Raw genomic sequence first — 72,089 nt, forward strand, 5'->3', positions numbered from 1 at the left:
GTGTATTGAGCCTTATTTTAGACCGAAAGACAAACATAGATGGAGATGCTTATTGTTTAGAGTATTATAAAGAAGAGACATATTATAATGAAATTACAGAAGAAAATTAATAATAATTAAAATAATAAAATGCTATAAAAAATGGCAGAGTTCAAAATCGCTATTTAATCCGTGAGGTATCATTGTGTTTAGATTGAAAATCCACCTAATTTCCATCTCGCCTATACGTTGTCCTCACCCCTCCAATTCGGTATTATTTTTTGTACACCCATAAGTTGGATATTGTTTGGATTTTTGTTATGTACTTTCAGGAAATGTGATGAGAGGCTGTGCTTCTCAAATCCATTTTTTATATTTCTGATGTGTTCCTGTATATGCACATTTAAGGGGCGGATGGTACGTCCAACATAAAAAAGGCCACATGGGCACGAAATAACATACTTTCCAGAGCCACATAAGTTAGGCTCTGGACTGTAAAAGTATTTCCTCCAATAAGGGATACACAGGATCTGGTCCCTCCTCTTAGGTGTTCACTGGTTAGAAATCTCTCTCAACAGGAACTCAGGAACCAGGTAAGGTAGAATTTTAACAGGAATTTATTAGATAAAAAACAATAAAATCACATAAATAAAATTGCTGTCACAGCAGCTAGCACAATGCGTTTCGACCCTCAAGGGTCTTTTTCAAGTGAGATATATCCTACCACTTGCTAGCCCGCCTATATATGTCTCCATTCTACCATTTGAGGACGGGTGTGGCAGCAAAAAGCGGTAATTGGATGCCCATATTTGGTCATTACTGGAAGCAGCTCGCCACCACTAAGATGGTGGTGCTTCCGGTTTCGACAAACACGGAGAATGTCCTTTATACATCTATTTCCGGAATTCCAAGATGGCCGCACGTCAACTTCCGGTGGGCGTCTGGTCCATTGCATATTGCTTGTTGATTCCTCGTCTCGTAGCTTTGTTATCACGCTCCGCCTCCTCTCGGGTGCCGGTTTTGTGTTCGGAAGTCTTTAATGTTCTGATTGCAACATAACTGGCGATATAAATATATTAGCAATATATCAGAACATTAAAGACTGACGAATCTGACAACAAGGAAATACAGCCACAATCAACTCAGACGATGGCAAACTCCAATTAACCAACGAGGTCTTTACTTACCACTCAAAAGGAAAGCGGGAACCTGGACATCCACACCGATTGAGAAAGCCGACAGGGCGAAACGCGTCTCGGGACTACCCACAGGACTGAAGCTTTGAAGTACTGTTTTACAACTGTTGTTTTTATATGGAAAGTTTTTTTTATCATAATAAATTTTATTTTACCATACCTTCTACTGTGGACTTCAGTATCCAGGGTTCCAGCTATTCACAAGGAGCAGGGCCATAATAAGAGCCCAGTGGGCCTGGTGCTGACAATTATGATTGGGCCTAATTACAGAATCTTATCGACCAAAAACACTAAAACAGTCATACCTCTCAAGAGTCATGTATCTGATGGAGTTGGTGTCGGAGGGAAATTTAAAGGATGCAGCTATAAGAAAACACATACTCTATGCTAATCTCTCTCTAATGTATGCTTTCATCTTTCAAGTAAATCCATACCCCCCTAACAGCAGTGTTCAGTGAAGCAGGAAGTCAATGGGCGGGGTAAAAAGGTGGACCACTGACGCGAATCACATGACCAGAACTGCCAAAGGGGCGAATATGCCCAAAAAGGGGGCATGTCTGTCCAAAGAATTGGAAGGCCAGCCTGGCATCAGTGTCCCTATATATCACAGTGTCCCCATGTCGCCCAATCCCCTAGCCTCCCAGTGTCAGTGTCCCCTAGTATCCTAGTGACACGGGACACACTAAGACATGGGGACACTGGGAGAAACGGGGACACAGTGAGACATGGGGACATTGAGAGACCCGGGGACATTCAGAGACCCGGGGACACTGAGACACATGGGAGCACTGAGACACATGGGGCACTGGGAGACATGGGGGCACTGGGAGACATGGAGACACTGGGAGACATGGAGACACTGATACATTTGAGGGACACTGGGAGAAATGGGGTCACAGACACTAGGGACACAGATACATGGGGACACAGACACTGGGAGACATGGGGACACAGACATTTGGTGAAACTAAGACACTAGGGACACTGAGAGACATGGGAACAAAGGCACTGGGAGACTAGGGCACACTGGGAGACATGGGGACACAGACACTAGCGACACTGGCTGGGAGGCATGGGGATACAGACACTTGGGGACACTGGGAGACATGGGAGCACTTGTGGACATAGACATGGGGACACTGAGACATTTGGAGACACTGGGAGACATGGGGACACTAGGGACACAGACATGGGGACACTGAGACACTAGGGACACTGGCTGGGAGATATAGGGACACTGTGAGACATGGATACACTGGCTGGGAGACATGTGGACACTGGGAGACATGGGGATACAGACATTTGGGGACACTCTGAGACATAGGGACACTGAGAGACATAGGGACACAGACACTGGGAGACTAGGGGACACTGGGAGACTAGGGGATACTGGGAGCCATGGGGACACTGGGAGCCATGGGGACACTGAGACACTAGGGACACTGGCTGGGAGACATGGGGACACTGTGTCCCTAGTGTCTCCGTGTCCCAATGTTTCTCCCTATGTCTCACAGCGTCCCCATGTGTCTCAGCATCCCCATGTCTCACAGCGTCCCCATGTGTCTTTGTCCCCATGTTTCTCAGTGTCCCCACATCTCCAAGTGTCCCCTAGTGTCTCAGTGTCCCCATGTCTCCCTGCTGCCTTTACCCCCATCCTTCACATACCTGAGCTGTAGTCTATCTCTGCAGGCTAGGAGCTGCTGTCTGGACTCTGTGCTGTGTAGCTGCTCCCCAGCAGATCAGTGAGTAGAGAGAGGCAGGGAGATGCTGTAACTTCCTATCCCCGCCTCTCTCCACACACAGTGACCCCTGCTGGCCGATGCTGGTATTGCAGAGTAAACTCCGTTTATACAGAGAAAAATATTTGCATTTGTATTGCCGGTATTACTGCAATACCATCACGGCCAGGCAGCCTCAAATACTGGCTGTGCCTTCAAATACCAGTCAGGTGGCAAACCTAAGAGTAGTGTTAAAAAAAAAAGGTTTTTTTTTTATTTTTTTTTAATGGGCCTATTCCATGGGCCTGGGCCTGCAGCTGCAGCTCCATCAGCCCCTATGTTAATCCGTCCCTGACAAGGAGGATTTGTGTCCCTTTCTAGACACATATGCTGATACACTTAGAGCCAGGTTTATAGGCTCAAATTAAGGTGAGCGGTTCTATTTATTTCTTCATACTCACCACTCACCTATATCCTCAGACATACTATACCAGATATTGTTTTTTATTATCTCTAGAGGGACAATCCAGGAGCTACTATCCTAAGGTTCCGTGTTACCCAATACACGTGGGCGGGGTAAAAAGGTGGACCACTGACGCGAATCACATGACCAGAACTGCCAAAGGGGCGCATATGCCCAAAAAGGGGGCATGTCTGTCCAAAGAATTGGAAGGCCAGCCTGGCATCAGTGTCCCTATTTATCACAGTGTCAGTGTCCCCATGTCGCCCAATCCCCTAGTCTCCCAGTGTCAGTGTCCCCTAGTATCCTAGTGACACGGGACACACTAAGACATGGGGACACTGGGAGAAACGGGGACACAGTGAGACATGGGGACATTGAGAGACCCGGGGACATTCAGAGACCCGGGGACACTGAGACACATGGGGCACTGGGAGACATGGGGGCACTGGGAGACATGGAGACACTGGGAGACATGGAGACACTGATACATTTGAGGGACACTGGGAGAAATGGGGTCACAGACACTAGGGACACAGATACATGGGGACACAGACACTGAGAGACATGGGGACACAGACATTTGGTGAAACTAAAACACTAGGGACACTGAGACATGGGAACACAGGCACTGGGAGACTAGGGCACACTGGGAGACATGGGGACACAGACACTAGCGACACTGGCTGGGAGGCATGGGGATACAGACACTTGGGGACACTGGGAGACATGGGAGCACTTGTGGACATGGACATGGGGACACTGAGACATTTGGAGACACTGGGAGACATGGGGACACTAGGGACACAGACATGGGGACACTGAGACACTAGGGACACTGGCTGGGAGATATAGGGACACTGTGAGACATGGATACACTGGCTGGGAGACATGTGGACACTGGGAGACATGGGGATACAGACATTTGGGGACACTCTGAGACATAGGGACACTGAGAGACATAGGGACACAGACACTGGGAGACTAGGGGACACTGGGAGACTAGGGGATACTGGGAGCCATGGGGACACTGGGAGCCATGGGGACACTGAGACACTAGGGACACTGGCTGGGAGACATGGGGACACTGTGTCCCTAGTGTCTCCGTGTCCCAATGTTTCTCCTTATGTCTCACAGCGTCCCCATGTGTCTCAGCATCCCCATGTCTCACAGCGTCCCCATGTGTCTGTGTCCCCATGTTTCTCAGTGTCCCCACATCTCCAAGTGTCCCCTAGTGTCTCAGTGTCCCCATGTCTCCCTGCTGCCTTTACCCCCATCCTTCACATACCTGAGCTGTAGTCTATCTCTGCAGGCTGGGAGCTGCTGTCTGGACTCTGTGCTGTGTAGCTGCTCCCCAGCAGATCAGTGAGTAGAGAGAGGCCGGGAGATGCTGTAACTTCCTATCCCTGCCTCTCTCCACACACAGTGACCCTGCTGGCCGATGCTGGTATTGCAGAGTAAACTCCGTTTATACAGAGAAAAATATTTGCATTTGTATTGCCGGTATTACTGCAATACCATCACGGCCAGGCAGCCTCAAATACTGGCTGTGCCTTAAAATACCAGTCAGGTGGCAAACCTAAGAGTAGTGTAAAAAAAAAAAAATGGGCCTATTCCATGGGCCTGGGCCTGGGCCTGCAGCTGCAGCTCCATAAGCCTCTATGTTAATCCGTCCCTGACAAGGAGGATTTGTGTCCCTTTCTAGACACATATGCTGATACACTTAGAGCCAGGTTTATAGGCTCAAATTAAGGTGAGCGGTTCTATTTATTTCTTCATACTCACCACTCACCTATATCCTCAGACATACTATACCAGATATTGGTTTTTATTATCTCTAGAGGGACAATCCAGGAGCTACTATCCTAAGGTTCCGTGTTACCCAATACACATCTGCCAAAGTGATCTAAACCTGTCCTGTTTAGGCTCAGAACCATGTGAGTGAATCCATATACAGTCATTATATTTTCACCTACTTGAAACGTACCACACCATTCTCTTCTACTCCCCCCCCCCCCCCCCTCAGGTCATCTAGAGTTTTTTGGGGGGGGGAGGAGGGGGGTGAGTTATTTGTTTTTAAGTGCTCCACCTATTTTACTGGTGTTGGTTTTTATACCATACAGTTAACCATCATATTTGATCTGCTTTGTGTCAAGTAGTGAGAGAATTGCACATTGAAGGTAGCAGCACAATCTTAGCCACTTTTATATCACTATCATTGTAAGCGCCTGTATACACAATATCAATATTGTCACTATTATATTTATATATATATATGTTGTAACACATCTCTGTTTTTATCATTTCTGGTGCAACCTTTATTCCCGCTGTTAGGATCAATGACGGCATTACGTCTCCATCACATACAAATCAAGCTAAGCTCTAAACCATAACAGTTGTTTTAACTTATGGCAAATGTGTCACTCCAGAAGAAAGGGGAGAAACACAACAAAAGAATAACGTTTGGATCATTGTCTACTATTTTTTTTTCTAGTTTCCCAGAAAAGTCAAACGTTGAAGTAAAAAAAAAAAAAAAATAGTCCCACTCAGCTTCAGTCAATTATAAAATCATGTGCCCAATTAAAATTGCAATGCAAATGATCCAGGCTATAATGTAATCCTTTTTAGTGGTTTTGGCTGCAGATCACAAAGTATTCAATAATAGTGTCTGCCATGATTGGTTGGTTTGCTGAAAATCAAACCTACAGGGTGTTTTCCACAAGTAAATGCATCCTTATTTACATTGCGTGTCTGTGGAACACGCCATTGTTAGGGTCATAAACTGTGGCTTAACGCTTTATTTGCTGGGTTTTATGTCGGAGACTGTAGGTACATGTGTGGGCTGCGTTGGAAGTTGGGGGAGCCAGCTACAGAACAGAGTTAATGTATTGTGTGGCAGGCTGACTGGGCTGGGTAATAAAGTGGGAACTTCTGTCTGAGAAAACTCTATGGTATAACGCAGAATGTGGGAGATACAAGATTGAGTCCTCTCCTGTTGAACTCTATGGTAGTTTTGACCCTGTCTAATACTGGGTACACACCTTCACCCAAGAACAGCTTTAATTCCTCAGCAAGGTGTTATAAATATCCCTCAGAGAAAGTAATTGAAACCATGCAATTGAAACTAATTCATGGAGGTTTATGGGACATGTAGTCCAGCAATAGTTTGCAGTATAATACATGAAGTGACATTAAAGGTAGAGAGCTGCCTGTAATACCTTAAATATAGCTTCATTCATGTTTTTTTTAATCAATGAAGCTATCAGTAATAATTACAGCACAGTTTCTTGCTTACAGAGGTATGAGTACTCTATGAAAATGTATCTCGGAGAGTATGGCAGGCACAAATCATACATGATGTACCGTTTACCTATTTGAGTGGGGGCAGGGCTAACAGTTGCAGGGATTTTTGCAAATTGTTGCATAAATAAGAAACTGTATTGAGTAATACAAACAGGGCTAAGCACACAGCTCCCTATCCTACGCAAGGTGCAGAGATATGTATAGATTTTTGACTGCTAACTTGTAACTGTATGAACGTGTACTACACATACAATGGTGTTCACTTAACGGTACATTTCAGAGATTATTAACCACGGCCTTCTAAATTTTAAGTCAAAAGAGCCAAATTTTAACATATTTCTATCTGAGCTATTTTTTGAGGTTTGGATATTTTGACATAATGTGGAATTCTCTGGGCAATTTTTGGTAAGACCAAGGTTAGGTTTTAAACCTAGCAATGTTTCGGACACATAAAGTGGATTGTAAGATCATTAGAACAGTTTAATGGATAGCTCATTGTTACTCACTCTGAGTATTGTTACTGTATACACACAAATTATTATTTTATTTCATGTACCAATATGAGTTTGGTGGGTGGGCAGAGCTGCCTATTTGCCATATGTGACAAGAAAGGTCTAGCTTAGTTCCGGGTGCTACGTTTAATTTATCATTTTGCAAATGATCAGCCGTAAGAGTGTTCTGTCCAAAAGGATGTGTGAGGTTTCATTTTAAACAGACTAAGGCACAAAACAAGAGACATAGGGGGGCAGACCTAGCCAGCGAACAAGGCAGACGCACATGCTTAGAGCTCCGGCGAAAACACTGAAAATAACAGCGATAAATCGGATGAAATTACCACCGAAAAGTCAGTCAGACACTATGGGGAAGAAAAACAAACAAAGGAGAATCGATATGACCCCTCCTCCCAAGATATCGGCACTCTGCTCGGGGTGATTCAGCAGCCGCGGCCTACCAAAATGGCGCCCGTGAGAGGGGACATCGCCAGCGGTTCGGAAGAAAGTGATACTGAAGCCGTCTCACACCCCTACACACAGGGTACAACATGGGCTCACTTTGACCCACAGCACCCACCAGAAGGGCGGCAGGCAAGATCTACCCTCAGCCTGGAACAAACGCCAGCGAGCAAAGCTGATATACAGAATCTGCTCAGGGAAATGAAAAGCCTATTTGCTGCAGACATTGCACTGGTCCGGAAGGACTTGGGGGAAATCACTGCCCGACTGCAATCGCTGGAAGACTCTGGTGACATTGCACAGTGCCGGCAAGATGCTCAGCAGTCCGAGCTGGACAAGTTCAAGCACGCTAACCTTCTCATGGAGGGCAGAATAGCAGTGCTGGAAGACTCCAAGAGACAACACAACCTCAAGATTCGGGGTGTTCCTGAGGAGGTTACGGAATCTGAAATCCCCCACTACCTCCGCCGCCTGCTAAGCAGCATACTCACACCATCCAAAGCTAAAGCGATCCCGCTGGACAACTACTTCAGGATCCTAAAGCCAGCTAGGGCCCCGGACGGGGCTCCCAGGGACTTGCTAATATGCTTTCAATAAATGTGCAGTAAGCAGATGGCACAAGCAGCCATCCGCGACGCTCCTTCACACCATTTCGAAGGAGCAGACCTCACCTTCTTTAATGACCTGACACGATCTACCATGGTCTGGCGGCAATCCCTCCGTCCAGTAACCTAGCACTTGAGGCATCATGAAGTGGTATACCGCTGGGATCCTGGCCGCAAGCTTACTGTGCTCCACGATGGGAAGAGAGTCCAGCTACAGCACCAATCGGATGCGGGGAAACTCTTCAAGACACTGGGACTGCCTACCTCAGAGGCCCTACAGGCAAACACTCCAGGTGCCGACCACCGACCCAGATGTGGGATGTGAGAAATGTCCGACCCTTCTACCCGAAAGCCGAAACCGAGGCAACGGGGTCAAACCTGGTCGGCACATGAGACTCGTCTCCGGTACAGAGACAGTTCTAACCAACCCTTGGACATTCACACCACTATTGTAGAGTGTCTTTAGTTTAACACAACCTATTCCAATGTTATCTGTTTTTGCTAACCAGAGTTCCTCCATAATTGCGCTCACCTGCGAATCAACCCTCTCTCACTCCCTCCCCCCCCCATTATAAGCAAACTATTTTAGAGTATAGGCTACTCGTATTTAAAAGTGCAATGTTTAAAATGAAAAAAAAAAAACTAGACTTATGACAGCCTCACAGCATTTTATTTTATATATCACTTGAGATCACTTGACATGTGTAGCTGTTATTCATTTTCCTTGCCTGCACAAAAAAAAATGCAGTTTGTATGATGTCTCTATGCTACAATTAAATATATAAAAAAAAAAAAAACCCAAGAGACATAGATGCAAACAAAGTACAAATAAATCATAAGTTGGATTATTACATATAATATGTAGATAAATACATGGTGGGTTAGGGTTTGGAAGTGACCCCAGCAAAGCATAAATTGAGGAGAGACTCTGGAGGCCGTTTCAGCAGTAAGTATTGCAGTTCCCATGTTAATCGCCCATGTTGAAATTAGTGTAGTGACACACTGATATGATGGTACTGTGATGTAGTGGTGGCCTTATGGTGTAGCTGAATCCTCAGATTTATTTGCTAATATGTAAAATTTAAAAACTGCGTTTTTCTTGTGTGCCTGATCTGTATTTTGTATAAATGTTGGCCTTTACGGCAGCAACACTACTTAGATATGTATGTTCCAGGTGTGGCCCTCAAATACCCCTTTTTTCTACATAGTGGGATGCATTGATGGATAAATGGATAAAAAAAATATCCTAACTGTCTATGAGTTAGAATTTATTCTCTTTTAATGCTGGAGGTTTTTACAACATTTATTATCTAAATTAGAATTGTCCCTATTCTGTCTTTGCGGTAGAATGAGGTCACACACCAGCTCTGCCCATAATCTGACTTTTCAGATGCAAGCAACCTGATTGGACAATACAGCGACGAGGACAATGGCTTTTTTTTCAGAGCAAGGAGACATAACATTTCCCCCCTCCTCTGTAAAACTTTCACCAAAACACTACCTCATTTCATTAAAATTCATTCTCAGGAGTTAAAACTACTTTTCTCTCATTGAATGAAAACCTTTGCTTCTTACTGGAAGCAGAATATGTCTTTGTTATTCCTACAATTCCCATGAACAGTAATGTTTCAAGTACATTAACCGAGTAGGACAAAAGGTTGACATGAGCCGGAAATTGACATTTTCGCCCAATCTTTGATCGTTATTATACTATCGCGATTACAGAGTGCCAGCATATTCCAGTTGAAGATCTTGCTTAAATCTAGTAGAACGTATAGAAAATGAAGATCAAAAAAATATAAACTATGATCTGAACTCGCTAACTACATTATCTCCCAGGATACAAGCTCCTTGCAAGGACTATATTTCATAATACTGTTTATAGAGACACTATAGGCACCCAGACAACTTCATCTCATCATCTCCCGTGCAGCCGGCACGTTTGAGGAAAAAAGGTACTTGATTTCTCTCGGCAGGTGACCTAAACGACCACAAGGGTACTATAGCATTAGGAATTTATATATGTATTCTAAATGCTATAGTATTCCTTTAAATGGTCTTGTTAACTTAATGTAGACAGTGTGTTAGCCATACACCTAGCTAATATGTAGATAAGAAAATATATATTTTTTTTAATAATTATTATTTTTATGTCTTCTGACTCTGACAGTACAGATAGCTTCAACTAAAATCTGTGTGTGAGTTGAGATACCCTGTAATCTTTTGCAAATGCTTCAGTTGTATATTTGTAGTATGTGACAAATATACAATAAAGTCTCAATGACGCAAATTAAAAAAAACAACGTGCAATTAATATTTAATTACTTTATATTGTATATTTTGCAAAATATCCCAGGACGGATTGCAATAGATGCCGGGCCAGGTAAACGGGCACAACGAGCATTCAACATAGGCATTACTGGACGTGAAATTAAATTATTGAAAAGAAATGTCTAAATATTGGTTAGATTATACCTTGGTTTCTATTTTTGCTACCACTATGTCCTGTCATGCATAACAGAACGCCAATCGGGGAGCTATATACACATACCTCCCAACATTTTAAATGGACAAATAGGAACACTTTAATTTGAGGAGTGTGAGTGGGGGGTGGGGGGCGGGGGGCTAGGGGGAGCACTGTTCTGAGAAATTTTAGGTGACTTACTAAGAACTTATGCAACTAAAACATGCTTTAGAAAATTAGAAAAATGCATTTATTATTATATAGACTGATTTAAAGGCACATTACAGCTACAAAATTGTTACAAATAAAGCTGTTGCCCTTACCCATAAATCTGTGCCCAGTCTGTTATTTGGGGGGCAACGGTACATGGGAAGGTAAATTATGGTCAGCGGTCATGTGAGTATTATTGCTGTGGAACTCTAATATACACTCAGACCCACAAACTATATGAAGCTCCTAGAAATGATGGACCATGGGACTTTCCTTCCTAAATAGTGACACTTGAGAGGTAGATAGTGCACTATATACCATATACCATATACAGTCCTGGACATTCCTATGATTGTCTTCTGCATCTAGAACATCACAGCAATTCGCCACTGACACAAAAAGAAAAATGTTGATTACACAGATAAATGATGCATATAATTACTTGTGAATAGACCACAAATGTTCCTCTAATTCTTTAATTGCATAAAGATGAGCGCTTTGGCTGGAAACAATTACTAAAATAAGGACATGCCGTCCACATAATGACATGGTACTGCAATAATGGCAGGTCAACACCAGTGTATTGATCCCCTGATGGAACTGGCAGACTGAAGAAGGATTTTCCTATGAGAATACTTCAAGTTGCAGTAGTTGTTAGCATGTATTTTATGGCAGGTGTAACCAACCTATACCATTGAGTCTTAGCCTAGAATAGTGATGGATAATCTGGGTATTGCAGGTGTTAATGGCCTGAATTTTTGTTCACAAATAGTCAGTCACAATTAGATGCGGGCATGCGGCAAAGTTATTGCCCATCCGTGGCCTAGATTAATCACTGCTTGGGTGGGAGGGCTATATATATATATACGTCCACCACTGCCTTAAACTCTCAGTAAGATTTAGAAGTTAAGAGCTACATGATGTTAAATGAAGTTTGACACAGAGGCTTCAGAAGGCTACGTGAGCCTAAAGTCACAAAGGTACTGGAACTTGACCAGGCCAAACATGGAAACATTGACAACTACTGAATAGGGTCTTTACAATTTAAGTAAACACCTTATTTGAAAAATTGCTGGTGCAAATAGCTTGCGGTCAGAGCAGGACTAACCATAATATGACCACAGGCAGTCGGGTCCATGAATTTGCTTGGTCCCTTCCCCCATCCCAAACTGGTAACCTGCCCAGGGCCCTTTGAGATCATAATTCTCTTCTGCTCCCTATTGGCGGATGATCAACAGTAAGATTAAAGAGATCACTGGTGCCGACTTACCCCTCCAACCACTGACGATGCTCTTTAACCACACGACACTCCCCACAGCAGTCTACAAGAAAAGTCTAACGATACATTTACTCACGGCAGCGAAATCCGTCATCCCGACACTCTGGAAACGCACGGTTTCGCCCACCTTCCAGCAATGGGTAACCAGAGTAGAAGAAATATACAACATGGAAATAATGACAGCCTCCCTGCAGGGACGCTCTGACAAATGCGCTCAGACCTGGTACCCATGGATGAAGTTCGTCACCAGGGGGGCCGGGGGTGGGCACGAGGCCACGTAACAACCCTACCTATCAACCCCCGCGACCAATTGACTTCACTGTCCTACTAGTCTACCAAACCCAACCCCATCGACCTAACACCGCCACCCACCCTTTAGATACGTACTCAATTCATGCCACTTTAGAGAGAACAATAGTGAACATAATACAATAATCAAACGATCAAGACACCTGAAATAACACTGACACTAACAGCTGACACTGCGGCCATCATACAACGGGTAGGCGTAAGAACACATACACACACACCCCGACCGGACTAGCCTATGACAAATGAAGATAAGACACAGGGACAACGAACGCCATACGAGGACCTGGCACTTCACCCAGGGAATAAACTGGACCAAGCAGCTACTCACAGGCACTAGGCATTAACACCAGCTAACTGATAACTATTAAGCATTGCACACAGACAACTAACAATGCATACGTAAAGAAGAACGACAAATACACACAAGAGATATCTGAGACGGAAGGTGCCCAAGTCATACCCACTGGTATCCAGACATCGAAATGTTCCCACATAACCTGTACACATATTTAATCTAAGCCATTGGCCTGCGTACCCACCATTGTATTCTTGCCTGACTAATGTCCCTCACACTGCAACCTTAATAAGACCAGAGTTCCACATACACAAAAAAGAAAAGAGCTACCCATGAAAAATCAAATGTATAAAAACACGTCACCATAATGCCAATATGATACCAGGCAGCCTGGTCGGCGGTCCGGTTGGTCTACACGGGAGACAAGCCATACTTCAGCCCCGCTTAACACCGCAATGTGTAATTACTTATCTACTAAAGTTGGTAATTTAGTTTGGTCTATTACTCTTGTATTATACTTATATTTACTAATGGCTCGAAAACGAATACCTAGTTACAGACAATCGTGATGTAATTGCGCAATAACTTATTTTGATTTTGTTGTTCTGAACCATTGCTCACCAACATAAAATGTACAACGTAAAAAATAAAGATTGTCAAAAAAAATAATAATAATTCTCTTCTGCTGGTGGTGGTTTATGACTAAGTGTTACAAATTGATCCCGGAGGTTACCGGGACTTTCCACTCAGGAAGCTATATGGTGTCACCATGTTTTTAGACTTCCTTAGCCTCCAATGAGATAGACTAAACTGCCTAAAGTATCTGCTGATGTGGCTAGCACTGTCTATGGAGATTAACATTTACCTAAAACTGTTGTCAGAAGAAATTTATAGTGCAAAATGCGGCCTGCGATGGACCTTAACACGTAGACATTTCTATGAGTTTATAACCCATTTATTATAAATAAATACTGAAATATTCTCGCCCAGTCATCTATTTCAGCAATCAGCATGTGCAGTCACTGGTTTGCTGTATTATTTTTGTAGATTTCCACCTCTGTGCAATCAATTCTATCCAGTCCCATTTTGAAATAAATCTTTGTAAAACTACTACCTGCTATTTTGCTTTTATGTATATAAGATGCCTTTGACTTGCAGCTAGAATATAGTATGATATCAGTTTCTTTTCTTCTGTAATAACAAGGATGCAATTTTGTTGCCACAAACTTCTTTAAAGGAACACTATAGTGTTAGGACAAAGCATTAGGTCTTCCCCGTGGTAAAGGATTGAATCAGTTCTTTACGCTCTGTATTCCTTTCAAGATGCCAGATGTCCTTATGCACATCGTGAGGATGTCCAGGATTGTTTCATGGAGTGAAACTGCAGGAAGCGCCTCCAGTGACTGTCTAGTAAACCGCCACTAGAGGCAGTCTTAACCCTGCAATATAAACACGCCAGTTTCTCTGAAAATGCAATGTTTAAGATTGCAGTGTTAAAGGTGCAGGTACCCTGTACCAAGACCACTTCAATTAGATGAAATGGTTTGGGTGCCTATAATGTCCCTTTAATGTGTTTCTCGCAATCCTCGCAATAGGATCATTTTAAAAGGCAAACTGTAACAGGAAACAATCTGTAGAATTTAAATATTTCTGCATGAAACCAGAATTTAGAGCAAAGTAATGAGAGAAACTTTAAATACCAATGGGGTTAGGCACCATAACCATCTACATGGATTGACAAAAATGTGGCGGTGGAGCTATGGTCCACTACCAGGGGAAGCAGTCAGTGATTGGTCGATCATTTTAGAGGCCGAACTTCAGGATGCTGGGGACGGAGATTCTCTACGAAATGGTAAATAAATTGGTTAGTAGTGATGTAGGACCCAGTGCACCATAGCCACTTCAATCTGTAGAAATAGTTATGGTACCTACAATGCCCCTTTAATAAGGCTTAGATCAAACAATACTATGCTGGAATAAGGTTCCAGCTCCGTTGGTTTGGCATACATTTTTCAAATACTTTGCCGGTTCTCCACAATTTCCACTGTAGTAATTAATCCTAAAGAAGTTCCCCTTACACTTTGGTTTGCCAGAATCCTCTGCAGAATACGCTGGCGAACCAGGAGTGACCTCAAATGCTTTTTTTTTTTTTTTTAAATGTCAAGGATTATAAGAAATTGTTCTGAGATTTATCATCCCATAGGCTCACTTTTATTTTATTCCCTGTCTGTGTTTACACACAAGGTTCACAAAGCTTCAAATGCCACCTGCTGGTTAGCATGGAGTATTTCTGTGAGGACGAAAAGCAACAGAAATTGAGAAAAAGCACAGTTTTATAAGGAGACGGGGATGCCTGAAAGCAGCTTTGGCTCTCAGACTTTATAATGTGGATGTCTATCGGCCTGTCTATCTATTACAGCTATCACATTTTAGTGAAAATATTCTATAACTTGAACTACTGTCTACACAGCATACAGTGCCCTAGCTCGCAAGGCAACCAAGAATTTATATAATGACCTTTTTTAGTTAAAAAATAAAAAATAAAAAAGGAATACCAAATATCTTCAGATTAATATACACTAACCCTGTACCTTATCCCATACTCACCTACCAGTTATTAATGCCCAACCGCTTTATCGCATCTACCTTTAATTAATATAACCCCCAATCCCCAGGTCACATACCCCCACTTCATGTTCTAGTAATTTGAGTGTACTACATGGTCACACTTTACCTACCCCATCCAGTTACACAGCCACCCAGTTATATTATCACACCCACCAAATCACATACTCCACTTCATCTTCACTTGTTGGGTGCAGGGTAGACCAAGTTGGGGTTAAACTGTTGGAAAGTGGTTTCATCAATGATACCATCTTTCAACAAAAATAAGACCGGGTCTTATATTAATTTTTTCCCCGAAAAACTGACTAGGGCTTTTTTTCGGGGGAGGTCTTATTTGGGGGGAAACCGTGTGCTAGAAAGCAGGTCTGTGCTCGGGCGATAATGACATTGTGTTCTCTTCACAAATATATTCGGAAGCACGTAAACCTCTTGTTATACTACGGGGCCAACTTAACCAGAAAGTGAAACAATTGCAAAAAATGAACACTATGTTTACTATAGAATGTTTAAAAAAAAAAAAAAAATGTGTAAAAGAATAAGCCAAAACTGAGCTCTATTTAGCAGCTTTCTGTTGTATCGGTTAAAATGTCTCCACTTTTCTGGTATTTCTGATTATTTCTTCCCCAAAGAGCAGGTTCTGTGATTTACAACCTAATTCTTTCAGGTCTTACTACACCTCTGATTTACTTTCATGTTTAGGAGTAAGGGTCAGTAGCATTGGGAAATGCGAACACCCATCATTTGGTTACCATTTGCTGCTGTCATTTCAGTGATCCCCTGTCCTCTCTAGACAAAAGGATACAGTATGCCCGTACAGACCTGGGCAGTAATTGATTTGAAGGCAACTGGTCATGTCTGTGTAGTTGATCAGATCACCCACTATGTTTTCTTCCCCTGCCAAACGTAATTCAATTACGACAGCAAAAGGTTGACTTAGTAACCAGTAGTAAATGTATTCTCCAGATGCCATCCAAGAATCAGTCTTTCTCTCTACCGAATATCTTCAAAGTTGACCTTACAGACAACGCGCATTAAATGTAGCTAGATTTAAATTATGACCTTGAAAACATGGTCACGAATACATAAAAATAATTAAAGCAAATATACAAAAATGAGTATAACCATAATAGTCATGAACTGATAGAAAACACAGGCAATGCCAAGAATGATCATTACACGGAGTATGGATTATTCTAATGTCACCATACATGTTTATATGGTATAACTAAAACATTACAAACACAGCGCCCCCCACTGGAATAAAACAAATATAGATTTATTTAAGAAATGCACTCACATAAATAAGTATGCAATATTAGAGTGTTTAAATGAACTGACATTATATGTAATAGGGATAACTTCATATGGCATAGGAAATAAACTGTAGATCTATTACTGCTTCAAGAAAATACGTACTGCAAATTAAATTCTAGTATCTAGTCAAATATTACATCAGGGCTTTACTTTAATATTTATATAGCGCCAGCAAATACCGCAGCGCTGTACAATGGCTTTGAAATTGAAGCACTACAGAATTAGCTAGGAATTAAAAGTTAAATAGAAATAGCTGCTGCCCAGGACTGTAACTGTCACTAACCTCAGGCAGCACTAGCCTCTACACTATCCTAGCATACTCAACTAAACACTATTTCCCTACCATAGTCTAACACTAGCATAATAAGGGGGAAGAAATTACATTGAGTGGAGATATGATATCATGTATAGCAGGGGATAAGGCAACCTAAATTAAACAGAACTTGCAATAAAGAAAGGATAAACTTTAGATGACTCTTTAAAGGAAGTGTTTAGGAAGGCTGTGCAAGTCACATGCAGGGAGGTGTGACTAGGGTTCATAAACAAAGCGGTTTAACGCCTAAATGGCAGAGGATTGAGCAGTGAGGCTGCAGGGGCATTTTCTATACACCAAAACTGCTTCATTAACCTAAAGTTGTTTTGGTGACTATAGTGTCCCTTTAAGGAACATGTATTGTTAGTTGTAATCACTGCAAATGTTCTGCTCCTTTTTTTTGGACAAACCATACCTCCATTTAAACGCACAATAATACTTTAAAAAACTAACAAAAAAACATACATAATGGTGTAGCAGGTATAAGCGGAAAATAATGTCACCTTGTGAAGCCCATGGTGGCGTTATATATATATATATAGATTGTTTACCTGCACTGTAAATATTTTCTCTTTAATTTCAAACCTGTTGGATTTGTAATGACTGAGATGGTACATAAAGAGGATAATATACATAGTGAGGTCCGTGAGTGAGGGTAAACATTTCTACCGTTGGATCTATCTAAAGGCCATAATCAAGCTAGGAATTACATACTTAAACACAGAACTATTTCCATATACCCGCCCTGATGCCTGAGATTTCTAGGAGTTAGAGAACTGAATGGATGCTGCCAATATTGAACTCAGCCCTCTCAAGCTAAATTCATGGATGCAGCGAAAACAGCATAACTCCCAGCAATATCAGCCAAAACTGAGAGACGCACACATTACAGACATTTCGTACAGAAATTAAAATATTAAAACATTTGAACAATCTGCGAGAGACTTACATCTGATCCTTTTGGGATGACTGGGCAGAATTGCAGAGATACCTGTGTGTTGTTTTACAGCCGACCAGCTGCCAGTACCTAAATTATGAGTGTGTTGTCCTGCAGTCATGCTGTCAATACCACACGTTTATTGGCTACTTACAGTTTCGAGCACTTTAGTTATAAAGTTGCTGTGATGCTGATTCTATCAGGCAATGTATAGTATGCTAATCGCAGAGATAAGGGCTGTAATAAGCCTGATGTCTGATTATGCCATTGTAATCTGAATTCTGCATTGCGTTCTAAGAATCCCGATAATATCAGTATTGTCACAACTCTCATCTAATACTCAATCGACTACAGTGTACCACACAGTACTTTGCTGTATACATTTTTTTGCACACGTGATGGAGAATTGTCTTTAAAGGAACACTTTACTCTGCAGTACAAATGTGAAAAATAAAGGCTTTATTCACATTCTTGCAGCGCCAAGGCTTCCTTGACCCGGCTCCCCCTTTGCCTCCTGCGCTGTCATATGCGATAGTCAAATTCAACTCATAGAGGAGCATTGGGGACCTAATGAGCATGCTCGCCAAGTGGTTTCAAGCTTCCCCATAGGAATGCATTGCATTCAATGCTTCCTCTTCCCTTGACTGAGTCTTACTTGGTCTGTGCAGTGGAAGCGCCTCTAGCGGGCTTGTAAATAATGCAAATATTGCAGATCTAAAGGACAGGGTTAAAAGGACAGGGATGCTGCCAGTGGTGAAACTAGGGAAGTGTTGGGTTGGGAGAGCATGTCTATTGGCCGCTGTATGGAGAGGGGTGCAGTGTCAGTGCCACCAGCTACACGGAAGCATCAACCGTGGAGAAACTGATGCTTGATGAGGTGGAAGCAGGAAGTTTACCCAACTTCTAGACACCAGGGAATATTCCAGCCTCTGCTCCAATCATGCAATCAGTGATCATAAAGGTAGGACCCAGGAGGCGGATTTGTAGACTGTGTGTGTGTGAGACTGTGAGTGTGTGTGACTGTGTGTGTGTGTCTGTAACTATATAACTGTATGTGTGACTAACTGTGTGTGTGTGACTGTAAGTGTGTGTGTATATGACTGTTATGGTCTGTGTCTGTAACTATATAACTGTATGTGTGACTGTAACTGTGTGTGTGTGTGTGTGTGTACCTCATCCAACGTTCTTCATGATTATTGTGACTGTGTGCCTGTAACTGTGTGTAACAGTGATTATATTGGTGACTGTGCCTGTGATTATGTGTGGGGTGTTTGCCTTTGTGTGTGTCTGTAACTATTTGTATGACTGTATGCCATTGACTGTGTAACTAGAAACCATGGGGACCTGGTGTGAAAATTGCCCTGGGCCCCCCCCCCCCCTATCCCCCCAACCCCTCCATGTATCACACTGACGCCCCTCAATGTGTCTCATTCATACAAACACACACCATATGACACATGCAGATACATACACACACGTAAATACAGACACACAAACTAACACACAGATACACAGACACATATATACACACAGACACACATGCAGATACACAGACACACAGAATTACACACTTTGAAATACACAGAATGACACTCCTATAGATACAAACACTGACACAAATACAGATACACAGACACACACTGACACACATGCGGTACACAGACACACATACAGACAGATACACAAACAGTTAAGGACAAACATTCAAATACACAGAATGACACTCATACAGATAGAAACAGTGACACACATACAGATACACAGGGCACACACTGACATACAGATATGCAGACATAGAGATACACATACACACACACACACACACACACACATACAAACAGAGACAAACACATACCAACAGACACACACATACATAGACACACACACACACAAACAGACACACACACACACATAAATACAGAGACACACAGATATGCACACATACATACAGAGACACACAAAACATTAAGACACACAAACACACACACACACACACACACATTAAGACACACAAACACACACACATGCAAAATGTTTTAGTCACCCTCCTGTTTCCTACCCTTTTAGGTGCAGGAGGGTGACTTCCCTGGGGTCCAGTGGTGGCTCAGGCTGATGGGAGTCAGAGTTCCCACTCTGACTCCTTCCTCTCCTTCCTCCCTCCCGCACTGGGGCAGTCACTTCCTCTCAGCTCAGTCTGACATCATCACAGGGGGCCCGGTCGCACTGTCAAAGTTGACCGGGCCCTCTGGTAATACTTTGCCATCTGGTGTCCCTAACAGCGTGGGTCACCCGATGGGCCCCTTCAATGCCACCACAGCGGTTTTACCACACAGCCTGGGGCCACAACACATGGCGGCAGGCACCCGGTCGCAGGGGTCCACATGGTGGCTGGGCTCCCTGGAGTGGCGGTCCCTGCGACCAAAAGGGATGAGTGGCTGCAAAAGCGACACAAAAGTTGAACATTCAGGGTGTGACAACATAGATTTCCGCCCCAGGGGCCAAGTGACCTAGCTATGCCTCTGGCCGCTGCACACAGACTACTTCATTGATCTTGGTACCTATAGTGTCCCTTTAACCAGAGACTGAAACTATGTGGCGGTTTGCTAGCTAATTGCTTCAGAGTCCTTTTTAACAGCCAAACGAGAATTCCAAATAAACCAAAATATAAATGTATTTCATCCATCCAGTTTTCTACTACTACCGAACCGGTAAATGCCAGACTTCTTCCAATTCATTACTTTAAGCAAATTTACCTAACATGTCAAGTTCAAACTGTTTAAATTAAAAGCAGGCCTTCCCATCGCAGGGAAATAGATTAATTCTCCACATGCATTTACCTGGATCAAGATCAGAGGGATTTAAGTTCCATGACTTAACAAGATCCTTTATATTCTATTTACATTCTTAAATCTGCCTCTTGAAACTAAGCCACAAATTTAAATTTTAATTTGTGCAATTACTCTGATTGCAACTATAAGTCTTTGCAACAGTTTAACGCTGGGCAGGGTGGGGGGAGGAATTTCCCAAAATTTCTGGACAGTATGGAAACAAAAGCACGGGGTCAGTCAAGGTTTTCCTGGTGTAAGTATTGGAGACAATCGAAACAAGGGTTAGTGGACTAGAACTGATTGTAAGTCATAGCAGGCTGAGATAATTAATATTATAATTTTCTATGAATGCACAAAGAGGCCTTTAAAGAGGAAGCCTTCTAAATAAATGTTGAAAGGTGTTTAGTTGCAACATCAAGGCGTTTGTTTGCAATTGTTGGAATTCAGAGAACAAGCTCACATGTCTGCACTTTACACGGAACCTAATTCCTTAGCCAAATTGGTTCTGACATCCAGCTGGACACCATTTCATTATTTTGTGCCTCTTCATGAATATAGAATGTGGAAATGAAGATCAGGCAAGTGTTAGCAAAGATTAGACGTGTGAAATCGTGTGTACCGCATGAAATAACATAAACCAATGTTTCCCAAAATGCTTTATCTGCAAGAAATGGACTAGAACAGTGTTTCCCAAACCAGTCCTCAAGACTCACCAACAGTCCAGGTTTTGTTAGTATCTCCATTGGAATAAAACAGGGAAATACATAAATCCTGGACTGTTGGTGGGCCATGAGGACTGGTTTGGGAACCTCTGGACTAGAATATACCAATACCCCTATTATAATTTATCTAAACAATCTCTAGCCTAACTTATTCAATTGATGCTTGGAGAACCCATTCCCTCCCAACTCTTGTATACAAGGTCCAAAGCTAAGCAATGCAACACAAACTTCACATAGAACTCTATGTAGTCTAGTCTAGATCTAGTCTTCACTCGGCAGAGAAATGCATTTCTTTGTCAGATCACCAGTCAGTACTGCAGAGGAACCGAATCTCCCAGACCCCTCCCTACCCCTTATACATGGGCAGATATAGTTTCACGTAACCCTGGACAGCATTCTATGCATGAAAGTACTGTTGTATCAATTGATGAAAATGTAGATGGATGCATTTTATTTCTAAAACAGAAAATATTGTATTTTTGTTGATATGTAACTGCTTCATATATTAAACCTTTTTGAAAAATATGCAAAAATCCTCCAAGATGACAGCACCACTTTAACAACAAATTTTAGTGAATTATATATGAATGAAAAAATTAAAGGAACAACACAAGCACCATAACCACTGCATTGCTCTCTAGTGGTTAAGATGACAGGAGTGCTCTGGTTCCCCTCCCATTGTGGAACCATTTTAGAACAATATGACTTTTTAGCAGGAGTCCGCCAAGTGCCATACCCCATGTTTACAACTTCCAAGAGAGCTCAAAGACCGTTCTAAAATGATTTGACTTCCTACAATGCAGGCATGCTTGGAGTCTTCCTTCAAGTGTAAAATAGCCTAGCTGTGACTATAGCGGAGTTCAATAAATGATCAAAATCAGCTCTTTTAACATACATTTTGCCAGTTGTATTTAAATTACTAAAACTCTGAGTTTAGTCAATATCCAATACAGTGTGACGATAAACGAGGAGCTTGACATTATGAGTTATATCATATGTCTGCTCGCAACGGTAACATATCTGTCAATGTAACTGTGCTGTCAAGTCTTGTTAAAGAACAATAACAGCAGCCTAACGGGATAATCGTTGTTTGATATGCTGTTTGCTGTCTGTTGTTGAACCTGTGGCCAGTTTGATCGAAGCTAGCCGGTGTGTTTGGTAACTGGCCAGGAAGATTTGAGCATGTGGTCATTCCCCTCTGTTTTTTGATTGGGTCATCAAGTCCACCTGATGCTATCCCTGAACTTTAACGCAAAATTCAATTTCGTATCCCTTTCTCTTCCGAATGTCTAACACTTAGCTCACCATAATTCATAAAGCTTTCCTTACCCTATAATTCTTAGATCCTTTTACTCACATTTTTATGCTTACCTCCTCCTAATTCCTAAGCCTGTCCTCACTTCTCCAATTCTAAACACCAAATTGCAAATCAAAACACGGGAACAAATAACAGACTTTATCTAATATCCCCGAAATACTGCTAATTGGTTTTTCAAATCACCACAACGTTCCATTTAGCAAATCTCTTCTCCCCTCAGCTGTTTGCAGTGTTCAAATATAAGTAGTAAAACTATTGTTTGAAAGTTTAACGTTCACAAATATAATTGAGCTAGGTGGGTCAACATGAGAGCTGGGCAACAGCTGGCAAAAGCTGGCTGGGCCATGTGAGTTGGACTTAAACAACAGCTGAAATAATGTTTCTCAGAGCACAGAGGTTCAGAATCATTGGAGGTCACATATATGCTAAAGCTAGATGTTCCCTAGATGTGCATTCTCCCTGAGATCAGTGGGGACTTATGGTTTGGAATCAAATTCCAAAGTCATAGCACCCTGCCCAATGATGCCCTGCATATGTCTAAAGTTTGAGCTTTATGGACAGAGGTCTTTTCTCTAACCTATATTATGATGTAACAATTGACACAAGTTGATCCTCTTGCAACTGTCGAAACAGTGTGAACTGCAACCAATCGTATATTATTGAATACTTATTCCAATTGCCACATTATTGTTTTATTCCACATCAAAAGGCATTGGTGATCAAATTAGTGGTTAAAAAAAAACCCATTACAATATTGTATTTTCCCATTCCTTTACCAGAATTATGGGGTATTACCGAATAGGTTTCGTCAACTGCAGACACTTTAATACCCTCTCAGTTTTTCTGTGCTCTTTAACCTCTTAAGGACACATGGCATTTGTGACATGTCATGATTCCCTTTTATTCCAGAAGTTTGGTCCTTAACCCCATAACCCCTTAACGACGAGTGACGGACGAGGTCCGTCACTCAGGGGAATGCGTTAATGACGAGTGACGGACCTCGTCCGTCACCCGTTAAAATTAACCCCAGATCGCCGCAATCGCGGCGATCGCGGGGTTAATGGTGCTCCGGTCTGCCTCTGCATTAGAGGCAAACCGGGAGCACCGGATCGGGCTGTCAGAGTAAATGTGCCCGCTCTGACAGCATGCCAGAGCGGGCACATGTGCTCTCTATACTCACCTCCGCCTCCCTGCACTTCCTGGTTCTGTGTGAAGTGCAGGGAGACGGATCTTCAGTGATCCTGCCCCCTGGTGGAAAGAAAACATTGTAAAATTAAAATCCCACCCCCCTTTACCCCCCCTTTACCCATTTTAATAAAAAATTAACCCCTTCCCTGCCAATTGATCACTGACTACAGTGATCAATTGGCAGGGATTACATTTTACTAAGATCTGATTTTTTTTTTAACCCCTGAGGGTTAATTCTTTTTTTTTTTAACCCTCAGGGGTTCAATTTATTTTATTAATTAATTTAAATATTTTAAAATTATAAATTTAGCTAGCTGGGGAGGGTGGAAGTTAGTGGGGAATTGGGGGATTTAGTATTACGCTAACTAGGGGTTAACGTTAAAAAAAGTTTAAAAATAAGCTTTAAAAAGTTAAAAAATTAAGTTAAAAAAAAAGTTTTAATAACATTTAAGTAAAAAATTTAAAAAAATAAACCCTTTACCCAGTCCAAATAAAAATTAACCCCTTCGCTGCCAGTCGATCACTGCCTACAGTGATCAAAATACAGATCACAGTATTATACTGTTCTAATTTTTTTTTTTTTAACCCCTGACGATTAACTTTTATTTATTTTTTAACCCTCAGGGGTTAAATTTATTTAATTAACTAATTTAAATATTGTATAATTAAATATTTTGCTAGCTGGGGTGGGTGGGAGTTATGGGAAAATGGGGAATTTACTGTTAGTGCTGCTTACTGCTAGTTAGGGGTTAACGTAAAAAAAAAGCTTAGAAAAATGTTAAATCTGTAAAAAAAAGTTTTACGAAAGTTTAGAAAACTTTAAAAAAATGAATAATCAAAACAAAAGTTTAAAAAATAGTTTTAAAAAGTAAAAAAAGTTTTAAAAAGTAAAAAAATACATTTAATAACGCTCATTACCACTACACCTGGTACAAGCTAGCGGAAAAATGATCCCACGCTAAGGTTCAAAATATGCCTTTTGAAATACCCTGGGATGTCTTCTTTAAGAAATGGTATGGCTTTATGGGGTATTTGGTTTATATAGCCTGGTAAAATACTCTAAAATGGGACATGGGCACAGCGTAAAAATTTAAAGTTTGAAAAAAAATGGAATGGCTGTGTCCCAAATGTGCCCCTCCGATGTCCACATATACCTGGCAAAGGTACATACGGGGGTATTTTTGTACTCAGCAGACATAGCTGAGCAACATATGAAGTATTATACAGTGGTAGTACACATAAGGTTTGCAAAATATACTGTGCAAACTCACTTTGTGTGTCAAAAAGGCAGAAAAAACGCTTATTACCACTACACCTGGTACAAGCTAGCGGAAAAATGATCCCACGCTAAGGTTCAAAATATGCCTTTTGAAATACCCTGGGATGTCTTCTTTAAGAAATGGTATGGCTTTATGGGGTATTTGGATTATATAGCCTGGTAAAATACTCTAAAATGGGACATGGGCACAGCGTAAAAATTCAAAATTTGAAAAAAAATGGAATGGCTGTGTCCCAAATGTGCCCCTCCGATGTCCACATATACCTGGCAAAGGTACATACGGGGGTATTTTTGTACTCAGCAGACATAGCTGAGCAAAATATGAAGTATTATACAGTGGTAGTACACATATGGTTTGCAAAATATACTGTGCAAACTCACTTTGTGTGTCAAAAAGGCAGAAAAAAACGCTTATAACCACTACACCTGGTACACGCTAGCGGAAAAATGATCCCACGCTAAGGTTCAAAATATGCCTTTTGAAATACCCTGGGGTGTCTACTTTAAGAAATGGTAGGCCTTTGTGGGGTAGTTTGAATTTAAAACCTGCAAAGATGCTTGGAAATTGCACATAGGCCCGGCGTCAAAATTCAAAGTTCGGTCAAAACTGATATGGCTTGGTCTCCTATAGGGCACTGTAGCTTGACCTAGATTTTTGCTGTCTAATAGAATTTATTATAAATTTCTTTTATATTATGTGTATAGTTTTAATGGAGCTTTATATGTTAATATTAAATCAGATTGTGTGGAAATAATTCGCTGAATTTTTGTTTATATGCTAATGTTAAATCAGATTGTGTGGAACTAATTTGTTAAACTGTTTACCTGTGTGTTAAACTGTCAGTTTAGTGTATGTATCATTAGCACCTGTTCTATGTTTAACAGGTTTCACTGATGTAGCTTGATTACTGATAATTATCCACTCCGGGGTTCACCTGCTGGTTTTATCTTGAGCAGGTATTTAAACCCTGGGTGGTGATCTAGGCACAAGTACTGATCTTGATAAAGTCCCACAGTTTGGGACGAAACGCGTTGATCTGTGGGCTGCTGGCTGTTCCTTTCTTTCCATTTCCCCTGGGTTTGACGTCCTGTCTTCATCTTTGGCTGAATACCGCGGTCTTTTTTGAAAATACCGACCGCGGTTTCTATCTGCTGGTTGCTGTCTGGGTGGTTGCTGTACCACTCTGCACCTACTTTGTTCATCTTCACGGCTTCACCTCCACTGTGGTCTTTTTTGAAGATCCCGACCGCAGTGTGAGAGAGTTGGAGTTCCCATAACGAGGGTTTATCTGGTTGCTCTTTGATCCGCCCAACATCACCTTTATTCTGCCTACCCAGGGAGGACTTCCGGACAATTACTGTTTTTTTCATTTTATTTTATTTCACTTAGTATTATTGTTTCTTGTCTCTTGTCTTTTATTTTTATATATCTCATTTATTCATCTTCTGGTTATATCTACCTCAGGTGGGGGCCCACACCGAGGACAGATATATATTTTTTCCCATTTATTATTACTATTGTGTTTATTGGTATATAATTTTTTTTCTCTTTTTGTATCCACCCTACCTTCACTTAGTGATCGGACCTCTATATATATATTCTTTATATTGAGGTTATTCCATCTTTTTGGCCATTCAGTGCAGTTAGTTTGTGGATACATTTGGTGTCATTTAATTTTTTTTTTTTTTTTTTTTTGTTATTCTGTTTTATGAGATTTTTGTATTTAATTGTCCGGTTAAGGTATAACAGTGGTGATCGGAATTAGTCCTTTGCTGATTTATTTTTTACTTAATTAATAAATTATTTTTGATAATTTTTATACTATTTATCTAGTTTTATAATCTTAAGCGCACACACCCTATTTTCCATTTCTGAGTATATAACTCATCAAGTCGCTAGAGTGGGTGTGTAGCTGCTACTCTTCTTTTTTATTCATTTACTGATTTATTTGTGGTGTTATCACTGCATGTACCGTTTTCTATAAGTTTTTTTATGGCACTGTAGCTTCACAAAATAGTGCCATAGACATACAATGGGGGTGTCCTTTTACTCAGAAGACTTAGCTGAGCATAATTTGGGGGGTTTGAACTTAGTGGCACACATGAAATATACAAAATGCCCAGCAAAAATGCAATCCGTATGTAAAAAATGCACAAAATTATTTTTTACCACATACTTTGGCATGTAATGGTAAAAAAATGGGGGCATGTTAAGGCACAATATGCACCTTATGAGATACCCTGGAGTGTCTTCTTTTACAAATGGTAGGCCTTTGTGGGGTGTTTTGAACAGTCAAACTGTTATAATACCCCAAATGGAAGCATAGGCTCATTAAATCCGTCTCTAAAAATTCTACTGTGAATACTGAAAAGGACAGGTCTCCTGTATGGCACTGTAGCTTCACGAAATAGTGCCATAGACATACAATGGGGGTGTCCTTTTACTCAGAAGACTTAGCTGAGCATAATTTGGGGGGTTTGAACTTAGTGGCACACATGAAATATACAAAATGCCCAGCAAAAATGCAATCCGTATGTAAAATATGCACAAAATTATTTTTTACCACATACTTTGGCATGTAATGGTAAAAAAATGGGGGCATGTTAAGGCACAATATGCACCTTATGAGATACCCTGGAGTGTCTACTTTTACAAATGGTAGGCCTTTGTGGGGTTTTTTTGAACAGTCAAACTACTATAATACCCCAAATGGAAGCATAGGCTCATTAAATCCGTCTCTCAAAATTCTACTGTGAATACTGAAAAGGACAGGTCTCCTATATGGCACTGTAGCTTCACGAAATAGTGACAAAGACATACAATGGGGGTACCGTTGTACTCAGCAGAAGTAACTGAACACATTATAAAACTTTGTACAGGAATAGCACACACCAACTTTACAAAATACACATGAGAAGTTCTTTGTTATAAGTTTGTGTGCGAAAACCCCCAAAAAACACAATTTTACACCAATATTTAGCAGAGGTTGGCGGTAAAATGGCTACGTAGAAAGTGTCAAAACAACCTTAGGTAAATAGCCTGTGGTGTCTACTTTATATAAATATATACTTTTGTGTGGCAATTTTGTTTTCTTTTATGGCTATTAGGCTTACAAGACAAACATACCAAATTCTAAAATCGCTCCACATAAAAAGTTTATTTTACTCCTTGTGCTTTGTGACCTGTAACTACCAAAAAAAACTTAAAATCCCAGACACATTATATATTCTGTAATTCAGAACAACTAAATGAATTTATTTTTAATTACTTTCCTTAACCTGCACTAATTATGTACACATTATTATTGCAAAAACTGTAAAAAAAACACACAAAAATTCATTTTTTTTGCATATTTCTGTATTTTTTTTATAATAAATAAGCATTTATATATATATATATGTGTTACATCAAATTAAAGCCCTTTCTGTCCTTTAAAAAACGGTATATAATATGTGTCGGTGCAATAAATTAGTAAAATGCAAATTGCAGTTGAACGCAAATAGCAAAAAATGCAAAAAATGCCGTTGTCATTAAGTGAAAGACAAGCTTCTGAAGCTCTGTCCTTAAGGGGTTAAGGACACATGACGTGTGACATGTCATGATTCCCTTTTATTCCAGAAGTTTGGTCCTTAAGGGGTTAAAGGGACACTCCAGGCACCCAGACCACTTCTGCTCATTGGAGTGGTCTGGGTGCCAACTCCCACTACCCTTAACCCTGCAACTGTAATTATTGCAGTTTTTCATAAACTGCAATATTTACATTGCAGGGTTAACTCCACCTCTAGAGGTCACTTCCTGGGTTCTAGCACAGGTTTCCTGTGCTAGAGCGTCGCTGGACGTCCTCACGCTGTGTGAGGACCTCCAGCGTCGCTCAAAACCCCATAGGAAAGCATTGAAATGATTTTTCAATGCTTTCCTATGGGGAGACGTAATGCGCATGCGCGGAATTTCCGCGCATGCGCATTAGGTCTCCTCGGCCGGTGAGCGAGATTAGTCTCGCCCACCGGCCGACGTAATCACTAGGAGGAGCGTCGCGGAGGCGGAGACAGCGGCGTGGGACATCGCTGCTGTCCCAGGTAAGTCACTGAAGGGGTTTTCACCCCTTCAGTAACCGGGGATTGGTGGGTGGGAGGGAGAGGGACCCTCCAGTGCCAGAAAAACGGATCGTTTTTCTGGCACTGGAGTTTCCCTTTAAGGGGTTAAAAAGACACTATAAGCACCCAGGCCACTTCTTCTCATTGAAGTGGTCTGGGTTCAGTGTCCCTGTCCACCCTAGTCCTGCAATGTAAAATACAGTTTTATAGAATCTGCAATGTTAATATTGCAGGATTAAGACTTACAGACAGCTACTAGAGACAATTCCTGCAGTTAAACAGAGTTTAAGTGTGAGGACGTCCAGCATCTCGCAAATCCCCATAGGAAAGCAGTGATTCAATACCTGCCTATGTGGAAGGCCTAATGCGCACACAGCGCTTGCCGAACATGTGTGTTATGCTCCCCTTTGTTCTGATGTCAGGGGAGACAAAGATCGAGCCAATGCCAAGGGAACGCAGTGCAGGAATTATAGAAGTGATTAAAGGGTTTTTAACCCTTTCACTGCAGCAGGATCAGAGGGACACTGTAGTGTTACACAGCATTGAATTTCTAACACCCGCTGGTGTTAGGAATACAAAGCTGTGTAACACTACAGTGTCCCTCTGCTGGTTTACCTGCTTCTACCGCAGGGAGGATATTCTTGGTTAGTTGTACCATTTGGCAGTGTTGGGGCCACAAATTGAGAAACTAGAATTCTAAATGCAAAGCAGTTGGTAGAACCGTTCCATTTTAAAACGGCTGCAAAGCATGGCAGGAGAGAAATAGACTTGGTACTCCCAGCATGTTGGTTGGGAAAGGAGGAAGTCGTTTTAGGTTTAGAGTGCAGTGGAAGACTTCAATGTTATAGTGAGTTTGAACTACACCTTCAAGGAAAATAAATAACAAAGATTTGGCATTTAAATATATTTACAGAATATGTAATATGAAAAAGCAGTAGTTGGTTTTAGGCGCTTTGCAGTTTTGCCAATCTTATTATTATTGCTGGGTACAACACGTGTTTATGATAACAGCTCCCAAAGCCGTAAATGAATAGTTCATCATACTAATAAATGGTATATTTGATTGCTTTGGGAGTTGTTCTAATCCTATTTTTACACAGCCCCATGATCCAGCCATGCCATTTCAGTTAGACTATGGTAATACACAACCTCAATTACCGTCCCATCTCTTGCGACTGGCCCTGTTTGAGGACACTCTTCCAAGTAGGGCAGTCATCGCCGCTGCCGACACGCTTTGTTCACTGCCAGAACCTCGGCGTCAGTCAGTCCTACAGTGTGCAACGCCTGTAACTATGAGACGGATCAGAGAATTCCCTTTTAAGGGTTTTCTTGCTCTCCTGGTCAACCGAGCTACTGCATTAGCATCTAACGTGCCACATTTGCTGTAATTTCTGTTAGCACACCGTGTGAATAGAATTCAATGTTCTTTAAAATGAACCTACATGTGTACAATGACATGCACACTTTAAAGGTGTGGTAATTTGATTTATGTGTTAGAGCGCACAAGTTGGAATTATGGCTAAAAAATAAAAGGTTTTTTTTTTTTTTCCTTAAAAAAAAGTTGCACAGATGCACTACATCATTGTTTTGCTTTACTCTGCTTTCCAGAACAGTCTTTAATGAAATTCAATGCTGATATTGTACCCATGCTAAATAGAGCAATGAAATCAGATCGCTTGGCGTGCCGCTGTGTTGACAATCAGAACACTGCCTTTTCATTAATTCATTGTCTAACACACATTTCACATTCAAATCAAGTTATTATCGAAGTGCAAAGGTCACAAAAACAAGAGAAATAATGTACAATTTATTAAAAGCAACAAATAATAAGTAGAACAGTGAATTAAAGGTTCTGGGCTAAGTAAGTAGCATTGAAGAACAAACTTCAGCAGCTTCCCAAAGTGAAAAATGAAATGTCTAATCTGGGCAAAATTCCAAATCATTAACTCAACATCCAAAAGTAAACCAGGAGAGGTTAGTGACGGAGGAAATAATGTGCAATAATTAAACAGCCAGACGTGTAAAAGTACTTTGAACATCATTTTGCCATGGAGTGTAACAGGTTTCCTAGAAATTAATCTGGAGAGATGAACAGTGACAGTACCAAGGGAAATATCTTCGTCCCATATATAACAGTACTAATTAATATAGAGAAACTTCCTTGCAGAATATGCAGATACCAGTAAGGGACCTTCAAATACAAAATACTTGTTTTATTATGCAATGTGTGTGTGAAAATGATGCACAGATCATATTTTACTCTATGGATGAACTCTTTAAAGTTAGTGCCTGACACTGTATAACAAAGACGACAGTATCCAGTAGGTGTTTGCCCAGAAACCATAAGAGTGTGCCCTTGTGATAGGCACAAAAATTCTAATTGTTCAAAACCACTGCTTAAGTTTTGGTTTTTTTCTAATGATTTCATATTGTCTTTGCAATTTCGATTTGTCTTATGTTATGCATTATTTCTAGATCCTCTAAAAAGGATTAGCTACAGTCTGTACTTATCCTCCGAGTTCCTTAAGTTAGACTTGTCATGGCCTGAACCGGTTCAATTTCTTGCATCGACAGAATTTTTTATTTATTTCTAAAACGAGTCTATTGGTCATTATCAAAATTCTTTAAGAAAGGCTTAATTTTTCTTTTGCTGGTTTCCTGTACATCTTGGGGTCTTTAGGTTACTCATTTTATTGACTTTGTAATCATATAAGGCAGTGCTGATCCCATTTGTAATAAAACCTGCTAAAGATACCGCAACTGGTGTACTGACCACTGAGCAACCTCAATGGCATACTTGAAAAAATAAAAATATGCTATGACCGCAAAAACGACACCAGCTTTCCACAGTTAACAGATCTTGGGTGTAGATTTCAGGACACAAATTTCTGTTCACTAATGTGGAGAAATATTTTAAACAATGCAATTTGAAGCACACGATTTCATAGTCACCATGATTCGCCAGGCAGCATTTTGACACCAAGTGTGAGTCTTGTTGGGTTTCCAGGTTATGAGTTTGAGAAAAAGGGTGTCCGGACACTAGGGACCATGATCAGTCAATTTCAAATAAATCCTGATAATGGATGCAAATTCCTAATCCCTCTCCCTCCATCTTTAACATTCATGATCAAACTCTTAGGAATTTACTTAGTTCAAAGTTCCATTAGAGATATAGTCAACAGCCAATAGAACACTTGCATTTGTTTTCAAATAAAGTTGAAGGAAAAAGGAAAAAAAAAAAAGGAAAGTAAAAATCGCCTCTGAAACATTTTCCATTTATTCTGTTAAGCTGTAAACATGGTATGCAACTATTCAGAAGACATACATCACATAAAAAAAAAACAGCTCTCACACTATCCCACTTTATTCTTAACGCACATATTAAAATATCACCATGGGCATTCAAGAGCAGTCCAAAACTGTTGCATAGATTTTTAAACCAGGGCAAAAATCTTTATTTCTGATAAAATAATTACAGTGAAAATCTAGACTGTTTTATAAATATGTGTTAAGGAAAATGGTTGATGTATTTGGAAATTAAGCATGTTTATGTTCTAGCAGTTTGGAACTTTGAACAGATAAGAATAGGTAACTGTAGATTCACGCTTTGTTCTTGTTGAGTGGGAGATTTAAAGCAAAGTATTGTGTTCCAATTTCTGCATCACAAAGGCAATTTGCTTTTAGGTTTCCGTAGTGTTTCAGACATATTTAAGAATCAAGAGGCAGCCAGTACATAAGCATCTAGTTGTTTTGTTATTGATCTGAAGACACAGACAGGAAACAAAAAAAATACACAAACATCCAGGTATGTACCACGTATATACAGGGGAAACGCACTTAAGAAGACAACATTTTGCTCGCTACACTTGATCACGTAGGCGTGCAAGTCTTTGAGATAGTTCGTCCTGCAAAATGGAAAAGATGGTTAAAATTTATTTATCCAGATAAACTATTTTGGTGTATGCATTTTCTCAACTAGCAAGCAGATATATCCACAACCCTAAGCTAACCCTAATTAAACTGGGTTATGTGCATCGTCATTAATCATTAACATTGAAATAGTTATGCAAAGCTGCCCTGTATTCAAATTATTCCATCACTGACTTCAAAGAGGTATAACTTGGTAAATCTGTTGAGAGACTTTGTATTTCTTATTTATATCTCATTTCAGATAAACATTGATCTAACCACTTAAATTGCGCCTCGACAGAATGCAGCTATGTCAAAGACGCAAATATATAATAATAGTAAATCTAAAAACAACAAAAACAGAACTGTGGGAAAAAATAAGATTACAAAACAGTGCAGACACTGAACTTTCATTGATTCAATTCATCTCTATGAGGAGATGCTGTTTGGCCAGGGCTGTGTTTGAATCATGCTGGCTCTGCCCCTGATCTGCCTCTTTGTCAGTCTCAGCCAATCCTATGGGGAAGCATTTTGATTGGATCAGGCCACCACTTCTGATGATGTCAGCAGACTGCTTGTTTTTCTGAGTCTAACAGCACGTAACAGCTTCAGGCTTGATTACAGTAAGATTTTTTACTACATTTATGGAGGTATCAGGGGCCCAGATGGTGGTTTTAACACTCTAGGGTCAGGAATACATGTTTGTGTTCCTGACCCTGTAGTCATCCTTCAACTATTTTAAAAGTATCACCCCACCCCTCCCCCATATACGCTCATTTCTAAGGTGTGTAACAAGGTAGAATGTTTTTCATCAAATCATAAAATGTAACCTAACTTTGTAAAGTCTTCCTAATGCAAGTGATTACTGATCCATAAGTCTAAGTGCTCCCCAATCCTTTACCTGTCTGCATTCCAAATGGTTACACTGTGTAAATGTTCAATACTGAAAAGCACTTCACAAAACATACATACACACACACACACACACACACACACACACACACACACACACACACACACATATATATATATATATATATATTTATATTATGCAGGTGTTTCACTTTTCACCAGTGCAGCAGGATTTAGTAAGAATAATAAAGAGAGCTTGAAAGCATTCTGAAAAAGATGAAAGAAAGTAGAAACACAAAGTAAACATAATTTACAAACAATAGTTCGTTACCTGTTCTGCGGATGCTACACTGGTACCAACAGATCCCGTCTGACCCTGAGGCAGTTCCATATTTAGATCCAAGCTACAACAACAACAACAACAACAGTTTTGTTTAGCAAGAAAATCGTTGCAGAACATCAATAAAATAATAGTCAAAGCTACACATACATTTTGAAACCCTCTGGCCTAATCTAGAGCAAATCCCACACGTCTAGATCTGAGACCAATATGGTAATTGGAAAAAAACAAAAACAAACATAAAAAACAACAACCAGGACGCCACTGACGCACTATTGGGGATACCATGGGGCTATTTCAAACAGATAGTTTAAGTTTACCCACTGCTGAAGTTAGGTCAAACTTAAACTGCTAAATTAATTTTAAAAAAACTGACCATTCTTAAAAACGCATATTTAAATGGACATCTAATTGAATTGGTTATAGTGCTTGGCGTCCCCTATGTTAAACCATTTTCAAACCAGTTGAACACTGGTTAAGGAGCCATGGCTACCCATGCCTAAGGCAGACATTACACACTTCCTTGTAGCCACGCTGATTCATACCTGCAATGGTACTGTGGTAGCCTAAATGCAGTGGGCTGACACTAAGCCAATCACAGCCACTCATTGCTAACACACAGTATGATGATGCCAAATGGGTTCAATGCTTCTCTACTAAAAGCATTTGATAGGTGGAATGCAGCAATTGCCAGGCATGTGCTGTAGGTCGATGTTCTCTGTGAGAAGCATCTAGTTAAATCTAGTTAAATCAGAGCTCACCAATGTAGGTGATCACAAGCTAGGTGAACTGGGCTGCAGCAAAGAGACTGTTTCCAGTTCTGGATTACAGTTACATTTGATGGATTAAGATTTAAAAACAAAAAAAAAAACCTACAGTTTATTAATTTTAACATTGAGTGATTTAATACAGTAAACATAACTTTTTGCAACTCAACAAGAAACATTTAACTAGAATTTTTAAAGATCAGTTTTTATATTTTATTTTTATTAGTTAAAACTGCTCCAATGTTTAAAACCAAACATGTGGCACACCCTCTAAACACCTCTCTGCCAGACCACACAAAATGTCTGTATCTTGCAGCACATAACTACATACACACACCTAATGGCTGTTATATTAATAATAATAAAAAATCACTTACCCAGCTTCATCTGCCATTTCATGTAACAAAGTATCCACTTGATTCTGCAATAAAACAAGATAGCAAACAATAAATGTGATGTCTTGACATACAGCAGGTCTACTGGCGGTGGCTGTATGGACTGTCTGGACCTTCTATGAGAAAGGATACAGTTGCAGCTCATGTCAGCACAAGATATTCTACTTATTAAAAACAAAAAGAATGAATCTATAAGCATCCTACTTTTCTACCCTACCCGTATCTTTGTGTCACTATACCCCACTCCCTCTAGCACGCAAGATCATTGAGCAGGGCCCTCAATCCCTCTGTTCCTGTGCGCCAAACTTGTCTGGTTACAAATACGTCTGTTAGTCCACCCATTGTACAGCGCTACGGAATTTGTTGGCGCAAAAGAAAAAAAGAATAAGAAGAAAGCACCTCTTATAGGCAGTTCTCCTGCTCTGTCGCAGCATCTACAACACAAACTGTATTTGCTGGCTGTGATTATTCTCCTACCGAGTGTGTCATGGAACGGGTTAATGGAAATCACTCTAGTCTGATGATAGCGTGTTAGCCATGAAGTCAGTATGACTGTATCAAAAGGACTACAAAGACTAGGTGCAAAGCCAGTGCCCTATAGAGAATATCACCTTCTTGGACAAGTTTTTGACAATTAAGAACTAAATGTATTTATGCATTTAAAACCAAGGTACACATGGCTAACACACACATACATTCAAATATTTTCTTACCTGTGGGGTGGTCAATGTAGTAGTGTTACTCATTGAATCTTCCATCTGTTGAGTCTGAACATCTAGGGTTTCAAACTGGTTTTCAAATTTGTCCATCAAAGCAGAAATCTTAAAAAAAAAATAAAAAATAAAAAATAAAAGATGACTAAAAAGAATTCAATTGTTATACACAATACAAATTATAGATAGTGCAAAAAATGTGTCACCTTCTCCAGGTTCATACTCTTCAACGTGGCATCCATTGATTTTACTACTCCAGCCATAGATTTTGTCACCTAAAAGACCATGAAACAAATGGAAGAGGTTTGTTTTTTAAGAATGTTAATCTTTCATAACCAAGTTTGTTCATGGTGTGACGTTCTGAACCTCATCACTGGTTCTTGGAGGAGCCTGCTGGCCAGCCTCTTACCCTGTGACTATGGCCCCTGCAATAGACTTGGCTAAAATACTTTAAAAGGCTCTGTTCATGTGAAGTATGTACTTTCGATCTCCAGGCAGAGAGACCGACCGTTAGCACTAATTCTCTGGAACTGTTTTGGGCATGGGACCATGTGCATGGTCGGTCAAAAATAAGACTTCCAGGAAATCCCTGAACTGATCTGTGTGATTTTAGGATATGTTGTTCAACCAGTTCAGGTCTATCAGAGGATGTAATAGTGAGTGTTTTTTTTTGTATTTTTAGAGTACTTTTGGGGTATTTAAAAAAAAAAAAAAAAATATATGTTTTTTTTCTGTGCTTGGAGATAATTGGATTAGAATTCATACAGTTACTGATCCAATTATCTCCCAAGCAGAGACGAGGGATTGCGTGCCATGTGTGGGAGTGCCTTACATTTTAAATGTATTATTATTGGTTTGTAAGTTTGTGTCCCTTTCCCCAACAAGGTCCATGTGGGCGTACAACTTGCTTGGGGACTTGCATAAAAGGCCAGTGTGGCTCCCATTAAAGAGAGATTCGTTTACCCCTTCATGAAGTTTTGGCTCATGTTTGGGGTCTTGGAGAAATACATACACTTTGCGGATTGCTATATCACAATACTCCCCTGAGTATAATCACTAGCTCTTATAAGAGCTGTTCCTGCTACGCTCTCTGGACTAGGAGAGGTCTTACCCACTGGAAGTTGGATCCTGGTCTTGGGTCTAGGGTGGGTGGAGGACAGCAAGATCCCCCAACCAAGCTGCGGCGGTCTGTGGGAGTCTATGGTGGTTATAGTGTTCCAGTACAGTACAAAAAGAAAGTGCTCTGTGCAAATAGGCGCTTAGTGATAATACAAATGTAAAAAAGCAGCTAAAACACACGTGCAGGTATCCCACACAAACAAATATGTGAACAGGAAAAGTGAACTTAGTGGATCATGCTACCACCACAAAGATCACTCAGTGGAGCGCTATAAATGAATATCTTATCCCCATCTGTTTACCCCTTTAAGTGGAATATATGCTCTCTCAATAAGGGTAAGATATTCATTTTTAGCCCTCCACTGAGTGATCTTTGTGGTGGTAGCATGATCCACTAAGTTCACTGTTCCAGTACAGTGCGTATGGTGCTTGCAAGTACTAGGAAGCAGCGATTGACGGAGGTACCCGGTCGGGGTGCCAGGCAGTCCGTCACATATGGTTTTCTACATCTGTATAGGTGTTCATTCAAATGTCTTGGTCTTCACAGGGAATTAAAACATTAAATATATAGTCTAAATTTATAGTAATAGCAGGTTTGAATGATAGCACCTTGGCAATGACAAGATCTACTTAACCAGTCATTGAGATGAACCGAGGCATTCGATCACATGCACTTATTCACTCATTGTGGGTGTTTGTACAGGAAAAAAAAGCATGATATATGGGATGGGGGGGGAGGGGGAGGGGGGAAGAATGAAAACAATAAATGCAATTTCTGTTGTCGTCTCCTCCCCAATTCAATGTAAAAATCAACCGAGTGATCACTTCCAAAAGTGACTTGACATTTTGCAAGTTGTGCATGTGTCAAAGTAAGGAAGTCTCTGATCTTGATAGGCCTATAGATTTTTTTTATATTTTAGCACCTTCCTTAAGAAGAAAAAAAACAAGCAAAAACCTTTCATATTCAGTACAAGATGTACAAAGAAGGTAGTGCTAGATTATGGATTTACCACTTAATTATTTAAATCTTATGCAGGTAAGACTGGGCTGGGACAAGAAAACCAAACACTGAATTTGTGTGAGCTGGATATTCAGCAATTTCCCCATGGACAATCTTTTTCTTTTCTTTTTTTTTTTAATCCAATAATTGTCGCATTCCCTGAATGATAACTTTAAAGTGATTCAATCACCAAAACATTTTAAAACAGTTCTAGGATAAACCAATGTTCAGGGTATCACAATGGTAATATTCATCAAAGGGAAACTATATAGTCAATATATACCTTATTATGTGAATGGGTTATAGATAATGTTTAATGAATGGGCAATGTGCAGCAACTGCTAACCCTATGATTAAAAGCGCAGCTCCCTCTCTTGGGTGAAGCTACATTTTCCAAATCAAAAATCATTATTTAAAATGGAATGCATGCTGAAGTGGTTTCAGTGCTTAGAGTGACCCATTAAAGTCAGGAAATGTGAAGAACGGACATGGACCATTTTAGATCAAAGCAGCCAGTCGGCTCTTTCGAGATAATCTTTTAATTTGCCTGTCAATTGGCGACAAGTACCAGCTTAGTAAAGCCCTGCTGCTTTGTATAAAGTGATCAGCTTTATAGATTTCTAGATACAGGTGTTATGATTGTGAGCAATAAGCCTCCAAGCATTCAGTTTAAACTATAAGGTAATGTTGGACAGTGACAGCTTCATGTGTTCTTACTGTTCCAGTCCTAGGGTGCTGTTTATACTCTTTGGTCCTCAAGTTCCTTACCAACACTAGAGGACACTCTCACATCAGCACAGACATCTCAGTAATTCACTCTAGACCCAGAACACATTTCAATTCTAAACCAAATATTTCAATCCAGGAAGAAAATGTGTGATAGGAGCAAGTTCTGGATATCGCAGCTTAGGGATGCTTACATTGCCCATGGTCACAGCAGTCTGAACTCTTGCTGCAACGGCATCCACTCTGGCACTCATTCTCAAGAAATTAATGCCTTGATTCTTCTGCCTTATGGCATTCTCTGCGTGTATTCTGGCTATCTCGGTGTTACCCTTTTGAATTGCCTACAATAAACAAGAAATAAGTAAAATCAGCCAGGTAATATCAGGAATTCAGTCTATTAACAGGGTTTCATGGTATAAGAGGTTTATCTTAAAAACAATATATATATATATATATATATATATATATATATATATATATATATATATATATATATATATATATATATATATATATATATATATATATATATCTCACAAGACCAGGCCAATACAGCCACCCCCAATATTCCAGTCAGTTAGAATTGATATTGTTTTAGAAGTGGTTCTCCTTACCTTTTTTATTTTTGCCTTCTCTGTTTTTTCCTCTTTCTCGCACTTTTTGGCATTTCGATTCAGTTCTTTAGCAGCAAATTTCAAGTTGAATAGGTGCTCTGATAATGGTTATTTAAGGAAGAGTAAACAAACTCATGTTGGAAAAGGGAGGTAGATATGAAAATAATTAATGGTTTAGATTGAAAAGCAGCCCTCCTCACTTAAAGGGTTTCACACAATGAGCAATGGCTGCAAGTTTAGGTTTGTTGATATTTATCTGTCCATTTATCTACGTAATCTTTATTAGGGGTAGTCAATGTGCAGCTTGTCAGTTGTTGTACGAGTACAAATCCCATTATGCTCAGCAAGCAACATAGGTTCTCTTTTATATTAGGATAAACTCTGAGTTCAATGAGGCATACGGTTCTTCCACAGCTAACTACAGGCTATTCAATTTCCATAGACTGGCCCTATTAAAAACACTTTTACAAATAAAATACAAAAACAGAAAAAAAAATCCTGAGCTACATTTGCAAATTACAACACTGGGATACCAGCTAGTGTCAGAGATAATAATGTTCCCAGTAACATTGAGCGCCATAGTGCTGTCTGATGCTTCCCCCTTCTGGCCTCCGTCCGCTAAGAACAGATAGCATTGTAAGGGCACTGCAAAATTAAATACACGTGTCGAACCAAGGCCACAAACACAGAAGCCCTGAAATAAGATGCCCAACAAAGTGGCTAAATTGAAAAAATCATATTGCTTTTTTCATTAGTCATCATCCCGAATTCATTAGAGCAAGAAAGAACTTATGGTCCCTTAATCAGTTATTCGTACAAAATGTAACCGAATTGATGTTTCTGTGGCTGGACCAAATACAGCTTCACATTGTTAACAGGCCTGTGGCCAGGAAGAAGTTAACAGAGTATACTGTCTAAAGCCACTCACACGTGATCTTTTCCACACAACTAAACTGGTACGTCAACAAGACCTCACTCTGTGCTTTTCATGTATACCAGAACTATTAATAGGCAAGCTATAATCAATGTGTTCCGTGCTGTCCAGCGTCACATTTAATTTGACGTTGGTGCTGCCAAGAACAGCATGACATCACTATTCTGCTTTTAATAGTACATGGTAAACCTGACCAGCCAGTTTCTGAACTCAATCCCTCCCTTGCAGGTATTGCTGTAAAGTCATCATCACATGCTTGCTGAGTTATGCATCACATGATCTGGATAAGGAAAGGGTGCAGCAAAAGAATCAAGCACTTTCACAGATTCTGTATTTACAACGACATAATGATGAAATAAACTCAAAGTTTGGGTCTAAGGTTCCCAGTATAGACACAAGAAAAAATACAAATTTGATTTCGTTTTTTACCGCACCATCACACTCTGGAATTCCTATACTGGAATTCCAGTATAGACACAAGAAAAACTACAAGTTTGATTTCGTTTTTTTATCGCAACATCACACTCTGGAATTCCTTCTCCAGATCTCATTATTCTGAACAGAGGGCAGTCAATAGCCAGATATTTGCCTTTACTCGGTAGAGTGGAAAAAAAACAAACCGAAAAATAACTGATCGCATAGGAACAGCTTTAATAACCCCTTTAACATAACTGGGAATTCTAGAGCAAAGTGTTACATTTGTAGCCATCAAAAGCAATACATTGGTTCTAAAGATTGCGCTTCTGTTGTATCCTGATAAATGTGACCTATAGTGACATAAATTCTAATATTCTGACCGTGAAAGACAATACATAACTCTTACACGCAGCCTATAAATATACCATTCCGCACAATATATGGAAAACACAAGAACAGATCAACTTTCTAGTGACTTAACCCCTTGACACATGACATGTCTGACATGTCATTATTCCCTTTTATTCCAGAAGTTTGGTCCTTAAGGGGTTAAAGGAACACTGTAGTCACCAAAACCACTATAGTTTAATGTAGTAGTGTTGCTGTCTTTAGCCTGAAAATAACCCTGTAATATTGAGAGAGATCTAGGTCTTACTAGAAACCCCCACTCCCCCTCCCCCTCCCCCCCCCCCCCCCAAAAAAAAAAAGGATAGGACAGCCTTTATAGGTAGCATGCCAGCTCACATTATAATCACATAATATGACACTGGACAGCAAATGCAACTCATTTCTGAGTCCAGAGATGTAAATAAACCAAATTAAAGCAACTGTTGAATTACACCCCACAAATGATTTGCCAACATGAAGATATGCAATATGTTGTTTTAAAAGTTTCAGTTCTACTACAGTTATGGTACCATTCAAAATCCCAGCTTCAGTCGTTGTTCAACACTAATTGTATGAAGGCTTGTTTATAGCAATACATATCAACGTGGCACAGATTGCATTAATAATAAAAAAAACACTCATTACCTATCAAGTGCCTAGGTGAGCAGATTCTTTGCCAACATTCTCTGCCATTGCTATGATTATTTTTTTTACCTAAAAACTAGCAATAAAGTTTTACTTGTTTTGAAGTCAGTTGCTCTGTATCCAAACAGGAACTTATTGTGAATGAACACAATTGCTCCAATGAGACGAGTATAGTTAAACTACATCTCCTGGAGTGAAAACATTTAACCTTCACAAATAAAAAATAAATAAATAAAGTGTACATACATACACACAAAAATTTGGAAACAGAGTGAAAGTGATTGACATCTCATGGATTTAAATTATTTTAGCATGTATAAAAAAGGAGAAAATTAACACAATTAAATATTATCAGAAATAGTTGAACAAATCTGTACCCAAAACTGCTCTAGTCATGCGGTAAAATTACAAACATTCTTTGTGAAATCTAAAAGGGGTAAAATATTTCAAAAAAGGCCTAGGAGAACTGCTAAGAAATGGAGTTGTAAGTAGCATTCATTCACTTCTTTATAATCCTGTCATACAGAAAGATCAAAACTGTATATACAATAGGGACACTAAGCATAAGTACCAGAACCACAACAGCTTAATGTTTTGGTTTTGGTGTAAAGAGACTGTCCCTGCAAAGAAAATGCAGAGTTTACATTTGTCACCAATAAAACCTATAATGACAGTCACTCTAATCGTTACTATTAAAACAACCTGTTGCTTTCTTGCAATATTTGCAGCACTGTCGTTTGGCGTCTTCATGCACTGCATAAAGGCACAGAACGTAGATATGTATCAATCAAATGCATTTCTATCAGGAAATACTGATTCGCGCAGTATGCCACGCGTGAGTACCAGCCTTCGAATGCTTCCATATGGTGGCATGTTTGCCACCTCTCTCTAGTTTTAACCCTACCTTTAAAATGCCTCTAGTGGTTATCAATCTGCCAGCCAGAGGTGCTTCCGCAGAAATAAAGTAAAAATTTGTATGCCTAATGCAATAGTGTTTCTTTATGGGATTAAACAATTTATGAATGGTTTAACCTCAAAAGTTGTCAAGATGGCGCCCGTCCGTTCTGCTCCTTTGCTTCAGCCTTGGCTCCACTGCCTTTCTCAGCCTATTACTAGCTCCCCATTCACAAAACTGTGTGATAAATGTACGCATCTTCCTCAGTTATGCTCTAAGCTTATAAGTGGTGCCCAGTCTAAGGCTTCTACAGTGACGTCTTGGACCATCGCTGGAAGGAGAGGGGCAAAGTGAACAAGCACTTTGAGATTAAAGGACCACTATAGTGCCAGGAAAACATACTTGTTTTCCTGGCACTATAGTGCCCTGGGGGTGCCCCCACCCTCAGGGCTCTGGGGAGAGTAAAGGGTTAAAACTTACCTTTATTCCAGCGCCGGGCGGGGAGCTCTCCTCCTCCTCTCCGCCTCCGATTCTCCCTTTCGTTTGAATGCGCATGCGCGGCAAGAGCTGTGCGCGCATTCAGCCGCTCTCATAGGAAAGCATTTACAATGCTTTCCTATGGACGCGTGCGTGCTCTCACTGTGATTTACACAGTGAGAATCACGCAAGCGCCTCTAGCGGCTGTCAGTGAGACAGCCACTAGAGGATTTAGAGGCTGGATTAACCCTATTATAAACATAGCAGTTTCTCTGAAACTGCTATGTTTATAAAAAAAAAAAAAAAAGGGTTAATCCTAGAGGGACCTGGCACCCAGACCCCTTCATTAAGCTGAAGTGGTCTGGGTGCCTAGAGTGGTCCTTTAAACCATTCATTAATGGTTTAATGCCTTAAAAGAAATATTAAAGTGTCAGACACACAAACATATATTCCTGACACTATAGTGTTAGACTAACTATTTAGGTGGCCAGCCCACACACTATGTGCAGTGAAGAAAAAAAAAAAAAAAAAAAAACGTTTTAAACTCACCATTTTTCCCCACACAGTGCTAGTCTCACAGCGGCCGGCCCTGCGCCCATGGCTGAGATCATCAAACACGATCTCCGCAAATCCAAAGCTTTCCCATAGGAAAGCATTGGGAAGTTATTGCACATACGCAGCTAAACACAATTTTCGATGGGGAATGTTCAGCAGCTCCAGGCAGATCATGGAGACGCTGAACTTAGGTCCTGCACACTGAACATCTGGACTAGGAAGCACCTCTAGTGGCTGTCTGAGTAACTCTCACTAGAGGTGCTACTAGGAACCAATGTAAATATTGCCTTTTCAGAGAAATACTTGCAGGGACATACAACACACACCAGGACCACTACATTAAGCTGTAGTGGTTCTGGTGACTATAGTGTCTCATTAAGGTAACTCCTGCCACAGTAGCAAATTTATTAAGATTACATTTCTACTGTGCCCAGGGTGTTCTTTTAACATCAGAGCCGCTCTTCCTAAGCAACACCCCACAGTACATTTAGCTACAGCCCCCTCTTCAGTACTTACATACCTCAAAACAAGGAGTAACACTCTTCTCTTCTTTCCATCACCCACACCCCTTAAGACAAGATATAACAACGTTCCCCTTACTAAGACCCATTCCCCCAATAGATGAAGTAACACTGCCAAACTCTGACCAAAATGTACCCCTCAATACATAATGTAGCACTGCTCCCCCACTCCTATACCTCAACATGACTCCCCCCAACTTACCCACACCCAGCACTGCTCCCACAAACGTACCCACACACCAAGCCCCCAAAAAGAGTAACACTGCTCCCCCTTACCCACCTTCCCAGACCCCAATAAACAGAGTAACACTGCTCCCCCCTTAGTTACACACCCAGCCCCCAATAGTAAGGGAGAGAGTAACACTGCTCTCCCTTACCCACACTCCTAGTTCCCAATACACTAACACAGCCCCCCTCCTCTAACCACACTGCGAGCCCCCCATACATAGAGTAACACAGCTCTCCGCTTACTCACACTCCGAGCCCCCCCATACACAGACACACAGTGACCCTCCTCCCTATGTACACTCTGAGCCCCCCCCCATACACAGACACAGTGACCCTCCTCCCTATGTACACTCTGAGCCCCTCCCCATACACAGTGACCCTCGTTCCTATGTACACTCTGAGCCCCCCATACACACACAGTGACCCTCCTTCCTATGTACACTCTGAGCCCCCCCCACCCCCCATACACACAGTGACCCTCCTCCCTATGTACACTCTGAGCCCCCCATACACACACACAGTGACCCTCCTCCCTATGTACACTCTGAGCCCCCCATACACACACACAGTGACCCTCCTCCCTATGTACACTCTGAGCCCCCCCATACACACACAGTGACCCTCCTCCCTATGTACACTCTGAGCCCCCCCATACACACACAGTGACCCTCCTCCCTATGTACACTCTGAGCCCCCCATACACACAGTGACCCTCCTCCCTATGTACACTCCGAGCCCCCTCATACACACACACAGTGACCCTCCCCCCTATTTACACTCCGAGCCCCCCCATACACACACACAGTGACCCTCCTCCCTATGTACACTCTGAGCCCCCCCATACACACACACAGTGACCCTCCTCCCTATGTACACTGTGAGCCCCCCCATACACACACACAATGACCCTCCCCCCTATGTACACTCTGAGCCCCCCCATACACACACACAGTGACCCTCCCCCCTATTTACACTCCGAGCCCCCCCATACACACACACACAGTGACCCTCCACCTCTCTCAGGACATGCAGTGTCAGGGAGCAGTCACAGGGCTCCTTGCTGTCAGGATACTCTCCATGTTGGACATGATTCCAGCGGACAGGCTGCCCCTCGTTCCCCGATACTCTCCCGGTCTGTCTGGCAGCTTCTGGGCTCTTCCGGGATGTTCTGGTTTATTGGTTCACTCCACTTCCTGTTACTGTCTGACGTCACCGAGTCTTCAGACTGGGGGCGGTGATGGTCATGGGAGTATCGAGGGGAGGAGCCACAGTGACTGAGTGACGGGATGGAGAGTCAGCGTCATGCCAGTGGGCGGGGTCAGAGTGGGAGCATGAATTGTCACATGACCTGACCCGCTGCGTGTGATTGGTGAATGGGAATGACTATAGCCTCTCCTGACAATGGACAATAATAATAATAATAATAATAACTGTCTATTATCACTACATGTAATAACTACAAAGAATGGATAATAATAACTGTCTATTATCACTACATGTAATAACTACAAAGAATGGATAATAATAACTGTCTATTATCAATACATGTAATAACTACAAACAATGGATAATAGTAACTATTAGCAATACATGTAATAACTACAAACAATGGATAAAATAACTGTCTATTATCAATACATGTAATAACTACAAAGAATGGATAATTATAACTGTCTATTATCAATACATGTAATCACTACAAACAGTGGATAATAATAACTGTCTATTATCAATACATGTAATAACTACAAACAATGGATAATAGTAACTATTAGCAATACATGTAATAACTACAAACAATGGATAAAATAACTGTCTATTATCAATACATGTAATAACTACAAAGAATGGATAATTATAACTGTCTATTATCAATACATGTAATCACTACAAACAGTGGATAATAATAACTGTCTATTATCAATACATGTAATAACTACAAAGAATGGATAATAATAACTGTCTATTATCACTACATGTAATAACTACAAAGAATGGATAATAATAACTGTCTATTATCAATACATGTAATAACTACAAACAATGGATAATAGTAACTATTAGCAATACATGTAATAACTACAAACAATGGATAAAATAACTGTCTATTATCAATACATGTAATAACTACAAAGAATGGATAATTATAACTGTCTATTATCAATACATGTAATCACTACAAACAGTGGATAATAATAACTGTCTATTATCAATACATGTAATAACTACAAACAATGGATAATAGTAACTATTAGCAATACATGTAATAACTACAAACAATGGATAAAATAACTGTCTATTATCAATACATGTAATAACTACAAAGAATGGATAATTATAACTGTCTATTATCAATACATGTAATCACTACAAACAGTGGATAATAATAACTGTCTATTATCAATACATGTAATAACTACAAACAATGGATAATAGTAACTATTAGCAATACATGTAATAACTACAAACAATGGATAAAATAACTGTCTATTATCAATACATGTAATAACTACAAAGAATGGATAATTATAACTGTCTATTATCAATACATGTAATCACTACAAACAGTGGATAATAATAACTGTCTATTATCAATACATGTAATAACTACAAACAATGGATAATAGTAACTATTAGCAATACATGTAATAACTACAAACAATGGATAAAATAACTGTCTATTATCAATACATGTAATAACAACAAACAATGGATAATTATAACTGTCTATTATCAATACATGTAATCACTACAAACAGTGGATAATAATAACTGTCTATTATCAATACATGTAATAACTACAAAGAATGGATAATAGTAACTATTAGCAATACATGTAATAACTACAAAGAATAGATAATAATAACTGTCTATTATCAATACATGTAATAACTACAAACAATGGCTAATATTTACCAACAATTAATAATAATGACCTTCTATTAGCAATACATGTAATAATTACAAACAATGGATAATAATAACTGTCTATTAGCAACACATATATACAAAACACAATGAGGGAACCGGCTGGTAGCCTAAATAGAGATAAATACAAAACGAATATAGTGTAATAAAGTTTTAAAAAAATAACATTGCGCAATATGAAATATGAAAAAATCACAGGATTTTGGACAGTTCAGGCATATATGGTGCCTCCCCTGATGGTATGGGGGGCTGGGGGAGTTCCCCTGGACACTTCCCTGGATATTTCCACCAAAAAGCAGGACTCCGGGTGAAGGTATGAAAAAGCGGCTTTAATTTTCAATAAAATATATATAAAATGAATACAATAAAGGTCCTACGCGTTTCGTCCCTTCTATAAAGTATGGGACTTCCTCAGGGACCAACAATATTAAAATTACAATTAATGCAGTACAAAAAAGCATTATAACACATGTAATAACTACAAAGAATGGTTAATAAAAACTGTCTACTGGCAATACATAAAATAACTACAAAGAATGGATAATATTGACCAACAATGGATAATAATGACTGTCTATTAGCAATACATGTAATAACGACAAAGAAAGGATAATATTTACCAACAATTGATAATAATGACCGTGTATTAGCAATATATATAATTACTACAAAGAATGGATAATATTTACCAACAATGTATAATAATGACTGTCTCTTAGCAATCTATTCAAAATGGATAATTTCATACCTCCCAAGTGACCCTATTTAGGAGAGACACTCCTTCTTTTGGGCACAAATCCTTCTGTCCCTCTTTTCTAACCTAATTAACATCTTTTCTAGGAGCTCCATATTGTTGTGTCTGAGTGTATAACAGAGTTCCATAGCAAAACTCTCAGTAATGTGACTTTAAACTACAATAAATGTGTTTAGAAATCAGTCTGTGTAAATCGCATATATTGTATTGTTCTTTGCCTGGGGCCTTTGGTGGACAGGGATGGAGGCGGAGCAGGGAGCACCGTCCTTCTCTCCCTGAGTCAAGTGTTAGAGACAGCAGAAGTTGCATGTCACTCTGCATTGGGACCAGAAAGTGGCTGCAGATTTGGCAGGGGGCATGCTGGAGCCAGGGATGTGCCAAAGATTACATGGGACGCTGTAGGGGAAAAGGAGCAGGGCTGGATTAATCAGAGGTAGAAAGTAAATTGAGGTTGACGCAGGGATCAGAAAGGTGGATGGATCAGAGGTTAAAGGGAAGCTGGAGCAGAGGAATCAGGTGACTGTAACAGGAGGTTGCTGCAATGACAGGTGCTGGCTGTATAATCCATACTATGTAATGCATACTGCCTCCACAACAGCTAATAGACCTTGAGATTAACCCTCAAACTTACCAGACCTCCCTGCAGCCATTATTCCTCATCTTCTCCCAATGTGCAGCCAGTTACCTCTCATCTTCTCCCAATGTGCAGCCAGTTACCCCTCATCCTCTCCCACTGTGCATCCAGTTACCCCTCATCCTCTCCCACTGTGCATCCAGTTACCCCTCATCCTCTCCCACTGTGCAGCCAGTTACCCCTCATCCTCTCCCACTGTGCAGCCAGTTAGCCCTCATCCTCTCCCACTGTGCATCCAGTTACCCCTCATCCTCTCCCACTGTGCAGCCAGTTACCCCTCATCCTCTCCCACTGTGCAGCCAGTTAGCCCTCATCCTCTCCCACTGTGCATCCAGTTACAAGACCACCAGATACTGTAACCCCAAATGGACCACATACCCCATCCTTGCAGAAAGTTATGCAGAGAGAGGGAAGGTTCAATGGGGGTGGGAGAGGACAAAACACACCACGCACAAACAAATACACTACACACAGCCGCAAACAGCACACACACACACACATTACACACCGCCAGCAAATGGTAGTTCACCAAGCTTCTAATTTTCACAGAGTTAAATCTGAATGAGGCCAAAGGTTATGACTATACCTGAGCAGGAAAATGTCTCCAAATCAGATTTTTGTGTTTCAGTTTTTTTCTATTTGGAATAAATTCACAAAAAAATAGATTTTAGTGAATAAGAATGTCAATGTCAAGAGCTCTACGCAGGTGCCCCAATCTGAAATGATTATGTGTGTCAGGACAAGTAAATTGGGTGCTTTAGTACCTTGGACAAGCAGATTTTTTTTTTTTTTACCCCTACTCTTATCCCTAAAATGAAAATTTGCAATGTTGGAGGATATGTAAAAATAACTATTAGAAATGGATAATAATATCTATTAGCAAAGGATAAACATTTATATTATAAATAGATAATAGCATCACTTAGCAATGGGTGATAATATCTATTAGCAATGGATAATACTTCCCATCTATTATCATACCAGTGAACAGTTCAAAATACTTTACACCGGTACATCACTAGATGTCCTTAGCACTGCATTAATAGACCGGAAGCAGATCTCTCCAAGCCTGTGTGTGTAGTTAACTCCAGTAATTAGGGTTTAAACTCTCATTCTTCACATTACAAAGTAACAGCGTATGCGAACAACTTAAACAACCTGTCCAACATCTTACCGGTAAAAGGTTATTCTGTGCATTATACTCATTACAGCTTGCTGCAGTGGTTATGGTGCCAGCCTGGTCTTGCTGTCATCCTACAGATCTGTGTCAAACCATGTTTAAGCTCATGGTTCTCATGAGGACCCACAACCCGGCCAATTGCTCACAGTATTACTATTGTGGAGTTACAGTGTTCTACATCACCGATATCAATTCAATTACTATTTTGACAGCATTGATTGGCTGAGAGTGCCAGGCAATGAATGCTGTCCAACTATGGGCAACGTTTAGATTTCTAATGTGTTAATTACACTTCTGCAATAGCAATACAATGAGTCAAACCCTTCTAGAACGGAATGACACAGTATTGGGGGGTGGTACCAGGGTCATATTGACACAGTAACCAGTAGTGTGGGCTGTAGCGGTTACAGTGCCCCTATAAGACTTATGATTAGTAATCTGCCATCAGACATAATTCATTCAAATTGCTAAATTTGACAATCTTTATCCCACTGCCGTTCTCCATGTTTTTTTTAGAACCAGATCCCCTTCTGGAGATGTTCAGACCAAATTAAACAGCAATATGACTCAATTCACATCCACCTGTGTTGTATAAGTGTGTCATTGTTTGTCTTTGCCAACTATGTGTCCAAAGACACAATGTGTTCTGAGCCCCTTGATTTCTGGTAGATCTAAACTGGCACATCATATAGGACAACTATCTCATCATCCAAAACGAGAACCAGCTTTGAAAAATCTCCGCTAAATAATTTATTGTGCTGTAAAGTTAGATTGTAATTAAAGGGACCCTATAGAATCCCAGACCACTTCATCTGATTGAATTGGTTTGGGTGCAGTGTCCCTCTCCCCCTTAGCCATGCAGTGTAAAACATTGTAAAACAGTGAAACTGCAGTGCTTACATTGCAGTGCTAAGACGGCCTCTAGTGGTGGTTTACCAGATAGCCACTAGAGGAGCTTCTTACTATTTCACAGAGTTTGAATCTGTGAAACAACACTGGACGTTCTTATGCTCTGCAATATGATTATGATTTAATGCTTTCCTAGGGGGAAGGCCTAATACGTGCACTGCACTCGCCACTAGCCATTAGATTTCCCCTCGGTGCAATCGGAGGCGGAGATTGAGCCATCGCTGAGGGACCTCAGCCTGGAATAAAGTAAATGAGAAAATATTTATTTTTTTAATAACTGTGCCTGTTAAGGGGAGGAGGGAGGGCTGCAAAGGGATGCGGCAGAGGAACACTAGAGTGTTAGAAATATAGCTTTGAAGGAACACTCCAAGGACCATAACCACTGTTGCAGGTTGTAGTGGTTATAGTGCCTGGAGTGCATTGGCAAACCCACATTCTAATTAGTCAAACTATTTTAGAACGATTTGAGTTCTTACCTGAAGTCTGCCAGGCACCAGTTTCCATTTCTTCTCTGCAGCCGGCCAGGAGCTCTGGCATGGGAGCTCTGGCATAGGAGCTCCCATTAGTGCTCCTGAGCTGAACCTTGCACTACACCCACATAGGAAAATAACATAAGATTGCTGAACACAATATTTTCACTATCTATCTATGGACTTTATTTCAGGTTGGAGATAATAGATCACATGTATTGTTATAGATTCTTCATGACTAACACGTGCAATTAAAATTGATTTTTATGGACGGAAAATTTATCACAATTTATAAAAAATGTGAGCAAAATGTGATTAGTATTTTTTAAATTTATGTATAGATTATATAGAAACATAGAATGTGACGGCAGATAAGAACCATTCGGCCCATCTAGTCTGCCCAATTTTCTAAATACTTTTATTAGTCCCTGGCTATCTTAAAGGGACACTCCAGGCACCCAGACCACTTCTGCCCATTGGAGTGGTCTGGGTGCCAACTTCCACTACCCTTAACCCTGCAAGTGTAATTATTGCAGATTATGAAAAATATTTACCTTGAATGGTTAACTCCTCCTCTAGTGGCCGTCTACTAGACAGCCACTAGAGGGCACTTCCGTGTTTCTAGCACATGAAAAGTGTGCTATAATGTCGCTGGATGTCCTCATGCTATGCGAGGACCTCCAGCATTGCTAAAATCCCCATTGGAAAGCATTGAAAGCATTTTTTAATGCTTTCCTATGGGCAGGTCTAATGTGCGTGCGCGGCATTGCCGCGCATGCGCATTAGGTCTCCCCCCACCGGCGGCCGCGCATTCGCAATAGGTCTCCCCCGCTGGATGATGTCGGCGGGGGAGGGGACCCTGACCCAGCACCGAGGGACATCGGCACTGGATACAGGTAAGTCACTGAAGGGGTCCGTTTTACCCTGCAATCCATGAACTAGTTTAGTAGCCCTTCTCTGAATTCTCTTGCAATTATATCACACTTTATAAAAAATATTTGTAAAATATGCAGATTTTGATTAGATAGTAAGTAGTAGTTAAAAATGTATATTTCACAATTAACGCTTCAAATGACTTCCACTTTAAATGTCTAATTTCACTTGTATTTTTCTGATTGATACGCATATTATGTGTGACTCCATAAAGGGACCTGAGTATGCAAAAACATCGCCACTATTTGTGTTTGATGACAAAATAAAGCTTCATTGAGACTTATTAAGTTTTGTGTTGCAGAATCATTTTCCTGCAAAAATTATTACTATTCTGAGGTCTGAAGTTAAGGAACTGATTAACAATGATACACTTAAACAATATGTCCTCCTGTATAACTGAGGATCTATTGTGTATAATCTGCAATCTGCTTAATAGAAAACTGTAGGCCATTAGGGGTTAACAAGCAGTAAACAGACACTCAGTACTGCTAGTTGATTCTAAAACCTAGTAGTGATGATCTGAAAAGCTAGTGGACGTCTATTTTTAATTATAATAAGAACAGTGAGTCATGTCAGTTCTCCTAGAAATCCCACGTCACACTGTGTATGCCTCATTAATTAAGATGGTCTTGACTTTGACACTCCTAGCGCACTTAAGATACTCAAAGAACGTATATCTATTTGTTTTTCCCCATCTTCTCATACATTTATGTGCATTAGAAAAGCACAAACAGAGGGAACAGCGCTAAAATAAACCAATACTATAAATTAGGAGAATAAAAGGCAGCGGACCTAAAAATAGGGTTCCTTCCAGGCCCCATTAACAAGATATTACAAAAGACAAGACAACTAAAGGTTGCGCCAAAGCTGACTGTAGTACAGCTGATAGTAAGCAAAGTCCAAGATCAAATGGTAAATCTCAAAAGGAAAAAACCTTAAACAAAATCCTAAATATACCAAAACAAAATCCTAAATTATGCCTGATTGTCAGCCAACGGCCGGAGTAGGGGAATATTCTCTGTATGGACCACATGGAGACGGCTTCTTTGGATCCGTATGTGAAAAGAGGAGAAGATAATGGTGCAATACGTCTAATACAGAAGGTGGATAACAGGAAGATAAGGGCTATAGTAGTCTTACTCACGTGTAGTAGAGCTTAAACTAGCTCTAGTGTGGATGGCATACAGCGGTACAATCCCTGCCTGTAGGATACGTAGAAAGGTATTGGTCTTTTAATCCGTATGTGGAAAAGAGAGAGAAATTATGATGCAATACGTTTAGTACAGATGGATAGATAATTGGACAACAGGATCTATTTAAGTCCTACTCACTTGTAGAAGAGCTTGAACCAGCTCTAGTATGAATGGCATACAGTGATATAATCCCCGCTTATAGGATACGTGGAGAGTGGTAAGTATCGTATCAGTATGTAGACCATATAGAGGATAAGGGAAAAGAGAGACAATTGATAGTGCTCGCTGTATAAAATTATATATTAGGAGTAAAGGTAATAAAATGTCTGCTCACATATGATTGAGCAGGCGAACTGCTCAATGACTAGGGCGTGAGTGGTATAATCCCCACCTAGGATTTCTTTGGAGTAATACTCAGCAGTAGGAATAAAATCAGGATACCAAGCAGCAATAGTAAAAATAAAAAATCTAAAAAAGTAAAATGGCACAATCAAAGTAAGTTAAAAGTAGCCAAAATACCTTTATTGGAATACAGGATAAATAATAAAATATCCACAACGCGTTTCATGAGGGCTTTCTCAAGTGGAGACAGAATTTATGTGCATTAGCTGAAATAGGAATCAATGTATGAAAACCTCAGTATTAACTAGAATATAGGTAACAGCTGTCCAACTAAATGATCTTTGACATTTCTTAGTGATCCTCTCTGGACTGTGAGCTCTCGTTGTCAGAGACGGCCTAAAAAAGAGGAACTCTGAGTGTTTCAGTGTTGAGCATCAGCTGGTGAGTCTGTCTTCGAGTGTTCTCAACTCGACTCTCCTCCAGAGCGAGATAGTTGTTTTGATTCTAAAACCTTTAGAGTCATGATTTAGTGGAACCAAGTACTTTTTGCTGGCAGTGTTCTTGCTCCTTATGACTGTGCAAAAAAAAAAGAGAAAAAAAAACAACAAAAACTAAATTTGTAGAACCCATAATATAATGCGTATTTTAATTAAAAATACTTTGTAAATGGTTTGTGACATATTTAAACTTAAAGCATTAAAACCATGCTCTTACATTAATTTTCAGGAATACGCCAAGCACCATAATTACTACGGTCACTTTTAGACCATGTTTGCAGTCCTGGCACCTGGCCATGGTTTCTACTGAGACATCTAGCTTCTCTTGCTAGAGAAGAACAGATACAACAAATGTAACTCGGGTGCCCGGCTGGACACAGCTAAGATGTTGACCATGCTACAAGGGTTTGACAGCCTACCGTCAAATTGCATCAAAGCAGTCCTGACACCAAAACCACTACAGCAGTATCACTTTTTCCTCTGCTGTCTCTTCTGTCATTAATCAATATATGTCTGCAAACACTTGGCATCCTTAAGTCACCCATCACTAGTTAAACAATCATAGTAACTTGCACGGTACTGTAGAACAGCTCATTCTAAAAGGGGGGACAATGGTAAGACCCAGATTTCTTACTAATGACTTGGTATTTGCTACAAAGAGGGAAGAAGTGGACATACACACTTTGATGACTTTATTCACCAATTTAGATAAAGACCAAACTGCCAAGTCTGTGAACTTCTTTCTGTTGGCATGTTGTGACCTTGTGGTGCTCGAAGAAAGGAAATAACCAAACAGAACATTTTTAGATATTCATCCTGCAATTAAAATCTTCAGCGTAACCCGGTGGCAAGTCAGAACCGACACACACAGACACCTTGTAACAAGAATGTCCTATCACAACCTTTTGTTGGACTACAATTCCCATAATTCTCCGCCAACATACGTGTTTTCCAACAACAGTTGTAAAGATGACGCTATACAACACAGCATACAACACACGTGATTTATTTAATTTTCTTGTATTGGCACTTCTGACACTTACTAATCGTGTTTCACATTTCTGAACAGAAATCTATAATCTATTCTTCAGACACAGTCAAACCTGCTATTTGTCTTCTTTTTCTTTTCGTAATAGGCATTATAGTAAAATAATACCATATTATTATGAGTATGAGACCTCATCCTATTTTTAATGCATGCATGTCACCTGTTGATGTGTGCATAAGATCAAGTGCAGTACTCCACACTGACCTGCAGATGTCCCTAACCCATACAAAAAGGAACAAATCGGAATAACAGAAGTTACATATTTCACCTGTACGACTATTTTACAACATATGCCTTTTCTCTATGTCCTTGCATCAATAAGTTAGCTGGAAGCCCTATACTATTAATTGATTCACCTGCATTGATGACAGGTTCGGGAATATACATCACAGGGATTTTGTGTCTCAGATAATGCTCCAGGTGGTGGAAAGAGGTTGAATAGATGTTAGTATTAATAATGTCCTCGGATCGCAACAGAAAAGTGAGTTTACGTACCTTTTTTCCCACAACGCGCTGGTCTTGTCACGGCTGGCCCCACCTGATCCCATCCCCATGGCTGGGATCATCAATCCTGATGATCTCAGCCAAACCCTGCGACACTGCAAAAATAGTTCATGAATGGTTAGAGGAACATGACAAAGAGTTCAAGGTGTTGCCTTTGCCTCCAAATTCCCCACATTTCAATTTGATTGAACATCTGTGGGATGTACTGGAACAAAAAATCCGATCCATGGAGGCCCCACCTCGCAACCTGCAGAACTTACTGGATTTTCTGCTAGTGTCTTGGTGCCAGATACCACCCGACACATTCAGAGGTCTTGTGGAGTTCATGCCTTAATGCATCCGAGTTCTTTTGGCAGCATGAGGGGGACCTACCTGACATTAAGCAGGTGGTTGTAATGTTGTGACTGATCAGTGTACTCAGCTGGTAGCATTCCTCTGTTGCATTAGTATCTCTGCCTCTTGTTGGTAGTGGGTGGACATCCAATGTCAGTCTCCTCTGGTAGTACCCCTGTCAATCAGGTTCTCTTAGTTTTTTTGTTTATACTCAGCTCTTGAGGTTTGTTTGGGGGCTCCACCGGATGGTGGTATGCTTCACCCGTATCGGTTGTATACTCATGTTTCCTAGCAACGCATGGCTCTGGGTTCTGGACTTCCCATGGACAATTATTTTTTCATGTGTAATTATATGGGTGCCAACAGCATGTCTTCCAGTTTCCAATATTGGGTGTACGGAGTGTGGGATAGTGCACTGTTCACATTGTATCAACGTATCTTCTGCAGCTTCTGATACATTGTATCATACATCCTTCTTCACTTGCTACACCATTACTATTCTCTCATCTAGCACCGGACTCATTTCTATGCTGTGTTATTATGTGTACAGGTGGATTTATGTGATACTATTTTCTTTTGTTTATTATTTTTATTATTATTCTTTTGTTTATTATTTTCTTTTGTTTTTTAATTATCTTAATTTTGGTTTCCCGGGGTGAGAATTTAAACTTGCTCTTTACTTGTCACTGGCATCCTGGTGAGAGTCTCCATGAAAAGATGGAAACGTTGATATTTTTATGATGTCCTGCTTATGATTTACTAAAGCAGTAAAGTTTTGTGACTACTCAATTCTTGTGTGATCTTCTTTTTGGTTTAAATATATATATATATGTACATATTTATTCTAATTAGATGTTTTTCTTATGATATATTGATATATTAGAATACTGAGTCCCCCTTTGTTTATAAATGCAATTAAACTTAACTGTAATACAATGCCGAGAGACAGATTCCTCACTGCAGCTCGATGCTCCCTCGCTAAAGTCTCAATATTGGTTCATTTTGTTCAATCAAATGCATTTGACACAGAGGCATTGTGGGTATTCTGTACAGGCTATACAATTGCCATGAGTTTCCAGTCCAACCCAATGTTTCTTTGGGAGAAGCTCTGAATCCAATAATTTGCCACAATCCCACTGGCCCTCTTCTGTCATTGAACATAGTAAGAGGAGATAGGGAACCTATGTAATGTTTGACTTAATGCGTGCCCTGAGATCTCTACCTTCTACCGCTGAGTGTATTCCAGGCTTTATGGAGGCTCTTGTACAAGGGCTGTTTTGTTTTTTAACATCCTTCATTTTACCTGCTTTGGATCTCTCAGTTATTCACTAAAGGAAGGTCTACTGTGAATTCAAAGTGAATTTTAAATGTAAAGCCAAAAAAAAAGGCAAAAGTAAACACAGGATTGACTTGCAGATTTTTTATAAATCACCTATTTTTGCTGAAATTTTAAAAGTGCTCCAAATTCATCCATCAAGCTCAGCTTTCTTTCATCTATTTCTGTTGGTGATCCAAAAGAAGGCGACCTCCCCCCCCCTCCCAGTTTGAAACGACTAACCCTGACAATGCTAAATAATATGTACTGTAGAATTCTTGACACTCTATTTCAGCCATACCTATAGTATTAGTTCATGAAAACACCTGGAGGCTTTATTTGTGCTACTGATGTTATTAGCTCTAAGATTGGGGTGGGGAGTGGTAAGGTGACTACCTGTGCAAACGATGTAATGTAGTTACTTTGGGTTTATGTGCATTCCTTAGTTTGAATTCAGTCTGGGAGTGGTGCTAGTATATAACATTTTTGTCCCCCAAACTCTCATTGTAATCATTTTCTTTGCTATGCGGGTATTTACATACTCTATGACATAGATGTGAATATATAGACACAATCTAAAAAAATATATGTTATCGAAAAGAACCAAAAGAAAAGTAAAATCTGATTTTAAAAAGTAAAATTGCACAAAATGGCAGGCTATACAACTTTTAATTCGGCGCCTCTTGAAGTTCAGGGATCGAAGAGATTCCCGCTCTTTGTAATGTAACACATATTGTATCAATCAGCATTCCACCTATAATGGTGAACTCCCTCCCCTTCAACAAAACAAACAAAAAAAATAATAAATAACAAAAACAATCTTCCAATAGGTTAGGCATAAAGTATGATTGTGTTTGTTAAAAAAAAAACAACAACAAAAAAAACAACACAAACAAACAAAAAAAAAAGATTAAAACATAAAATAACAAAATAATCATAGTCTGTGATTAAGTGCCCTTATAGGTACAAAATTCAGACAGACAGGGCTATTTACTAATGTGAGAATTTGAAGGGAATTTTACATTTAAGGCCAGAGTAGCCACACTAAATGTATAGCTGACTAATAAATTTTTTCCATTTCGGATATTTTGACCTTAAATTTGAAACTACATTTTGATTTTAATGAATAATACTTTCCAAAACTCAATTCAGAAAAAGTAAAGTTTAGTGACTACGAAAACATACAGAGCCAAGACTCCCCCCCCCCCCCCTTGCTAAGACTAAAATGGTCATATTGCTATTACTTTGCTTAATACTAGGTCACATCTTTTACGTATGGATTTTTCCAAGAACAAACTGGGAAACGAGATTTTCCATAAACATTTATTAGAGGCATTCTCTAAGCACCAAAATGTTAGCTTAATGAAGTGTATAGATCATGCCCCTAAAGTCTCACTGCTCAGTTATCTGAAATTTAAGAGTTAAATCCCCTGCATGTGACTCACACAGCCTGCATGAAGAAAATAATAACATTTTCAATCAGATCTGACAGCAAAGTGTGTTTACTTTTTTCTCCTGTTGATTGAACTTTAATCATACCCAAAAGACTCATAACAGAGCATGAGATTCTAAAATTAAACACACTGTGCAATAATGAAAGTTTAAACATTAGATCTTTCTTTTCAGGAAGTGTGTCAGGAGACTGCAGGTCATATGCAGGGGAGGTGTGGCTAGGACTACATAAACAAAGTGATTTAACTCTTAAAAGGCAAATTGAGCAGCAAGACTGCAAGGGCATGATCTGTACACCAAAACTACTTCATTAAGCTAAAGTTGTTTTGGTGCTTAGAGTGTCACCTTATGTAAATGAGGAGATAGAATGAGAAATCTCAATTGTTTGATACTTTAGCTATAGAATCTTTTCAAACCTCACAGTCACAATTGTATTTCCAACTAGGGCATCGCAGCCTTTCATCTCAACAAGCCTGATAAAATGACTAGCATTAAGGAAGGAAACGAAAATATCTCTCCGCCAGTAGATAGTCGAAAATGAGGAAAAATCTCAATGTATCCTTCCTGGTAAAATTCTTTGATTTCTATAAATGTAGCTCCCACGAAAGACAAACTGGTTTTGCACAAGTCCCCTTTGGCATATTACCCTGGCAACATTAGCAGGAATAAATGACTTGTTTAAACATTAGTAGGAAACTTTTTATTTTTTTCTCCAGATATCTTAACACTGAGACTAGCGATGAAAGGGCCATACTTCTGACAGTGTGACATGATAATAACTCTATGTGGCGTCTACTGTCTAGCTAAGTGTGATGTCAAAGCAAGCAACGTCATGCTCTTAACATGATACTGTCTGTAATTTATAGTAGATCTCAGTGTGGGAGATGTACCTACACTACCTTTTATATGGAGCATTCTCCAAATAAACACACACTGCCACTCTACACAAACATTCTCCCAAATAAACACACACTGCCACACTACACAAACATTATCTTAAATAAACACACACTGTCACACTACACAAACATTCTCCCAAATAAACACACACTGCCACACTACACAAACATTATCTTAAATAAACACACACTGTCACACTGCACAAACATTATCCCAAATAAACACACACTGCCACACTACACAAACATTATCTTAAATAAACACACACTGTCACACTACACAAACATTCTCCCAAATAAACACACACTGTCACACTACACAAACATTCTCCCAAATAAACACACACTGTCACACTACACAAACATTATCCCAAATAAACACACACTGCCACACTACACAACCGTTATCCCAAATAAACACACACTGTCACACTACACAAACATTATCCCAAATAAACACACACTGCCACACTGCACAAACATTATCCCAAATAAACACACACTGTCACACTACACAAACATTCTCCCAAATAAACACACACTGTCACACTACACACACATTCTCCCAAATAAACACACACTGCCACACTACACAAACATTATCCCAAATAAACACACACTGCCACACTGCACAAACATTATCCCAAATAAACACACACTGCCACTCTACACAAACATTATCCCAAATAAACACACACTGCCACACTACACAAACATTATCCCAAATAAACACACACTGCCACACTACACAAACATTATCCCAAATAAACACACACTGTCACACTACACAAACATTCTCCCAAATAAACACACACTGTCACACTACACATTCTCCCAAATAAACACACACTGTCACACTACACAAACATTATCCCAAAAAACACACACTGCCACACTACACAACCATTATCCCAAATAAACACACACTGTCACACTACACAAACATTATCCCAAATAAACACACACTGCCACACTGCACAAACATTATCCCAAATAAACACACACTGTCACACTACACAAACATTCTCCCAAATAAACACACACTGTCACACTACACACACATTCTCCCAAATAAAAACACACTGCCACACTACACAAACATTATCCCAAATAAACACACACTGCCACACTGCACAAATATTATCCCAAATAAACACACACTGTCACACTACACAAACATTCTCCCAAATAAACACACACTGTCACACTACACAAACATTATCCCAAATAAACACACACTGCCACTCTACACAAACATTCTCCCAAATAAACACACACTGCCACACTACACAAACATTATCCCAAATAAACACACACTGCCACACTACACAAACATTATCCCAAATAAACACACACTGTCACACTACACAAACATTATCCCAAATAAACACACACTGCCACACTACACAACCATTATCCCAAATAAACACGCACTGTCACACTACACAAACATTCTCCCAAATAAACACACACTGCCACACTACACAAACATTATTCCAAATAAACACACACTGCCACACTACACAAACATTATCCCAAATAAACACACACTGTCACACTACACAAACATTCTCCCAAATAAACACACACTGTCACACTACACAAACATTATCCCAAATAAACACACACTGCCACTCTACACAAACATTATCCCAAATAAACACACACTGCCACACTACACAAACATTATCCCAAATAAACACACACTGTCACTCTACACAAACATTCTCCCAAATAAACACACACTGTCACACTACACAAACATTCTCCCAAATAAACACACACTGTCACACTACACAAACATTATCCCAAATAAACACACACTGCCACACTACACAACCATTATCCCAAATAAACACACACTGTCACACTACACAAACATTCTCCCAAATAAACACACACTGCCACACTACACAAACATTATCCCAAATAAACACACACTGCCACACTACACAAACATTATCCCAAATAAACACACACTGTCACACTACACAAACATTCTCCCAAATAAACACACACTGTCACACTACACAAACATTATCCCAAATAAACACACACTGCCACTCTACACAAACATTATCCCAAATAAACACACACTGCCACACTACACAAACATTATCCCAAATAAACACACACTGCCACACTACACAAACATTATCCCAAATAAACACACACTGTCACACTACACAAACATTATCCCAAATAAACACACACTGCCACACTACACAACCATTATCCAAAATAAACACACACTGTCACACTACACAAACATTCTCCCAAATAAACACACACTGCCACACTACACAAACATTATCCCAAATAAACACACACTGTCACACTACACAAACATTCTCCCAAATAAACACACACTGTCACACTACACAAACATTATCCCAAATAAACACACACTGCCACTCTACACAAACATTATCCCAAATAAACACACACTGCCACACTACACAAACATTATCCCAAATAAGCACACACTGTCACACTACACAAACATTCTCCCAAATAAACACACACTGCCACACTACACAAACATTATCCCAAATAAACACACACGGCCACACTACACAAACATTATCCCAAATAAACACACACTGTCACTCTACACAAACATTCTCCCAAATAAACACACACTGCCACACTACACAAACATGATCCCAAATAAACACACACTGTCACACTACACACACATTCTCCCAAATAAACACACACTGCCACACTACACAAACATTATCCCAAATAAACACACACTGTTACACTACACAAACATTCTCCCAAATAAACACACACTGTCACACTACACAAACATTCTCCCAAAAAAACACACTGCCACACTGCACAAACATTATCCCAAATAAACACACACTGCCACACTACACACACATTCTCCCAAATAAACACACACTGCCACACTACACAAACATTCTCCCAAATAAACACACACTGTCACACTACACATTCTCCCAAATAAACACACACTGTCACACTACACAAACATTATCCCAAATAAACACACACTGCCACACTACACAACCATTATCCCAAATAAACACACACTGTCACACTACACAAACATTATCCCAAATAAACACACACTGCCACACTGCACAAACATTATCCCAAATAAACACACACTGTCACACTACACAAACATTCTCCCAAATAAACACACACTGTCACACTACACACACATTCTCCCAAATAAACACACACTGCCACACTACACAAACATTATCCCAAATAAACACACACTGCCACACTGCACAAAAATATCCCAAATAAACACACACTGTCACACTACACAAACATTCTCCCAAATAAACACACACTGTCACACTACACAAACATTATCCCAAATAAACACACACTGCCACTCTACACAAACATTCTCCCAAATAAACACACACTGCCACACTACACAAACATTATCCCAAATAAACACACACTGCCACACTACACAAACATTATCCCAAATAAACACACACTGTCACACTACACAAACATTATCCCAAATAAACACACACTGCCACACTACACAACCATTATCCCAAATAAACACACACTGTCACACTACACAAACATTCTCCCAAATAAACACACACTGCCACACTACACAAACATTATTCCAAATAAACACACACTGCCACACTACACAAACATTATCCCAAATAAACACACACTGTCACACTACACAAACATTCTCCCAAATAAACACACACTGTCACACTACACAAACATTATCCCAAATAAACACACACTGCCACTCTACACAAACATTATCCCAAATAAACACACACTGCCACACTACACAAACATTATCCCAAATAAACACACACTGTCACTCTACACAAACATTCTCCCAAATAAACACACACTGTCACACTACACAAACATTCTCCCAAATAAACACACACTGTCACACTACACAAACATTATCCCAAATAAACACACACTGCCACACTACACAACCATTATCCCAAATAAACACACACTGTCACACTACACAAACATTCTCCCAAATAAACACACACTGCCACACTACACAAACATTATCCCAAATAAACACACACTGCCACACTACACAAACATTATCCCAAATAAACACACACTGTCACACTACACAAACATTCTCCCAAATAAACACACACTGTCACACTACACAAAAATTATCCCAAATAAACACACACTGCCACTCTACACAAACATTATCCCAAATAAACACACACTGCCACACTACACAAACATTATCCCAAATAAACACACACTGCCACACTACACAAACATTATCCCAAATAAACACACACTGTCACACTACACAAACATTATCCCAAATAAACACACACTGCCACACTACACAAACATTATCCCAAATAAACACACACTGCCACACTACACATCCATTATCCAAAATAAACACACACTGCCACACTACACAAACATTATCCCAAATAAACACACACTGTCACACTACACAAACATTCTCCCAAATAAACACACACTGTCACACTACACAAACATTATCCCAAATAAACACACACTGCCACTCTACACAAACATTATCCCAAATAAACACACACTGCCACACTACACAAACATTATCCCAAATAAGCACACACTGTCACACTACACAAACATTCTCCCAAATAAACACACACTGCCACACTACACAAACATTATCCCAAATAAACACACACTGTCACACTACACAAACATTCTCCCAAATAAACACACACTGTCACACTACACAAACATTCTCCCAAATAAACACACACTGTCACACTACACAAACATTATCCCAAATAAACACACACTGTCACTCTACACAAACATTCTCCCAAATAAACACACACTGCCACACTACACAAACATGATCCCAAATAAACACACACTGCCACACTGCACAAACATTATCCCAAATAAACACACACTGTCACTCTACACAAACATTCTCCCAAATAAACACACACTGCCACTCTACACAAACATTATCCCAAATAAACACACACTGCCACACTACACAAACATGATCCCAAATAAACACACACTGCCACACTGCACAAACATTATCCCAAATAAACACACACTGCCACTCTACACAAACATTCTCCCAAATAAACACACACTGTCACACTACACAAACATTCTCCCAAATAAACACACACTGTCACACTACACAAACATTCTCCCAAATAAACACACACTGCCACACTGCACAAACATTATCCCAAATAAACACACACTGCCACACTACACACACATTCTCCCAAATAAACACACACTGCCACACTACACAAACATTCTCCCAAATAAACACACACTGTCACACTACACAAACATTCTCCCAAATAAACACACACTGTCACACTACACAAACATTATCCCAAACAAACACACACTGCCACACTACACAAACATTAACCCAAATAAACACACACTGCCACTCTACACAAACATTATCCCAAATAAACACACACTGCCACTCTACACAAACATTATCCCAAATAAACACACACTGCCACTCTACACAAACATTATCCCAAATAAACACACACTGCCACTCTACACAAACATTATCCCAAATAAACACACACTGTCACACTACACAAACATTATCCCAAATAAACACACACGGCCACTCTACACAAACCTTATCCCAAATAAACACACACTGCCACTCTACACAAACATTATCCCAAATAAACACACACTGTCACAATACACAACATTCTCCCAAATAAACACACACTGCCACACTACACAAACATTATCCCAAATAAACACACACTGCCACTCTACACAAACATTCTCCCAAATAAACACACACTGTCTTACAACACAAACATTCTCCCAAATAAACACCCACTGCCACTCTACACAAACATTATCCCAAATAAACACACTGTGACACTGCACAAATATTCTCTCAATTGAACTCACTGCCACTCTGCACAAGTACTCTCCCAAATCACGCTACACAAACACTCTCTCAAATAGACCGCTGCCACTATACACAAATATTATCTCAAATTAACATCCACTGTGATACTGCACAAACACTCTCTCAAATGAACTCATGGCCACGCTACATAAGTACTCTATCAAGTAAACACAATCCCTAATGCTATACAAATAAGCCTGTCATTAAAAGACCACTCTAGGCACCCAGACCACTTCAGAAATACAAATTTAGACCACCCAGGTGCAGTCCAAATAAACAAAAAAGAATAATTACTTCCTTTTAGTCAGGTATAGCAAAGGATTCCTCTCAATCCTCAATATATATATAGAAAAATGGGATATACCTAGACCTATAAAATAAAGAAAGAATACGCTCATAGGGGATTAACGTAAATTCACAAATGGCCCCTTATTTATATGTAACACTCACAAAATGGAAGTGATTTTCAGGCTCATCAATTTAGTGGATTCTCACGAATTCCTCATGGTTGGTATTGCATGTAAAAGATAACAATATCATAGTACAGTACTGTCATGAAGTAAAAAATCAGCTTTAATGGTTGCACTTACAATATAAAAGAAGTAAAAAGGCCCATCAGTACAAATCTGTGTGTCCCATCAGTGTTGAATATGAAGATTCTTGCAGAAATGTAGGCAGGAAAAGCCAATAAAAATGAAATAAAATCACAAAATTACAAATAACTCTACGCGTTTCGTCTGTATTCTCAGACTTCCTCAGGAGTAGTAAGGTGCTTCAAATCTTCTAGGAGCCGTGGCTTCCTTTTAAAGACCCTCCCACCGGTTTTTCCTTTGATTCCTCCAATCAGCTGTTTTCAAACAGCTGTACTTCGTTTGCTCGTTCTTCACAGTCCTTGTATGGAGTTCCGGAAAACGTCCGTGGAACGCACGTGCGTTCCACCAACCCGGAAGTGTCTGTGTTCTTGTCGGCTATGCGGAAGTGATGCACATAGCTGGAACGCATATGCGTTTCACTTCACCTCCATACGATCCCCACAAGGATTTAGACGATCACAATAATATGAAATAAAATAGAATAAAATAACATTATGTCAGTAGCCTATTCATAGCTTATACATTGCACTCTTTAAGCAGTGCTTCCAGTCTGTACCTCTTGAACATACAATAATCAAAATGGGAAATCTTAAAACATATATAAAGGGTAAAATGTATATATTCATCATTCCAATAATCCTAAAGACCCAAACATATATTAATTTCACATTAGTAATGTAATATATTTATACATCATTGAAGAGATAAATGTGACAAATGTGACAAAAAGGAAAGTAAGGAAGGGAAAGCAGAGGGAGAGATTCTGGAGTCACTATACTTTTACCCCAAAAAGGTAATAAAAAGTTAATGAAAAAAGTTAATGAAAAAAGTTAATAAAAAGTAATTAGTTAGTACACAATTAATGAAAATAATTAATAAAAAATAATAAAAAATAAATTAATAAAACATCAATTAATAAAAAATCAATTATAAATATTAATTAATAATTTATAAAAAAACAAATTAAATCAAAATCTACATTCAACCCTAATGGTTGGAGTGTTTTGAGTCTGTGTATCCAGAATCCCTCCCTTTGTCTAAGTTTGATGGTAATGTCCCCTCCTCTTACATCCAAATTCACCTGTTCAATAATTATCCAAGACAGACCATGAGTTTTGAACCTAGGACATAGATTACAGTGTGTGGGGACTGAATGGTTCTGGACCCCTTTTTTATATTATTCAAATGCTCTAAAAAGCGTATTTTTACTTTTCTTCCTGTTCTCCCCACATACTGTGCCCCACAACCACACGTAAGTAAATATACTACGTTGGTGGAAAGACATGTGACACCTCCTTTGATTTTAAATTCCTCTCCAGTAGTTGTACTATTGAAACCATGAGTATGACGTGGTATAGATCTACAGGCTTTACATTTTCCGCAGGTGTAAAAACCCCTTCTACCATCTCTAATTCCCGTTCTGTTGGACGGTTGGAACAGACTGGGTGTGAGATATGTCGAAAGGTTTCTCCCTTTTCTATAGATAACCTTGGGAACATCCGGTAGTTGTCGTCCCAGGAATTCGTCATGTTGTAGAATTGACCAATACTTCTTGAAAATTCTATTAATCGAAAAAACTTTAGAGTTATACTGTGTGTTAAATGAAAATTCAAAAGGATTCCTCGAGTTAGTGTCTCTAATCTTTTGTGCCTCTGTTTGCAACTGATCTCTCTTATAGCCCTTTTCTATAAATTTCTTAGTCAAGAAATCTGCTTGTTCTGCATATAGTTTTTCATCAGAACAGTTCCGCCTCAGTCTCGTGTATTGACTCTTTGGGACTCCTGCAAGCCATTCAGGATGGTGTCCACTGTCAGACTGGATGAAGCTGTTCATATCTGTAGGCTTAAAAAAGGTCTTTGTTTTGATTTTTGAATCTTCAATAAAGATTGTCAAGTCCAAAAAATCAGAAGTGGTCTGGGTGCCAGGTCCCTCTAGGATTAACCCTTTTTTTTTTATAAACATAGCAGTTTCAGAGAAACTGCCATGTTTATAAATGGGTTAATCAAGCCTCTAAATCCTCTAGTGGCTGTCTCACTGACAGCCGCTAGAGGCGCTTGCGTGATTCTCACTGTGAAAATCACAGTGAGAGCACGCAAGCGTCCATAGGAAAGCATTGTAAATGCTTTCCTTTGCGACCGGCTGAATGCGCGCGCAGCTCTTGCCGCGCATGCGCATTCAGCCGAAAGGGAGGATCGGAGGCAGAGAGGAGGAGGAGAGCTCCCCGCCCGGCCCTGGAATAAAGGTAAGTTTTAACCCTTTACTCTCCATACAGCCCGGCGGGAGGGGGTCCCTGAGGGTGGGGGCACCCTCAGGGCACTATAGTGCCAGGAAAACGAGTATGTTTTCCTGGCACTATAGTGGTCCTTTAACACACCCTGCCACACTGCACAAACACTTAGCATTTCTATTTAATATTTTTATGTGCATGTTTTTTTAAACACAATATTATAATACAGTGGAGGGTAAACCCCAGCCTTGGGCATGTATTTTGGCCTTCGGGTGGCCTAGGATCTGGGGTCCATATTGCTTTACCATACCTGTCCATCTCTGCCCCTAGGCTGTTCATAATCACTCATCGATCAATATCCAACTTGTAGTGATTGGAAAATCAAATATTCATTATTCAAGCAGACAAAACTGGCTGGGCATTATGAGAATAGTAACGCTAAACTGCTTTATTTCCATCAGTTAGTCATCACTGGAGCTAAAACAGTCAGAGTTGTCTTTCTACATCCTTATTATTCCGTAGCTCAGAATTTACATTCCACTTTAAAAGAATCTCCGCTATTACTCCTGGGATAGACTGTCTTCTGGGATATGCAATCATGTTATGATTCACCAACTGGGACTCCCTGCAGTCTCTTAAATGACACCATGATTGTGCCTTACACGAAGGCTGACACAGTGTCACTAATTTTTATATATGCTTGGTTGATCAAACCCAGGCTTCTTTGTAAAAAACAAAGGGATTTCCAGCTCTCTATAGCATCTCAAGTCGATACACCTGGTTAAGTTTGTACCTTAGCTGAACTACTGAATTCTCAGTGCTGAAATTTCCTTATAATTACACAGAACTCTTAGAAATATGCCAGAATCTTTTTTTCTTCTTAAACACCACCTGTCCATGAAATCACTCACAAACAGTATTATTAGAAAACACTTCTGAGTAATTCAAGCAGTTCTGTGGACAGTTCGGGTTTAAATTGGTGTTTGATGGATTGCTTAGTGTTCAAAGATATTCAAGCATTAAATTGTTACAAATTCAAGGATTATCTCAAAATTTGACCACAAAATACATTTAATGAGAACTTAAATAGCACTTTTGAGTTGATTCCAAGACTTTTTACTTGAATTTTGCAGTTTGAGGACCAGTTCCATCCCTGTTGGAAAACACCAACCCTTTGCTTGAAGTGGTTGTTATGGTATCGGAAAATGCCATGTTAGTTGTACACAGCTGGTAATATGGCTGCCATGTCTGTGGATACACGATACAGAACTAAGGAAGAGTCTATTACAGATTTTGCAGATGATGTTAGTATCACTATACGATTCTCTTCAAGAGGTCAGGCAAATCAATTAGCTTGTCTTCCACAGGGGAAAATCCGTCAGATTCAAATAACAGTTGGAGCAGTAACTATCCCTACATTTACAAATGATTAAACAGTGCCATTTTTAGACAATGGAGCAAAACTTACAAAACTTGCAAATGCATATATACCCATGTGGCTCTTAACTCCCCTCTTGAATTTCCTATCCCCTGTTCTGTGTCTTACAACTCCCTTTTCTGTATCTTATCCTCCATTTCCCCCTTGTGTATTTTTCCCACTCCCCCTTGACCGTCTTTTACAACTCCACCCTGTGTGTATCTCAGTTCCCCCCTAGCCCCTTTGTGTGTCTCTTTCTCCCCCTAGCCCCCTTGTGTGTCTCTTCCCCCAGCACCTTTGAATGTCTCTTTCTCCTCTTTCCCAGTCCCTGTGTGTCTTTCTTTCCTCAGCCCCTTTTGTGTGTCTCTTTCTGCCCTTACTTGGCCCCTTTCTGTGTGTCTCTTTCTACCCTTCCTCAGCCCCTCCATGTGTCTCTTTTCCCCTTCCTCAGTCCCCCTGTGTGTCTCTTCTCCCAGCTCCTCTCTGTACCTCCTTCTCCCCTTCCCCAGGCCCTGTGAGGGCCTATTCATGCCATCATTGTGTGTCTCTTTGTCCCCTTCCCTAGCTTCTCTATCCTCTACCTGGTCTGACAGGAAGCTGGTCATTGCTCCCAGTGAGCAGTTTCCTGTCTGAACAGGTAGAGGATACAGAAGGAGTGACTGGCAGGAGGAGGGTGCTCTTTGCACTGCCAATTTACCTACCTTCTGGTGTTTTTCCCCTCATTACTTATGCTGGTCACTAAATAAATTTACCTGCATAAGGGAACCCCATGCACTACCTCGCCACTATGACACTGCCGAAATCTAGGGGGCATAGTTTTGCTAGACTTTCAGCTTTATTACCAGTTACTCACCTCTTGAAAATCTAGAAATGGTCAACAGCAGATGTACACAAATTGTGGAAGGAGATAGAGTCTGACTTAGTGGGGGGGGCACTCAAGGTACTGGCCTGGCTGGAACCACCTGAGCCTGAGCACACAACTAGAATCCACTGATTTTTGCTACACTGAGGATATGGCACAGGGCGGCCCCACTTTACCCACTTCTACACAATCTGACCTTCAAGTGAGGCATGGACAAAGCCCCATATGTAACGCTCTTCCAACACCCTATCCCACAGATTATACACATATTTGTAGAGGAAAAACTCCAATCTTTGACGGCACTTTCTGGGCAGAGTGCCCTGTCCTCGGTGACACAATTTTGATTCCAACAACTCCTGATGTTTGTTCGACATATTCCTCAAATGCCACTCCTAACATGTCACCTGATCTCATTTCAATCATTACGCTGTTTGACCCCAGAGCCATTGCTTCATGGGATCTCGTTTCTACACACCACCCTTCAATCCCACTTGAAAGCACCACCACCTGGTTTCATGGGAAATCAAAGGAAGATTTTGGAACCCTATTTAAACCTGCCCAGTGCCATAGCAGTCAGTTGGAAAAGATATGAGACATCACCCAACACTGAACACTTTCCAATGTGATAAAATTAACGACCTATAAGCTCAAAGGTTGCAGACAGCAGGTAGCTGTTTTTTTGATATACCACAAAAAGAGATGTGTTTTCTGTTGGAGAAGATCTACTAAATGGTTTTAAACAACCTCAATGTCGTGTTCCTTTAA

General features: G+C 40.0%; 1 protein-coding gene across 1 annotated transcript; it reads right to left on the bottom strand.

The window, feature by feature from the left end:
* Positions 1 to 32,650: 32,650 nt before the first annotated feature.
* On the bottom strand, positions 32,651 to 46,004 carry CHMP1B (charged multivesicular body protein 1B). Its single transcript, XM_063431810.1, has 8 exons — positions 45,960 to 46,004; positions 39,829 to 39,926; positions 39,409 to 39,555; positions 36,576 to 36,644; positions 36,370 to 36,477; positions 35,639 to 35,682; positions 34,486 to 34,558; positions 32,651 to 33,298 (listed from the first exon to the last, which is right to left on the bottom strand). Exons 1-8 carry the CDS (start codon positions 45,973 to 45,975, stop codon positions 33,254 to 33,256), a joined length of 600 nt encoding a protein of 199 aa, XP_063287880.1. The 5' UTR covers positions 45,976 to 46,004; the 3' UTR covers positions 32,651 to 33,253.
* Positions 46,005 to 72,089: the final 26,085 nt, after the last annotated feature.

The sequence above is a fragment of the Pelobates fuscus genome, chromosome 9 (assembly GCF_036172605.1).
Source record: "Pelobates fuscus isolate aPelFus1 chromosome 9, aPelFus1.pri, whole genome shotgun sequence".
NCBI classification, from domain to species: Eukaryota; Metazoa; Chordata; class Amphibia; order Anura; family Pelobatidae; genus Pelobates; species Pelobates fuscus.

Excerpts from the sequence above, each read along its gene's own strand:
- CHMP1B (XM_063431810.1), bottom strand. Across the intron at positions 35,683-36,369 it reads CTACATTGACCACCCCACAG|AATCAAGTGGATACTTTGTT; the intron begins GTAAGAAAATAT and ends GTTTTATTGCAG. Across the intron at positions 33,299-34,485 it reads GTGTAGCATCCGCAGAACAG|GACGAACTATCTCAAAGACT; the intron begins GTAACGAACTAT and ends TCCATTTTGCAG.